The sequence below is a fragment of the Papio anubis genome, chromosome 4, assembly GCF_008728515.1.
Source record: "Papio anubis isolate 15944 chromosome 4, Panubis1.0, whole genome shotgun sequence".
In the NCBI taxonomy this organism is placed as follows: domain Eukaryota; kingdom Metazoa; phylum Chordata; class Mammalia; order Primates; family Cercopithecidae; genus Papio; species Papio anubis.
Genome location: NC_044979.1, coordinates 114910117 through 114981668, shown reverse-complemented (window position 1 = coordinate 114981668; position 71552 = coordinate 114910117). Strand labels below are relative to the sequence as shown.

Genomic DNA, 71552 nt, shown 5'->3' with positions numbered 1-71552 from the left:
AAAAAAAAAGAAGAAGAAGAAGAAGAAGAAGAAAGAAAGACGCCACATGCATATTTACACAAGGAACCATTCCTCACACTAAATGCACAATTCTCAAGTTAGTGCAAAGAATATTTCTTATCCAAGTGCATCTACGAGCATATGTCAAATTTTGCTGTAACTCATTAATAAAGGAACCAACATAAAGACAAGGAAGAGGATTAAGGAGCATTTGAAAAACACAGGTTTATAGTCAGAAATGTCGAAACAGTCTTGCCAAGCTAGATATAAGATACTATAGTGATTGATAAATATGCCATGTTTATTAATCACCAGTATAGACAACATGGAGTTGTCTTCTCTTCTCTATTTTTGCTTTTCTAAAAAGTAAAAAATCCAACACAGCTATCATTTCCTCAGGGATTCCTTGACCTCACAAGGCTTTATAACTTCTGGGTCCTCATTAATTAAAGTTACCTCCCTTCCCCCAAAGGGGGCTTACAGAAAATGCTCTGGCGTGGAGGACTCTCAAAATCCTTGTTTCAAGGTTTGCAATAAACTATGGTTCTTACATTATATCTATGTCAAGCAAGCCTATTTTGTAAGAAGTGGTATTGATGCAGTTATGGGTGTGAGGAGAAGTTCCCATTCTAGGTATCAGGGGTACCATGGGGGTGGGGACAGGGTGCAAAACCACCTTCCAAGGGACCCCACGCCGATGAGAGAATATCACCCAACTTCCCCTCCCATAGCTAGACCTATATACAAGGACATAAAAACTCTTTCCAGAATTTGTCTAGCCCCCCACCTTTTTTCTTGTTCCTTTCAACTATGCGTTCTTTGTTTAGTGTTTCCTAGAGACCAAATTCCTCAATTTTTGGTGCATATCTTAGCCTACCCTTAACCTCACCCAGAAACTGAACCAGTTCCTTTGGCTCAGTCCAGCTCTCCCCAGCAGCACAATCTCCCAACTGGAGGCAAGAGGCAGAAGCAGGGCAACCCTGCATCTCAGTGCAGCTGGACAAGAAGGACTGGCCATGGGAGGGGTCCCAGCGAACCAACCGACCAGACAGTCCCCCAGCGCAGATGGGTGCTGCTCCCCTGCTGGGCACAAGGAGAATGTCCAGTGAGAGCCGGCCAGGCCCCATCAGGGCAGTGGGCTCAAGGTGAGCTGGCCCCAGAGGGTAGGAGTTTTGGTCCCAACTCTGCCACCAGCTCACCAAGAGACTTGGGAAAAAGCTATTACGTTGGTGCAAACGTACTTGCAGTTTTTGCCCTTGAAAGTAATATTAAAACAGCAATTACTTTTGCACCAACCTAAATACATTGCTCTCTGGGCCTTAGCCTCCCCACCTCTGCAATGAGAGGAGGGTGTGCCCATTTCTGCTGTGGTTTTCTAGAATGCCAACAGCTCCTCCTTTGCTCCCTCCACAGGGAACCCTCACTGAAAGGCACTTGAACACTCCTTCCTGGGGTTCGGGTGTGAGCCCAGATCCCCTCTCTGAGCCTGGTAGCACTTGCTGGCATAGCTTAGAGGCTCCCAGGTGTCGCTCATGACCAGCTAGGTGCGAAGGAGTGTGCTGAGCCCTCCGAGGGCTGTGAGATGCTGGCCAGATGCTGGAGGGGCAGAGAGAAGCTGAGTTTCCATCGTGCCCACACACGATGGAATGACCAGACTTTTTGGCTCCCGGGAACTCTATGGCTCAGACCCTTTTAAAGCCGCCAGGAAAGAGCCCTCAGCGCACAGCTCCCTGGCACCAAGCACTTCCCACCAAGGAGCCGAGGATACAGTCATTTGGTGTGGTGGGTGTGTGGGCACGATGGAAACTCAACCTCTCTCTGCCCCACTGCCCTGCATCCCCTCCAGTGGGATCCCTGCCTCACCCTCAGAGGCCCACTGAGGTAGGCCCTCACTTTTCCGGTCACTCTCAGATAACAAGAGTCATACTGGTCCTAAACAGTCCACAGTCGTGAAAATGGCCGGTCCATCAAAATAACCAAAACATGCCCTGAGTGGCGCTGTGTGGGGACCACCTGCAGCGGGAAGGCTAGTACTCGGCTTCCTTCTTCCTTCCCCAAGCTGCCAGCTTCCCCAGGCTGCAGCAAGTAAGGAATGCAAGTGAGGGGTGTGGGACAGGCACTGCCTTGCTCTCCTCTGGCCAGGCAGTGTCTGAAGCAACTGAGGATGCTCCCCAGGCCCTCCCTGAGCACAGCATCCTCAAACAGCAGGAGGAGCTCATCAGGCTCTCCATGAGTGTGAGAGGGTGAGGAGCATCACTGGCTCTGACCCTCCGCTGTGTATCCAGTCCCTCACCTCCCTTGGCAAAACTGACAGGGACGCACTTCCATTCCCATGTCCTGTGCTGTAGGATGGTGTTGTGGGCTGAAGGGTGTCCCCCAAAATTCTGGCATTGAAGCCCTAACCCCCAGTGTGACTCTATTGGAGACAGATCTTTCAGGAGCTAAGTAATGTTAAATTATGAGGTCATAAGGGTGGGGTGCTAATCTGATAGAATAAGCGCCCTTATCAGAAGAAAAAGAGGGAGATCGCTCTCTTTCTCTCTCTCTCTCTCCCCCTTCTTTCTCTCTCTCCCTTCTTTCTCTCTCTCCCTCCCTCCCCTTCTTTCTCTCTCTCCCTCCCTCCCCTTCTTTCTCTCTCTCCCTCTTCTCTCCCCGCCCATGTGAAGACACACGGAGAAGACAGCCTGAGCTAACACAGATGGCAAAGCACGTGGAGTGCGCCTGGGGTGGCCCTGCCAGCTGATGTGCATCAGCCGTCAAGGAGGTGGTTTTCTAAGTGGAATTAGCATCCCCTACTCCCAGGCAGGCTTCAGCAATAGCACTGGGAGTGACACACACAGTGCTCCCCGCGTGCTGGCATCACCATGTTCACCCTCCCAAAGGGTCCTGATGTGGATGAGGGAGCCCAGCCCCCACCTCCCAGGAAGCCAGAGAAACAGAAGTCAACCCAAGTTGGTGCTGGAGCAGGTGGTGTGGACCGCTCTCTGAGGCACCTCCTGGTTTGCTGAGTACTGTCACAGACATCATCATTCCACACTCAATTCAGCAGCTTTCAGCAACAAACCGTTGTTGAGCTACTTCTGCCACCCACATGCTGCGTGAATCCTGGGGAGCCAAGAATGTAGGAAGCAGACACATCCCTTGCCCTCCTGGGCTCAGTCCGCTACAGAAGATAAGACCCCGTCAAACCATCACACAAGCACATGTAACCCTGCAATTGTATAAACCACAAATTGATACCAACCTTCACAAAATGCCAGCAGGGATTTGAGAAGAATTTGAACAATCTTTTTCTGTAGTTCATATGGGGCAGGAAAGATCTGCGGAGAGCTCACCACACTTTTGAAAAGGAAAAGCATGGAGGACTAACTCCCCCAGGCACTGAACCGCTTCAACCCTTTAGTGACAGCAGCTTCTCTGGGTCTCAGAACACACAAGTGGAAGACCCAGGTGGAGCTTGGAGTAAGACAGAGAGAGGAGAGCAGAGGAGAGAGGAGAGAGGAGAGCAGAGGAGAGAGGAGAGCAGAGGAGAGAGGAGAGCAGAAGAGAGAGGAGAGCTCCAGAGGTGGCATTGGGGAAATCACTCCTGAGACAAGCAAAGCCTGACTCTCTACATGACACCACTTACAGAGGTGGATGTCATACGAATTCAAGACTGAAAATGGAGAAGTATAATTATAAAACTGAGAAAGAAAATGAAATCTCCGGACCCCAAACTCACTATGCCAAAAGCAGAGTTAAGCTTGAGATCTGAGTCACACGACACAGCCTTCCTTTTTTTCCCAAACAGATCACTGTCATTTCACAACCCTGTGTCATAGCCTCATCCATAAGCCATGTTCCCACCAGGATGGAAGGCCACATAGCTCCCCAGATGGCCTCCCTCACAAATTGCTCACAAGTAAATTCCTCGTGAACCCCTCAGTCTTTCGGGATACATGCACCTGCCCTGTAAATTAGCCCTAAAGCTGAATTCTGTTGAGTCTCACCCTGACAATGTCAGTTACCAGTTTATCTTCACAGGTACAGAGAAAGTCCAGAAATCATCGCTCTACCTACCCTGAGAGGAAGGCATAATTCACTTTTTCCTCTACTTCCTCCTTTCATGTGTGAAATGTGGATTTACTGAGCACTAATGGGAGCTTCACAAGAAATAACCATTTGCCTCACTTCTACCCTCCCTCCCTTTTTTCCTCCTGCTTGCTCTTTCCATTTGAAATACTCCCAAACTCTCTTTGGAAAGCAAAGGGCACAGATGCTCCTGTGACCTGTGTTTATCTTGGGCATATCCTTAAACTTTGGCTAAATAAACCTCTATCAATTGAGACACCTGCCTCAGTCAGTCACTTTTTGGCTAACAAAACCATAAAAGAGTGTGTCTCTGTGACTAGGGATAAAGTCTTCTTAAATAAAACAATACAATAAAGAAAGTCTTCTTAAATAAAATGATCAAGGCACACACCATAAGGTGAAAGATAAATCTGACAACATTCAAATTAAGGACTATGGGCCAGGCATGGTGGCTCACACCTGTAATACTGTACGGGGTGAGTGTTTTGCTTGAGCTTAAGACCAGCCTAGGCAACATGGTGAAACCCCATCTCTACAAAAAAATACAAAAATTAGGCATGGTGGCATGTGCCTATAGTCCCAGCTACTTGGGAGGCTGAGGCAGGAGGATCACTTGAGCCCAGGGTGGGTGAGGCTGCAGTGAGCAGCCTGCACTGCACCACTGCACTCCAGTCTGGGCAACAGAGTGAGATCTTGCCTCAAAAAAAAAAAAAATTAAGGAGTATGGTTGAGTGAAAAGCATCATTTGTAAATTAATAGATGACAGCCTTATCTAAAACTTACAAAAGAATAAAATCTGGACTATCTGGACTATATTAGTAATTCCTATAAATGAATAATAAAAAGTCAGGTGATGAACAGGCACCTGCTGAAAAGGAAGCCCAAATGGTAACAAGTATATGAAGAAATAATCACAGTTACTAGTAATATGATAAAGAATAACTTTTAGAGTGAGGTGCCACTTTACACCCAATAGAATCTCACACAAAAAAACTAGAAAGGCGTATAATACCACGTGTTGGCTAAGATGTGAAGAAGCAGGAATCCTCCTCCCTATCAAAAGGAGAAGGAACTGGTTTCAGCCATCTGGGAAAGCAATACGCTGGCATTCAGCAAATTAAGGAATTCAGCTCCTGGGTATACATCCTAAAGAGACTCTCACAGAGCTTCACTCAAATGCTCATAGAGGATGCTGCTCATCACAGGATTAACTGCCCTAGGGCACTGAGCACAGCCCAGGTCAATGATGATAAAAGGAGGAGAATGGCCAAGAAAAGGCACTCTAGGCCTGTGCGACAGGACTGGTTGATGGACCCAACACTCACTCCCATTCCTTTATCTACCTCCATTGTGGCACCTGGAAAACATAAATATCTCCTCTTTCCAAATGCCCATGAGGATGGGGCAGCTGCTGAGCCTGCTGAGGAGTGGGGGGAACCTCTGCTTCCTCCAGCGACTGACAGCACCCCATTCACCACACGCACAGCAGCAGCAAAACAGGGTCACGGGCACTGGGGACAGCCACAAAAGGGAGAGCATTCGCGTTCAACCCTTCAACTGGATGTTTTTGCTCTCCCTGACATTTTGTTTTTCTGATCTCTTTCTTGTCCTCTGAATGCCTGTTCACAGGTGTCCTGCTTATTTGGATGTGACGTCTTCTCCTGCCCCACCTAAGATAGCAGTTCTGGTGCTGCTACTGCTGTCTGCTTTGTTTGCTTCAGTCTCTGTTGTTCTGAGGTACGGTTTGGAGGCTCTCCTTGAAGTCAGCCGATTCTTGGCTGAATGTGAATATTTAAGGGGAAAACATTAGAACACTGGCTGGAGGCCTCCCAGGAGAGGGCAGGGCCTGGGCACTGAGGTGCCATGGAGGAGACAATCAGACCCTGCCCCACAACCTCCCAGGGGAGCCCTAGAGGGCAGCATCCATGGCTCTGTCCTCCGAGTTGATCAGTTTTCTCGGCATAGGCAGGAGGATTTTCCAGGCTGTATATGGAGGAATGGAACATTCTAGAAGCCCAGCGGGAAAAGCAGCTGAACCTCACCTTCCACAGTCTCACTTATTCACCTTCTACCCCAGCAGGTCTCCTGTAGGGTGGGAAAGGGCTCAGGGACTTAACCAGCCCACAACCCACCTGGGCCAGTGTTCTCGCTTCCCTCCAGTTCTGAGCCTCTCTGGGATCTGGGGTCTGGGACCCCATGGCTTGCTCCCCACTGTCCCACCCAGGTTTGTAGGTCTCACCTTCCCTCACTCTGCAAAGTTCAGCCACTTTCTGTCTCCCAAAATCTTGCTGACATCTCTCCTTGGCTGTCATTCCCTTTTTTATTCTCTTTGTCCTTGTATGTTACTTCTCTGTTCATTGAGTGGAATTTGGGGAAATTAATGTTACTCCACCACACTTAACAAAAGTCCCGTCTGCAAGTTTCTACCACCTGCTTGGTGTTCTCTCCCAACTGGGGAAGAAAGAGGAGAAGGACTGGGGTCATACAGGGCGATCTGCCAGAGTGTGCCCATGTCTGCACCCTATGTTCCTATTTCCCCTTCTTCGTATCATGCCCTGTGTCCTCAGACCTCCAAGCTCCACACAAAATGGGAGGTGTGAATTTTCTACCTCCCTATCCTAGCACAATGAAGCCTGGCATGCTAGTCTCTTGCCTCACTAGAAATCCTAGTCAGTCTCAAAACTCAAAGCCAAGCAATGGCATTTGTGTCCTATCCGCTGAGTGTTATTAAATCAGTAGGTGGGAACCACAGGACTACATGATCTGAGGAGAAATAAAAATGCATTGGTTTAATGTTTTGAATGGCCACTAGTATCCTTCATGCTACAAGGGGCATGTGAAACAGGAGACTTTGGGCCTGTCAGGTTTTCTGGGGAGGTGAGGAGCTCAGAACAGGAGGATGAGATGTTAATTAGGTCAGAGGGGAAGGAAGGAGGAAACCGAATGAGCAAATGGCCCAAAACAGGTGGCTTCTCAGCACTCCTGCAGCAGCAGCCCTTCCCATGCCAGTCCTCAGTCTGATGCGTCAGATCAGGGCTTCTACTCATTCCAAGGGCAGAAAGTATGGCCATCACATGAAGCAACAGTAGGCATCCAGGACAAATTTGAGGATTGTCCATTCAAAATTAATGCCCAGAATGGCTCCACCTTGACTTGTAAACACCACTACCCTCTCAGGCCCTCAGTCAATCCCTGGGCAGTGCCAAGTTTTCTCCTACGTCCAGACATCAGAGACACACAGAGTGAAGGCACCAAGTCAGACGATCTTCTGAGCTTTCCCTCAAAGCTGCTGCCCACACAGACCAAGCTGACCTAAGTGGGGATCACACAACAGTTGCGTCATGAGTGGACACTTTTCAAATGAAAGCTCTTGGGAACGTCCCAGGAGACAATGGAAGGAAACTCACCTTCTTCTAATGGCCTTCCTCTCTGCAAAGTCCTGCATGGTGCCAGGCATGGGTGGGGCTTCCAGAATAACATCCTTTAACTTTAGGGGAATCACATGTAGTGCGACCCCATGGGCAGCAACAGGAAATCCTGCTAGATATAACTTGGTGTGTTTTATAGCTCCTGCAGCTGTTTGAGAGACCAATATCAAATTGAAGGTCTGGGAGCAGCTACACCTAACAATCAGACACTATCCCAGAAACAACAGCTTCCACTCTGCAGTCCCAGACAAAAATCCTGTCATTTCTGGTAGCCACCCATTAACTCAAGCACTCAAGAATGCAGTCACAAAATGTACCTAATGACTCCCACATCTAGCTCTTAGCCTAAATCTCTCACCTAAGCTCCAGATGTAGATGTGAACCCCACAGAGCTCAAACCTAATGTGTCTAGAACAGAACTCATACTGGTGGGAGGAGGTCAGGGAGACTTTACAGATGAGGAAGTCTTTAAATTGGACCTTGCAGCAGAGTAGGAGGCAGAGATGGGAAAGAGGATGGAGAGAAGGTGGGAACACATTTGAGAAAAATTTCGATGGTAGAATCAATAGGGCTTGAAGACTGATTGGATGTGGCAGTAGGGGAGGGCTATTAGGGTAATTCAATAGGTCTCAGCAACACATTTTTGAATACTCACTATTTTTGGAATAGATAATACACGTACATAGTTTAATATTCAAGGACCACAAAAAGTCATATCATGAAGAGTGGGCATTCTTTCCACGCCCGTACCCCAGGCATCTGTCGCCTCCCTGAGTGGGTCTAGGAGGGGCCATGAAGCATAGACTTCTCTGCACCTGGGCCTTTTCACCTGATAACACACTAGGAAGACTATCCCCACTCAACACACATTGAATGGACCACATTGCATTCATACTTAACTAGAATTCGGTTCCTGAACAATTAGGTTGCTCTCTAGCTTTTGCTGCAATAAATATTCTTATAGATATATATGTGCAAGTATATCAGTAAGATGAATTTCTTCAAGTGAAATTGATGAGTCAAAGGTATACGCATTTCCAATGGTTTTTGTTTGTTTTTTGATTGTGGGTTTTTGTTTTGTTTTGTTTTTGTTTTTGTTTTTGTTTTGAGACATGGTCTCACGCTGTTGCCCAGGCTGGAGCACAGTGGTGCGATCACAGTTCACTGCAGCCTCAACCTCCCAGGTTCAAGCCATTCTCCCACCTCAACCTCCTGAGTAGCTGGGACTACAGGCATGTACCACCATGCCCAGCTAAATTTGTTTGTAGAGTTGCAGTCTCCCTATGTTGCCCAGGCTGGTCTTAAACTCCTAGGCTCAAGCAATCCTCCTGTCTCTGCCTTTCAGAGTGCTGGGATTACAGGCATGAGCCACTGCGCTTGGCCTCCAATGTTGTGTAAAAGATACTGCCAAACTGCCCTCCACAAACACTGTCCCAATTTATACCCCCAGCAACAACATATGAGAGTACCTTTTTCTTTGCACCTTCTCCGACACAGTGTATTATTACACTTTTAGACTTCTTTTCTCCTTTTTTTGATGGAGTTTCACTCTTATTGCCCAAGCTGGAGTGCAATGGCACGATCTCAGCTCATAGCAGCGTCTGCCTCCCAGGTTCAAGCCATTCTCCTGCCTCCCACGTTCAAGCCATTCTCCTGCCTCAGCCTCCAGAGTAGCTGGGATTACAGACATGCACCACCACGCCCTGCTAATTTTGTATTTTTAGTAGAGATGGAGTTTCTCCATGTTGGTCAGGCTGGTCTCAAACTCCCGACCTCAGGTGATCCACCCACCCACCCCGGTCTCCCAAAGTACTGAGATTATAGGCATGAGCCACATCACCTGGCCACCTTTAGACTTTTGCCAGTCTGATAGTGAAGAATGATGACATCTTCATACAGTTTAAATTGTGTATTTCTTATTTTAATGAGGTTGAACATCTTTTCGCATGTGTAAAAGTTATTTCAATAAAATAATCCCTATTGACACCCACCGTACCCTAGGTATTGGGCTTAGTATAAAGGACAAAAACCAGAACGACTCCTGTTTCTGCCTTAGTTAACTTGGTGGATGAATATGTCACTCACTGAATACAAGAAGAGGCAGAATCTCAGTAGAGATGTGAAGGGGTTGAGAAGAGAGAACAGGAAGATGTAATAGTCCAAATGAGAAAATACACTGGTCTAAACTAGCCCAGTGGCAGAAGGAACAAAGAAAGAAAGGATTAAAGCTGTAGAAAGAATAGACTTTGGGGACTGCATGGGTGTGGAATCTGGGAGAGGGAGGAGTCGTGTATTATTCTCCAGCTCTGGGTTAGAGAGTTTAATAAAAGATGGATCCATTTTCTGAGAAAGAATCACAATAGGAAATGCAGGCGTTGAAGAGGAGATTATGAGACTAGGATGTATGCTGCAAGTCAAGGAGCAGTGTCAGGAAATGTAGTTACCTGCCAGTCTGAAAATGCAAGAAAGGAAAGGAAAGGAAGAAAGGAGGGAGGGAGGGAAAATTGATAAAATACAACCGTTTTCAAAATATTGGACATCAAATAATGAAGGACAATGGTCCCTGAGAGCTGGAAAACAAGCAAGATGAGCCCTAGGATGCCCCAGCTTACTGTCTTAGAATTTTCAGGTTGTAGAATAGAGAAGGGGAGTTGAGAATACGGAGCTGAGAGACTCAGGGGACTAGAGTGTTCAGGACATGTAACAAGATATGATTCAAGCTGCACAGAGAGAAAGAGAGTTCTGAAGATATGCAGAGGGTTCTCCTTGAGTCTTCACTTAAAAATGATCACTACATGCATGAAGAAATGACCTGAAGCCAGGAAAAGAGCCACTTCAAAGGGTTAGAAAAAATAGGATCCAGTATTTACACTACCCCAGTACCGCAGAGCTGGTAACAATACCTATTCCCACCAGCCAAATTGGAAAACCTCATAATTCACAGTTCACTGAATCAAGTACTCATATGGTCTAACTTTAGCAGTGGGAAATAATTAGCCCAAGACTACACATTGTTCTGGTACAGCCTAGCAAACTTTAACAGCAGGACCTGAAAGATTCAGATGATTTCTGTGAAGATCACTGCATCCAAGAACAGGACTCGGGATATTTCTATAAATACAAAAATACCCAGCACAAACAAGATAAAATTCATAATACATGGTATTTAATCAAAAATATATAAGACAGGCAAAGAAGCAGGATAATACAATTTATAATAAGGTGTAAAATCAATCAATCAAAAGTGACCCAGAACGGACACAAAAGTAGCACACAAGGACATAAAAACATGTAAATAATACTATATATATACAGAATACTATAACTGTATTCAAAAAGCTAAAGGGAAGATTTAATGCTTTAAAGTAGTAACACAGAAGTATTTTTACAATCCCAAGGTAAACGTCTAGAGGTGAAAACTGTAATAACTGATATGAAATATGCGCTGGATGAGATTAACGACAGGTTAGACACTGAAGTAGAAAAGAATAGTGAATTTGAAGACATAGCAATAGAAACTATTGAAAATGAAGTGAAGTGAAAATGAAGTTTTCACTCAAAAACGTAAAAAAGCACCAGTGCGCTGAGGAATAACTTCAAGTGACCTAATAAACATGGAGTTGGAGTCTGTAAATCAAGATGATGTAGGAGGGTTAACAGGAAATAAAAGGTCTGAAAAAAACAGGGCCAAATATTTTTCCAAATTCAATGAAAGCTATAAGATCACAGATCCAAGAAACTCAACAAACTCCAAAGAAATATGAAAAAAATACACAGAGGCATATTATAATCAAAATACTTGCAACTAGAAAATCTTGAAATTAGCCAGAGGAAAATGGCATGAAACACAGAAAGGAAGCAAGACAAGGATGATAGCAGAAACAAGTCAAGCAAGAAGATAGTGAAGCAAAACCTTTAAAGTACCATACAAAAAGTGTAAACTTAGACTCCCATACCCAACAAAAATATGTTTCGAAAACAAAGGCAAGCACTTCTGGAATGGTGGCATGAGGAGCTCTGCAAACTTTATTCTCGGCAAAATGACACTAAATGGTGGAGGAAAAAAATTTTAACAAAAACAATCATTTAAAATGTCTGGAAATTGTCCCAAAGGCATACAGCCAATGGAGAAACACTATTCAGGAGACTCTGAACAATCTCAGAAAGAATGGTAACATACTATGGCATTTGAGGACCAACCCACTCTTTCAACAAACCCCTTCCCAGAGCTCAGTGTGATGAAACCTGTACTCTGGGCAGGTGGAGTCAAGAAGATGAGGCTCCTTCTCCCCCTACTTTCTGATCTAGAATTATAATTATTCACTAGGAGAGGCAAGACACCAACATTTCTCATTCCCCCACCTCAGCTCTGTGTTGAAGAATCTCTAATTCCAGCAAGTGTGGCTGAGAACTCGTGGGATCTCTTCTTTCACCCAACCCCTATTCATAGGGCAGAAGCTCTACACAGGTACAGCAGGGTGAAAAAAATCTGGGCCCAACTGTCCTCAAACCAGCTTGCTTATAGGATGGAGATTCAATGCCAGGATAGGCAAGCCAAGAAGACCAGAGTCTACTGACTATGCTCATCACCCCAAGGGTGGAGCAGGGTGTTACTCCAAGAGAAGCAAGCTACTGTCCTGAACGCCAGCTTCAGAGCAGTAGCACAGAGCTGCTTCTCAGAGGGAGAGAAAATCAGTAAGAACAGAGAGCTCTATAGCTCTCCCCAGTGGAACTGACTTCATTTAGAATAGAGCATGGGGAAGTTCATGCCTAAGGGCATTATCAAAGACAGTTGAGATTTTCATGATCAGCAATTAATAGTAATCCCAGCACTTTGGGAAACCGCAGTAGGTGGATTACCTGAGGTCAGGAGTTCGAGACCAGCCTGGCCAACATGGTGAAACTCAGTCTCTACTGAAAATACAAAAATTAGCTGGGCGTGGTGGTGGATGCCTGTAACTCCAGCTACTCAGGAGGCTGAGGCAGGAGAATTGCTTGAACCCAGAAGGCAGAGGTTGCAGTGAGCCAAGATCATGCCACTGCACTCCAGCCTGGGTGACAGAGTGAGACTCCATCTCGAAAGGAAAAAAAAAAAAAAAAAGTTAGTTGATAACTACATGATGGCAACAAGTGAAATAGGATCAGCTAGAAATTTAACAGAGAGAAAAAGAGAAAGAGACAGCAAAGAAGAGTTCTCCTGAGGCTGCCAGCAAGTCTCAAAGACAGCCTCAAAGAAAGCCCTGCTAAGCAGAAAGACATTAATTGGATCAGACTGCGGGACAATTTATTCTTCAGGGCTTGACAATAAAAACAGCAATCAGCTAGCAATTAATGGAGGATAACACCTGGAGGGAATATTAGAAGCAGGGCAGCTAGAAGTTCAACAGTGATATCAGAGAAACAGTCAGAGACGCCCACCAAAAACATTGTTAACCCTAGGGGAGGAGAGTTCAGGTGATGTCCTGTACCTTCAGGGGAGCATTCAGAGACTGCACACTTTGGGGGATATAGAACTTCACTGGATAATACAGCTAAGCCACTAAATAAATGGCCTAGCAGACAAGAAAACAACAACAAACTCCTGAGGAGTAGAGATCAATACCCAGATCTACTAGAATATATTACCTAAAATGTCCAAATTTTCACAAAAGGAATATGAAACTTAAAGAAAGGAGTATAACGCATACCCAGTGAGGATGGGGGAAGAAGCAGGCAACAGAAACTGCCTTTGCCTTTAAGGGCTTCCAGGTGTTGGAATTTAACAGACATAAACTCAAAGCCGCTATTATAAATGTGGTCAAAAACCAAAAGGAACCATGTTTAAAGAATTAAAAGAAGGTACAACAATGATGACTCACCAAATAGAGAACATTAATGAAGACATAGAAATTAGAAATAATTTGTAAAGCTAAAAAGAGCCAAATTGAAACTCTGAAGTTGAGTACCATAGTATTTTACTGTTCTTACTGATAAGCAAAGCTAAGGGAATTCATCACCGGCAGACCTACCTTACAAGAAGTATGAAAGGAAGTTCTTCAGGCTAAAAGTAAGTGACACCAGAAAGTAATTTGAATACACAGGAAAAATCAAAGAACTCAAGTAAAGGTAATGATACAGGTAATGATAAAACAAAAAGTAATTAAATTTTTCTCTATTCCTCCTCTTAGCTAATGTAAAAAAATTGCATAAAATAGTATCTACAAAATTGCATTATTGGGCCTGTAGCAACAAGAATGTAATACATTTTACAATAACAATACAACAGAAGGAGTGAAAACGAAAGTGGCGAAAGGGGTAGAAAAGGAAGTGGCATAAGAAAAGGAGAGCATAGGAGGAAATGAAAAGAATCGGAAATGGTAAAAAATAATGTAACTATTTTTAAAACCCAATAAATCCATTTGTGTTCTTTATTCTCTTAGCTTCTTTAAAAGACATGAGATCATACCAAGCAATCATTACATCAGTGTATTGTTGGGTTTGTAATATACATAGATGTAATATGTGTAACAGTGATAGCACAAAACAAGAGGAGAGAGAAGGGAGCAATATAGGAGTGAGTTTCTATATCTTATTGGAATTAGGCTAGTATAAATCCGAAATAGATTCCACATTAAGGTATATACCTAAGCCCTAGAGAACCAAAAAGAAAATAACTCAAAAATACACTTTTTTAAATGAGTAAAGAAGTTACAATATTATATTTAAAACATCCATTTAAGACAAAAGGAGGCAGAAAAAGAGGTAGTAAAGGAGGAATAAGAAATAATGCAGTAATGAGACAGAAGTAAGCAAAGCGCCAAAAGACGGAGATAAAACCGATCATATCAACAGTAACATTGAAGAAGGAAAAGCAGGGAGACCGAGTCAGAGAGGAGCAGGAGCTGGGTGAGGTTTGGTTTTCTCTGGCCATTTTAACTCCCAAGAGCCCTGAGGAGCCTCTGCCCCACCAGGCATGCCCTGAGGCTTCATACACATTTACCTCTTGATGGGCCTGGAGAGAGACATTTGCTTTCATTACCCTTGGGTAATATCCTGAGTGCTGCTTTTAGTTTCTATTTCTCTTGTATAGAGTCTAGTCTCCAAGGAAGCCTGCAGAACTTTCTGAGTGTTTAGTTTCTCTACATTGTTGCTGTTCGGAAGTACACTTCAGCCTGAACTGGGAAGTCTGATGATGCCATCTTCAACTGTCTTTTCCTTAGTTGGAAAAGACACAAGGCTTGGAATTCAGTGTGATTATTTGTGAATACCGCTCCCCTTGCTTTCCAAGTTTCCTTCTGTCTCAAGCCAAATATTGGACAGAGAGTTCTTATAACAGCTTTGTCCACTCTATACTGTCCTGAGCCTCAACCTCCCTACCCCTGGGGAGTAAAGTATACCTTGAACCAGAGCTGGAAACTTCAGGGACAGACACATCAGTGTTCTCCTGCTGCCTCTTTTGGAGAAGAGTGTCAAACTAGCGTACCTAGCCAAGATTTTCCTCTCCTCCTGAGACCTATGTGGACCCCTGTTCCCATGAGTGGGCTGCTGCTGCCCTGGACTGTGGGGCTTTGGGAGAGCTCTGGGTTGAGGCACATGGTCCTACATGGGCAGACCCCAGACACTAGGAATGACAGCAGCCAAGCCAGAGAGGCACGCCTTGGCCAGAAGTTGCTCTGGAACACGCATTATGGAGTGCCAATCAATAAAGGGTGGGAACGCTGATACTGCCCGCCCAATCTGGGCACCAGAATCTCGCCTGTAGCCATCAGACAGGACCCGTCCTTCCTGACCAAGCTTCCAGACACTTCCTGGACGAGCTCTTTAATTTGGCTCAAATGAAAACAACAAAAGTGTTCCCCGTACAAATCCATGCTGTGAACTGGGCTCTATGCAGTTTACCACACACAGTTAACACAACCAAGATTATTTCCAAAAACCACAGGAAAGGTAGAGTGAGATTCCTCCCCCATCAGAGTTACTGGAACACGACACCAGCCATGACTACAGAACTGCGTGGGTCCAAACCAGTGGGAATTCCTCTTCTGGCCTCCCCTGGTTCTTGTGTGTTCTCATTCCCAGCTTGTCAGTGCTATGTTTGGGTCTCTCTCCATCAGCTCCTCACAGTCTGCAGACCACTTAGAGTGTTTACCCCGCAGCGGCCCCGAGTTCTCTGTAAGGACTGAAGCCTGACCTGCCAACACCTGAAAAGGCTGTTTTGTGCCAAAGCCCAAAATGCCACTTGCTGATTATTGATCCCTAGAGGACAAAATTAGGTGACAGAAGTTTAGAGAGAACTACAGTTTCCTTCTCATTTTACCATGTCTATATATTACTTTAAAATTTTAAAATAACTTAAGAGGAACAGATGGGAGCAGATGGGGACGTCCACATTGCCTCTGAAAGTCACTTTCATGTATTTGTCAGATGCTCATCGACCACCCACAAGCCAAGCTCATCCAGGTTCAGAGATACAGTCTCCAGGCATCTTCCTCACAGGCAGCTCATCACAGGAGTCCCTGCCTGGCTGGAGGCTGTGCGGGATGTAGCGAGAGGGTCCCCCTGGTGGGGAAACAGTAGGTGGGGCTGCAGGGAGGAGGAAGGCCTGAGTGTAGGCTCTGGGGAGGAGGAGGGACGGGGCCTGCAGGGCCTGGGTGACCAGAAGCACCAGGTGGCCAGAGGAGCTGGAGTTGCTGGGGCTGGGAAAGCAGAGACAGAAGGCACAGGCACCAGCACCTTGTCCAATTGGCACCATAAATCCAGGACATCTAAGCGCAAGAGTGCCTTGGCCACCCCACGATTTGTGAGTGAGCTGCTGGGGCCATTCCCTGGTTCAGTCAAAGGCACAGGCAAGGAGCCAGGCCCTGGGCCTGTGGGGCTGGAGAACTCCTTACACCACTGCTGCCCATACTCCTTCCAGGACACTGCCCTGTGTACCCCAGGTCACCTGAGCTCATGCACCTCCCTGACATCAACATCTAAGGCATCACCCAGCAGAGACTGGACACCACACTCCCCGTTCCCCTGACCCACCACAAGCCAATGTCCCAAAGTGCAAAAATGTCCTAAAATGGCTTTTCTTTGAGAGCTATTTAGACCATGCCTTTCCCATCCCAAACAGGGACTTCTTAAAAAATCATAATAGATTTAAAGATGTGGCGTTGGTAAGTCCCTGGCCTTCCCTCGCCCCCAGTGTCCACCTCCCCATCGATAGCATGCATAGAGGTAGGGTTGAATCTACCAATAGTCAAAAAATGTCCTTGCAACTCTGACAATTTGAGGTTCATTGGCCTTGAGGAAGCAGCAGTTGTCTTTTTAGATGGGGCCCACCCCATCTTACCTCTCAGATAACTCAAGGGTTCCAACTGGAGCTCACAGGATGAAAGGCAGCATGTCCCCAATGAGCCAGGGAGACTGAGGGCTACCCACTGCCCTCCTGAGAGAAAGAGGGTCCCTGAAGAGGGTCACAAATCCAGGCTTCCACTCAGTAACAAGAGCAGGCACAGTGACCACACAGATACTCACCCTTGAACTGGTGATGGAGATGAATATTCTGCTCTAAACTGAATACCAGGCCAGGCACAGTGGCTCCCACCTACAATCCCAGCATTTTGGGAGGCCAAGCCTGGTAGATTGGTTAAACCCAAGAGTTTGAGACCAGCCTGGCCAACATGGTGAAACTCCATCTCTATTAAAAATATAAAAATTAGCTGGGCATGGTGGCATGCCCCTGTAGTCCCAGCTACTCCAGAGGGTGAGGTGGGAGGATCACCTAAGCCAGGAGGTCAAGGCTGCGGTGAGCAGTGATTGTGCCACTGCACTCCAGCCCATGGTTGGGAAAAGCTAACCTAGACTTAAATGAGATGAGAAAAGAGGCCACGTGTTCTAGAGAAAGAGTCCTGCCCTGGAAGATAGGACGCCAGGAGCAAAGTTCAAATCTGCCTGGGCCTAAAGTGGACAGAGCCCTGCCTATTGAAACCACCTTTGCAGAATTATGAGTAAAGAGAGAAATCTAACACGACTGACTCCATCTTGCTTCTGACCTCACAGGCTAAATGGATTTGTTTGTTGTTTTGTTTGTTTTGCTTCTTCCCATGCAGAGGCCAAGATAACTATGAGAAGAATTTAGTTTATAGTTAAACTTTGAGGCAAGGGAAACTGATCCCCCTCCTTGTTTAGAGACTGAAGCTGCATTCGTAAGACAAGATTAGAAATATGGTAGGGGCTTGAACTTTGCTAAAGCATAGGCATCATTAACGATGACCTGCCATTGCCTGGTTTGTTTTTCTACAGGATGCTTCTTGCCCCAGAGTCAGGCAACCAAGGGTTGCAAGATTTCTAACTTCTTCAGGTACTTCTATAGAGAACATCACTATTGCAAAACCTAAACTCTTAGACCTGGTGCTGTGGCTCACGCTTGTAATCCTAGCACTTTGGGAGGCCAAGACAGGTGGAGCACTGGAGGTCAGGAGGTTGAGACCAGCCTGGCCAACATAGTGAAACCCCATCTCTACTAAAAATACAAAAATTAGCCGGGCGTGGTGGCACAAGCCTCTAATCCCAGCTACTAAGGAGGCTGAGGCAGGAGAATCACTTAAACCCAGGAGGCAGAAGTTGCAGTGAGCCAAGATTGCCCCACTGCACTCCAACCTGGGGGACAGAGCAAGAATCCGTCTCAAAAAAAAAAAAAAATTTGCTCTTTGAGATAGTTTTCAGATTTAGCATTTTGGTAGAAAAAGAGACACCTCCTGGTCCAGAGACCACCTTCCCTCCTGGGAACTGACTCAGTTGCCCAAAGACAGTTTTAGCTGCCCCTGTGATTTCATCCCCAGCCAATCAATTGTCTCAGTTCTCCAGCCCTCTGCCTGCCAGAGTATCCTTAAAAAACCCTAGCCTCTGAATTCCCAGAGAGGCAGGTTTGAGAAGTTTCTCCCATTCTCCTCGCTTGGCTTGCCCTGCGATTATTAAACTCTTTCTTTGCTGCAACCCCTGCTGTTCTCATTGGTTTTTTCAGGACAGCAGGCAAGAAGGACCCGACGGGTTGTGATACTATCTCACAGGGTCGGGAGAAGGGATCCCAAACAGAAAACTCATCCAGCTTTCTACCCACAAACGTTTACTGAGCACCTACTTTGTGTATTATACTCGTTGCTGGAAATACAGAAATTAATCCCTCCAGAAGCTCACCCTTTAACAGGCTCTGCCTTTGTCCCTTAAGAGTTGAATGGCCTTGGGCAAATGGCAGCCTCATCATAGAAATGGAGGTAAGAGTAGAAACCTACGTTCTAAAGTTTTGTGAGGATTTAGGGAGTTAAAGTTCGTGCAGCATGCCAGGAGCTCACCGCTGGCCTCTATGACCATCAGTAGGAATGACAGATGTTATCAACAGGTCCTTACAAGGGCCGACAGAATGTGTTGAGATGGAGCTGAGAGCCCTGAGAGGAAGGAGGGGTCTCCATGGAGGGCACAGGGGACACTTTGAGGGGGACCCTTTGAGGAGTTAAAACAAGAGAGAGGAATAGATACCATGTGTGGAGACTGGGCCTGAGAGAGCCCCCAAGTGTGTGAGGTAAGAAGGGTCATAAGGCTGAAGTTGGCCAGGGCGGTGTGGAGAGGAAGGCTGGGCAGGTCATGGAAGACTCTGGACCATGCTCAGGTATGGACTTCTCTTTGTAGGCCATTGAGGAGCTGGAGGGAACCTCTACACCGGGGGCATGACATTCTGAGACTTGAGTTTTAGGAAGCCAGCATCAGTTGCAGGTGAAGGATACATACAAGATGCAGATCTCAGAGCAGGAGATGAGTTAGGAAGTGGGATCTGAGTTACACTCAGGTGGGACGCTCTCTGAAAACCTCCCAGAACATTTTTGTTTGTGGTTTGTGGGGAGGGGGCGGGAAGTCCCTAAAAAAAAACCGGATTGTTTCTACCTGTAAAGACTCAACTTGTGAGTGGGTGGGTTTGCAGAATGTTCATTGACATCACTAGGGCCCCCGGTCAGCCGGTGCAGACACTTGACCAGCCCACAGAGACAGGTGCCTGAACCAGAGCCAGTGGGTTTATCCACAGTGACAAATGGGGCTGCCAAATGGCCGGCATGCCACACCTCAGGCCAGTGCAGCCCATCCTAGGGGAAAGTCTAGGTGGAAGCCAATGCTTGCCAACTCAAGCTGATTGGAGAATGCAAAGCCAAGTCCAGAGAATAGGTGGGGCCACAGCCACAGCCAGGGTCCCTGAGTGGCTGCCCAATCCTGGAGAGCGCCACCATGGGGATAGGCCTGTGAGTAATCAGCTGTCCACCAGTTCCCACAGACTGGTTCACCCCGAGGGCTCCTACCCTAGAACCCAACGGAGACGACTCCCTTTACTGTTCACCATAAAGACGTTCCCTTCTGCTTCTACTTTGCTGAGAGTCTACCATAAATGAATGTTGAGTTTAGTTGTCCACATCTATCTGAAATCTTACCTTTACTCTCTGAATGTGGTGATTGACATTTATTGACTTTTAACTTAAAACCAACTTTTCATTCCTGGGATCAAACCCACTTGGTTGAGGTGTATTATGCTTCTTATATATTGCTAGATTCAATTTGTTGATATTTTGTTAAAGACATTCACACCTATGTTCATAAAGAATATTGGTCTATAATTTTCTTTTCTTATAATTTCCTTGTCAGGTTTTGGTATCAAAGTTATGCTGGACCCATAAAGTGAATTAAAAAAAAAAAAATTTCTGGGTGGGCCACAGTGGCTCATGTCTGTAATCCCAGCATTTTGGGATGCCGAGGCATCCAAAATAATAATAATAAGAAGAAGAAGAAACAAAAACATTATTTCCTCTTCTGCTTTATTAGTTAAATAATGGTGTTTTTTTCTTTTCTTAAATGTTTGACAGAATTTACCAGTGAAGCCATCTGGCTCTGGAGTTTTCTTTCTAGGAAAGCTTTTTATTAATTCGATTTCTTTAATAGCTACAGTGCCATTCAGATCTACTATTACTTCTTTTTTTTTTTTTTTTTTTTGAGATGGAGTCTCACTCTTTTTCCCACGATGGAGTACAGTGGCGCAATCTCAGCTCACAGCAACCTCCACCTCCCAGGTTCAAGAGATTCTCCTGCTTCAGCCTCCCAAGTAGCTGGCACTACAGGTGCACCACCATGACCAGCTAATTTTTGTATTTTTAGTAGAGATGGGGTTTCACCACGCTAGCCAGGCTGGCAGGCTGGTCTCGAACTCCTGACCTCAGGTGATCTGCCTGCCTCAGTCTCCCAAAGTGCTGGGATTACAGGTCCTTAGATAGAGGGTGTTGAGTGATTATCAAAATCAATATATTTATCCTTACTAGAGACATAGCAATAAGTAAACAAGGGCTGTTTCTTATATACCGCTAAAAAGAAGCAAATGTCTTCATATCAAAACACAAATCAGCCCCAGAGATGCCATTAATAATACCAGAGAGTCTTGCTGGTCTGGTGTAATGAAGGTAGATCTTTGGATATCGAGAGGCATAGATGTTGCCTTCCAGCAATTCTTCATAAATATTGCATCTCTCTGCTACAAGTGGATAGATCTGGAACTACAGTCAGTTTAAGATTGCTGGTCAATCAGGGAGCCATGTCCCAGACAGTTGATCAAGCTTATGTCTTGCAACCAGCGATAGGATGCAGGCAGTGCCAGACAGTCACACATGGTAAGGACAGTCCCCCTCCTCATGCCAAGAAAGCTGCAGACAGATTAATGCCCAAGCACCTAGCCAGTGGGTCTTTAAAATGGGGTGGTTGGGGGACATCATAAGTAAAGACTTGAGCATCACGTACAGAGTTGTGGGAAATGGAGTCCGGGATGGGCCCTAGCTCCGCTGCTGCTCCCTGTGCAGCCTTAAATGACTCTCAATACTCTGTGCCTCAGTTTTCCTACTAATAAGTGATCGTGAGGGTGGGGACACTGGACCGGACAATTCCCCTGTGTCTCCCTGCTTAACATCTAGGACGATATCAGAGGAAGTGGACAAGCTTATGCTCCAAGAATGCTCCAGCAATTCAAAGACGACCCCCCTCCCACCGCCCAGCTGATGGTGGAGCATATTACTGCGTGTCCCATGCAGGCTGGAGAGGCAGAGCCTCTCAGAACTCAGTGGATGCCCAGTGGAGGGGAGGCTGAGCTGTCACTTTGTCTGTCCAGAGGCATTTGTGATTCTCTCATGCCCAAATCAATTCAGGGGTGGTTAAAAGCCTAGGCATTAGGGATCAGATAAAACCAGGGATTAATCTGTTCTCTACTACTAACCAGCTGTGTGGCCTTGGGGATGCTACCTAACCAAGTGAAGCCTCAGTTTCCTGGTCTGCAAAATAGCAGTAAAAAATAGAATCTGCCTCAGAGAGTCGTGGCAAGATTACAGGCTCTAGGACACTTGCGTAGGGTTCCCAGAATGCAGCCAACACTCAGGATTTGCTATCGTTGGTTCCAGGAAGCCAGGTTCCAAGTTCCTATTCTAGTACCTTTATTGTCAGGAAACCCTTTAATTTCTGGTTAAAGAGGCTGCCAAGATCCCTTTCCCATCCCCAGACCTCACACATACCCCTCTTTCTCCCTCCCTGCAGGCCCAGGCACTCAGCCTGCTCCCCTCTCCTGAGCCACCTCACTTCCTCCATGCCGGGAACCGGTTCATAGGAATGGAAAGCTGTCTTCCCAACCCTGCTTTCTGGTGTCCTCCAAATGTGTCCCATGAACTGAAGAATTCATTTTTAGACAAGGAGCAAGAAAAAGAGAAAAAAGAGAAACAGTGAGTTTGGAATATCCCCAGCTGCTTGGCATCTTTATCCCTGACTCCTGAGCTCCTTCCGGAGGGTCCTGCTGCTGGCTTCACCTGAGGCTGATTCGAGTCAGGTAACAACTGGGATTAGGGGAGTCCTCCATCCCTTTCTAACCTTGGTTCCTAACTCCTACAGCAGGTGCTTAGGTCTCAAAAAGAATTTATCTCTGTCCATTGAGTTCTTCAATTATCATTGGTGTTTTAGTCATTTACTCTTTCTTTAAAGAAAAAAAATGGGGCTGGGCATGGTGGCTCACGCCTGTAATTCCAGCACTTCAAGAGGCCGAGGTGGGCAGATCACCTGAGGCCAGGAGGTTGAGACCAGCCTGGCCAACATAGGGAAACCCAGTCTCTACTAAAAAATACAAAAACTTAGCTGGGCGTGGTGGCACATGCCTGTAGTCCCAGCTACTCGGGAGGCTGAGCTGGTAGAATCACTTGATTCTACCCGGCAGGCAGAGGTTTCAGTGAGCCGAGATCACGTCACTGCACTCCAGCCTGAATGACAGAGCAAGACTCTGTCTCAAAAAAAAAAAAAAAAAGAAGAGGAAAAATGTTATGAGCACCATCCTTCGCGAAGCTTCTGCCATTGATCTTTATCTATTTAGTATATGGTTCCTTATATCTTACCACCAGTTACGGGCCATGAGGGGCAGGGAATACTCCCTCTGAGTTCGGGATTCCAGAATGGAATGCACTTCTCGTGTACAGCACATCTATCCTGCTGTATTGCTGAAGAAGTAAAATCAGAGAGGCACAGTGACTTGTGCCAAGGTACCCTACAAGTTGGCCATGAGGGGAACCAGAACCTGGCGGTGGTGGTGGAAGTAGGAGGGGGACCCTGCTCTGCCTAAACAGCCCACTGTATCAGCCCCCTAGGGTTGCTGTAACAAATACCACAGACATTTACTTCCTCATGGGGCTGGAGGCTGGACGTCCAAGATCAAGGTGTCGGCAGGCCTGGGATCTCCTGAGATCTCTCTCTTTGGCTTGTAGACAATGTCTTCTCCCTGTGATCTCATATGGTCTTTCCCGTGTGTGTGTCTGTGTCCTCATCTCATCTTCTTATAAGGACACACCCTAATGACTTCATTTTACCTTAATCACCAAATACAGTCACATTCTGAGGTCCTGGGAGGTAGGACTTCATCATATGAATTTGGTGGGGATACAATTTGGCCCATAACACCCAAACACCCTTGTGTAAAGGCAGCAGCAAAGCTACCACCAGCTTCAGACAGTGGATTATTTTCAGCCTGCTTGGTCTCCATTCCCAGGGCTAGACCCCCACCCTCTCCCTTCCACCTCTGGCCAGCCCAGATTAAGAGAAATGAAGCGAATCTCATGAATCTTGAGTAGGTGAGCACTTCGCTGTGGAGTTACCTGGATGACCCTGTGCTCTTGGGGCCTGCATTACCAGCTGGTGACACCGTAGTCTTGCAAAGCAAGCCGTCCAGGGCTGTGCAGCTCAGAGGCCTTCAGGAGCTTAGATCCAGACCTCAAGGTGCTCCTGGCCCTGGGGTCCACTTTTGGGAGCAGCTCCGCCCAGAGCAAACCTCTCACAATCCCACGTCCACAGTTTCCATTTGAGGCTGGTCTCAGTGGTACAAGTTACAACGATTTCTATAGGTGAAAGAGATGGTGAAACCTGTTGCTAGTCCCCCAGGACATAAATCAGCCAGGTGACTGACAGAATGTTCCACATCACTGGAAGGTTTAGAATGTTGGTCTGGCACGTGCTCCCCATTTTCACACACATACTCTCATCACCCCCTAGCACATTAAGGGAACAGCCATCCCATAGGTCTCATCCACGTCCCCTGGTGTTCTTGGTGGAGTCCTTGATATATCCATTGTCTCAGTTGTATGTTGCTAAGGTAGAGCCACATTGCCTCATTCTGTTGTATTTTTAGGCAACTATTATTGCATTATCTTGGAGTGAGCTTTTGATTGATTGTTTTGTTTTGAAATTGACAAAAACAACAAAGGTGTCGCTGGGGCTCCAGGTCATGGGGTCAGCACATCTCCTGGGGTGTGTTCTGGGCATGCCACTCAGCTGGACAAAGTGAGGGAGGAGGACCATGAGACCTGGAGGAGGCTTTGCGCTTCACCCCCAGGAAGCCAGGAGCTGGGCAATGGGAAAGTCTCTATGGCATATGAAGCGACAGCAGAGCACGTGAGAACAGGTGGGAGAGGCTACTGGGGTGATGCAGGGGCAGAGCACAAGTGCCAGACAAGGCCACCACGGGGCACTCAGGGGAGGGCAGAGTCCAGAGCATTCTCAAAGAAGAGTGGACAGGGTTTGGGAACTGGCGATAGCAGGTGGTCACTGGCTATACAACACAGCCTGGATAAGCACGTTGGCATTCTGTGATCCCATTTCACCCCAGGAAGCCATTGCATTCTGAGTTCAGAAACAACCCAACAGCTGGATGTCTTCTATTTTCTCACAGAATTCAAATTTAGCCCCGAACATCTATAAACAATAATCATCAGAAATATTGTCATCATAGTACACTGCAACTCTCTAATTCTAAAAAATCCTGGGAAAGTATGCAGTAGTAGGTAGATAGATAGATAAATAGATAGGTAGATAGATAGATAATGAGAGAGGAAAGAGAATGTTTATATACACAGTGTCATGCCTGGGTGTAGAGTTGGAGATGATTTTTATTTTCTGCTTTATATTTTCCTGGTTTTTCATAACTTTCTCCAATGAATGTGTATTACTTATAAAATAGAAAACGTATTTCCATTTAGCTAAAACAAATACATCAGCACTTTATGTCTGTACCAAAAAGGGTTGCAAAAAGACAAGCAATTGAGATGGAGCGGGGACCCCTCTTAGGGGCCTCTGGGCCCCTTAAGGATGGAAATAAAGGAAAATCTTGAGTTTCTTCAAGGGAAGTTCCAGACACCTAGCTAACCCTGAGAAGTAAATAAGCAACGTGATAAGCAAGAAGATAATTGTAGCCTAAAACAATAGCCAAGGAAGCCAGAATCAAGGGAAGTTTGGTTTTCCACAGAAACTAAAAATAACATCTTAATATATGTCCTGAAGTGTTTTTCAGTAACTCGGACCCCCACCAAATGGGTTCACCAGCACAAAGACTTAAGATAAAGGGGAACTGGGGACTGAATTCTGACTTCTGTTCCTTCTTTTGTTTTTTTTGGAGACGGCATATCTCACTTTGTCACCCAGTCTGGAGTGCAGCAGTGCAAACTCAGTTCACTGTAACTTCCACCTCCCAGGTTAAAGCAATTCTCCTGCTTCAGCCTCCCAAGTAGCTGGGACTACAGGTGCACGCCACCACACCTGGTTAATTTTTGTATTTTTAATGGAGATGGGGTTTCACCATGTTGGCCAGGCTGGTCTCGAGCTCCTGTCCTCAAGTGATCCGCCTGCCTTAGCCTCCCAAAGTGCTGGGATTACAGGCATGAGCCACAGCACCCAACTGTTCTTTGTCTAAATTTCTTCCTGAGGGACCCGGAGAAAGTCACATCCACAAGCCAGAGCTGACATTTTCTTCTGCTCATCCCAGATTCTTAAACAAAGCTTCTCTTGCTTAACCAATGGCAAATCAGAAAATTCTTTGAATCTATCTGTGACCTATAAGCCCCCTCTTCAAGATATCCTGCCTGATACGGTTTGGATATGTGTTCCCTCTAAATCTCATGTCGAAACACAACCTCAGTGTTGGAGGTAGGGCCTGGTGGGAGGTGTCTGGGTGATGGGGGTGGATCCCTCATGAATGGCCTGGTGCCCTCCTCTTGGTAATGAGTGAGTTCGCTCTGTGAGTTCACCCAAGAGCTAGTTGTTTAAAGAAGCCTGACTCCTCCTCCTCTCTTGCTCCCGCTCTCGCCATGTGATGCTCTGGCTCACCCTTTGCCTTCTGCCGTGATTGAAGCTTCCTGAGGCCCTCACTAGAAGCTGATGCTGGCACCATGCTTCTTGTACAGCCTGCAGAACTGTGAGCCAATAAAAACCTCTTTTCTTTATAAATTACCCAGACTCCACTATTTTTTTTATAGCAATGCAAAAATAGACTAACACACTGCTTTTGTAGGCCAAATCAATGTATAAACTCCATGTATTGATTTACAATTTTGTCTGTAACTTCTGATCTCCTGAAAGTTATCCCTGCCTTTAAAAACCCCTGTTTGAAGGGTGGGGAACATCACACACCAGGGCTTGTCATGGGGTGAGGGGTAGGGGGAGGGATAGCATTAGGATATATACCTAATGTAAATGACGAGTTAATGGGTGCAGCAAAGCAACATAGTACATGTATACCTATGTAACAAACCTGCACGTTGTGCACATGTACCCTAGAGCTTAAAGTATAATAATAAACAAATAATAAAAAATAAAAAGTCCTGTTTGCAAGCTATAGGGGAAGTGAGGTCTTAAACATGAGCTGCCTGATTCTCTTTGCTGGGCACCATGCAAACAAATACCCTTCTTTCTCCCACTGCAAACCTTGATGTGAACGTTTGGCCTCACTGCACTGGGTGAACAGACTCAGTTCAGTTCAATAACACCTCAGAACTGGACTCCTCATTCTGATTTCATGGAACACTCTCGTCATTGGTGGTGCTGGCTTCAGTTTATTTAGTGGTTTTGTTCTGTAGTTACATGCTTTGAAGAATGTACTAAGCTCCACTCAGACCAAAGCCAAGCCCCTGTCATGGTCATCCAGCCCTCCACAGCCTTCCCTGTTTCCATTTTTTTTTCCTTTTTTTGTTTGTTTTTTGTTTGTTTGTGATGCAGTTTTGCTCTTGTTGCCCAGGCTGGAGTGCAACGGCGCAATTTCAGCTCACTGCAACCTCCACCCTCTGGGTTCATGCGATTCTCCTGCCTCAGCCTCTCAAGTAGGTGGGATTACAGGCATGCACCACCACACCCAGTTAATTTTGTATTTTTAGTAGGGACGGGTTCTCACCATGTTGGTCAAGCTGGTCTTGAACTCCTGACCTCAGGTGATCCACCTGCCTCGGCCTCCCAAACTGCTGAGATTACAGTCATGAGCCACCACACCTGGCCTCCATTCTCTTTTTATATTTTAGGTTGATTGTAGTTTTTTGTTTCGTTGCTGTTGTTTTTGTTTTTTACAAGCCAGGATGTGTGGTCCCTCCTGCTTGGTCCTTTTCTTGGAAGCTGTATCCACGAATTTACAATGTCAAGAGGAACAGGAATGCACCTTAGGACCTCACTGTGCACCTAGTTCACGGGGATGTACATCACAGGATGTACACCTGGGCACGGGTCCAGCTGGACACAAGCCCAACTCTTCAGAGGAAGGGAACCTGCGTAGAAAGCAGCTCCTCAATAACCATGATGACAATAACTGAGACATCCTCTCAGAACCAGCACAACGTGGGCATCCAGTAAACATCACCCAACACAGTGATTGAAACTGACTCATTCCCACCCACATGGAAACCCACGAATGAAAAGAGCAGTCTGAGCAAGTCCTCTTGTGTCATACAGCCCTACTCACCCCTCCACCTAGTTCCTACCATAACACAGTTCAGTTACGGGTGGACATCACTGTTTCCCCTACCGGATGTGAGCCATTTGCAAATGGTAGACAGGTAGATAAATGACAATGAAGAGGTAGTGGCTTTTTAGGAAAAGTCCTCCTCACATCCTTAGGTAATACAGCTGAGGGCTGGCACCAGCTGGCATATGATAAACTACTACCTTGACCTTCAAGCCATGATCTGACCTTCAGGCCCCGGTTCACCATTTGGAGCTGTTTATCAAGGAGCTTAATTCCAGCAGAACATCTTCACAGAAAAAACCCCCAGAAACGCTGCATTCTCCCATCAAATTCAACGTTACCCGAGCATCAGAGACAGCAGTAAACCCTGCCAGACCATCCTTACCCAGGGACCAAGAAGATGACATCTTTATGATTTAAGAGAACTAACCTTAGACCATCTTTTTGTCCCTTTTATACTTGAATAATTTTTACAATAAATGGTATCTTAGATCCATGACTACTGCTGAATAGGACTTGCTGGAACATTATTCTAGGACAAGTTTTGTCCCAGAAAAAAATCATTTCTGAAAAGCTGCAACACAATGAAATATTCTTCAACATTGTTATAAAATTCTTAAGACCTTTACAAATGCACACATGGGTTCTGGAGGCTTCAAAACTAGAAGCCCTGACTACTTTTATTATGATTCAAAAAATGGTCTGAAACTACCGCATTGGAGATAGTTTTATTTTTAATTAACCCTAGAACAGTCAATCAACTATGTTACCCTAAATACCACTCTGGAGTCTGAGGACCCACTATTAAATTTAAAGGTACAGATAACTGTCCAAACTATGGATGCCTCAATGTGGAGTCTGGAGCTGTTAACGTCATCTCTGTCATGTCTCCCTCTCATTGTTTTTATTGTTGCAAAGTTGGAAGTAGGGTGAGTCATATCCCTCCCATTCAGGGGCCCTGTCCTCATCTGCAGCACAGACTCTGCAAAGGCACCCAGCAGGTGCTCTCTAATTCTGCAGGTCCTGGCAGAGGGAAGGTATCTCACACTCCATAGACTGTCTACCCAGACCAGAAGTCATAGCACCCAGTGAGCTCACTGTGGGTCACCTGCCTTTTCACTGGAGCAGTCACCAGCGGGCTGCAGCCAAGCACTCCATGCAAAATGACAGCCGACTGACATCCTCGAGGGAGAAAGGATCTCTCAGAAATTGTGCAGCTCTTCTGCCCCCTCCCTCTAAGCCAAGCCCCTGCATTCACCCACTTCGGCCTCCACTCAAGAACAAGGGCCTCAGCCCCTCCTGTCCCACTGGCTGCATCTCCTCTTCCCAGCCTCAGGCCTCAGCCCCAAGTGAGCTCTGGGCTCTTTAAAGCCCATGGCTTTAAATGTCCACATCCACCCCAAAGCACCCTGAAGTCTAGACTCAGCTGTCCACCTGCTCTGCTGGCTTCCCTCGCTGCCCAATGTCATCACATCCTGTGGCTGGAGCACCGGTCTTCCAGTCCGGTCTTCACCATCTCAGAAAAAGCAAGGCCCAGGAGATAACCTTCATCCCTCCCTCCTCCACTGTCAACCCACCCCTCTGCACCCCCCACTGTGACACCAGCATACCTGTTGGGGTCTCCCCTGGACTCCCTGAGATCCCTCCCAACCTCCTTGCCCTGCATTGCATCCTGCATTCTCCACAGGGGTCACAGTGGTCTTCTAAAGTGCAAATCACAGAGGCTGAAACTTGCAAATGCTTCTCCCCACACTAGAAAATAATCTTGCCCACCCCATCCCATCACTCGCCCACCCCTCACCCATTCCTCCTTCAAAGGCTCAACCCTCACCCTCCTTTTGGGGACACTCAGTCCAGGGTGAGAACTGTAAGTCTGCAGTAGTTCTCAAACTTTAGAATCACCTGGGGAGCTTGTAAAAAAAAATACGGCCGGGCGCAGTGGCTCAAGCCTGTAATCCCAGCACTGTGGGAGGCCGAGACGGGCGGATCACGAGGTCAGGAGATCGAGACCATCCTGGCTAACGGTGAAACCCAAATCTACTAAAAATACAAAAAAAACTAGCCAGGCCCGAGGTGGCGAGCGCTGTAAGTGCTTCTCGGGAGGCTGAGACAGGAAGAATAAGTGAACCGAGGCCGGAGCTTGCAGAGTGAGCTGAGATCCGGCCACTGCACTCCAGCCTGGGCGACAGAGCAAGACTCCGTCTCAAAAAAAAAAAAAAAAAAAAAACCAACTTCTGGGTGGCTCTGCCCCAGACCAGAAAAGTGGGCACCAGCCAGGTGGACCCTGGACACCCAGCTGAGCTTGATACCTGCAGTCATGGAGCCCGGTCTGAGGCCCTGAGGGCCTGAGGGTCCAAGGGTCCTCAGTCTTAGTCCTACTAAAGTCACCTGCTCACACTGGGGCGCCACACACTGAGATTTTGATGTAGTTGGTCTTTGGGGATAGGGCCCCAGACTGGAACTTTTGCAAGCTCTGCAAGTGACTCTAACATGCAACCAGGGCTGAGAACCTCACTGCTGTGGACCACTGGTACCCAAACCTGAGCCTCAGGACCCCCTGGAGCACTGTTAAAACGGCAAGTGCTGGGCCTGCCCCAGAGTTTATGGTCCAGTGGTCCAGGTGGAGCCAAGAATCTGTGTTTCTAACAAGCTCTCCAGCAATGCTGCTGGTCCACAGACCCCCCACTTTGAGAAGTGTTGCCCAGATCTTTCCCGTTCAGGCTGCGGCTCACACTTGAGCTTTTCAGAAAGGCCCAGCCACCTTAGCTGAACATTGGGATAGTTTCCAATCTGTTGCTACAGCAACAGTGCTGAAGGGAACATCCTCATACATGTTTCTTACACTGGAATATTTCTCTAGGGCTGCTGGTTTAAACAGAATGCCTCTCTTTTTCCATAGAGACTGCCAAAAGGTTCACCAAAAAATAAATTAATTTATAATCAAACCAGGACCCTTTCAACACACCCCTACTGTATTAGTCTGTTCGCGCACTGCTGTAGAGAAATACCTGAGACTAGGTAATTTACAAAGAAAAAAAGTTTAATGGGCTCATGGTTCTGCAGGCTGTATAGGAAAGCAAAGCGGCTTCTGCTTCTGGGGAAGCCACAGGAAACTTTCAATTATGGCAGAAGGCGAAGGGGAAGCAGGCACATCTTACATGGCTAGAGCAGGAGAACGAGAGAGAGGCGGGAGGTGCCACATCTTTTAAACAACTATCTCCCCATTGACTGGTCAGTGCCCTTGTCGTGGTCATGCTGGGTGCTAGATACTTTACATACTAATCCCTTCACATATGTATAAACATATCTCATGTATTTTGATATAAGGCTGGTGCTTTTCTTATTATTAATTTGTAAACAGTTTGTGGTTTCCATTTTTGTTTCTTCTTGAATCCAAGATTATATAGAAGGCTTTTCTAAATTTCCAAGTGAAAATGAAACCAGTCCAATCATCCCATAGAACTGATGTTTTTGGTTTTTTGAATTAAAATAGAAATTGACTGTCCCAGTCTTAAAAATTTGAGAAATGTACATTTGTCTTTCCTGAGTTTCTTTCTCAGAAAACCAACCATCAGGCTTCCCAGATAGTATCAAGGACCTGAAACTCAGCAGATCACTGCATCTGGACAATGAGACACCAGACCCCTCACACATCATGATTGTTGATATGGCTAGGCTTCGTGTCCCCACCCAAATCTCATCTTGAATTGTAATCTTGATAATCCCCACATTCCCCACATGTCAAGGGAGAGACCAAATCGAGGTAATTGAATCATGGGGGCGGTTTCCCCCATACTATTCTCGTGACAGTGAGTTCTCACCAGATCTGACAGTTTTATAAGGGGCTCTTCCCCGTTCGCTCAGCACTTCTCCTTCCCGCCTGGTAAAGAACATACCTTGCTTCCTCTTCACCTTCCACCATGATTGCTAAGTTTCCTGAGGCCTCCCCAGCCATGTCTCACATTAAACTGTGAGTCAATTAAACCTCTTTCCTTTATAAATTACCCAGTCTCTGACGGTCCTTTATAGCAGGATGAAAATGGACTAACATAATTGCCTAACTGACCACCTGCTTCCTGTTGACCAACTCCTCTTCCTTAACCCTCCCTAATTCCTATTTTCCCACACATAGTCACATTTCTTCCCTGCTCTATAAACCCCGAATTTTAGCCAGTTGAGGAGACAGATTGGAGACTGCTCTCTCATTCTCATCAGCTGCAGCACCCAGGTAAAGCCTTCTTCCTTGGCAATACTCCATTGTCTCAGTAATGGGCTTTCTGTGTAGGCGAGTGGCAGGACCTAGACCAAACCCCTGGTGTTTCAGTAACAAAAAGATTTTTTTCTTTTGCCTATTAGTCCAAGAATGTGGCCAGCATCATTTTAACTTTTGTCAGTTTCTCATGGATATTCAAAAAGAATGAATATTTCCCTTTGGGGTGTGTTGACAGACAAATGGAGAGATAGATGATAAATATTAGATATATATTATATGAAGCTTATTATTCAAAACTTGTATATACCTACTTTTTAATGTGTGTTTACTTAATTCCTTGATCTTTTGATTCCTGAAAGAGATCTGTTGCAAATCTCCCATGGTGGTTATGAACTGGTCAATTTCTCCTGTCTCCAACAATCCTGCTCTGAATCCTTTGAAGCTATGATGCTATACGTAGCTGCTTCTCTGCATCCTCCAGTCCTACCTATCAGCTAAGACCTGGCTTCAATGCCACTTCCCTTGTGGGCTCCTCGAGGGCACGGAGCTGAGCCTAACCTAATCCTCCAAGGACGCCCTCTCTCCACCTACCTCTCCGAGGGACTGGCCTCATTCTGCTCCGTAGGGAGTGGTCTGTGTACAAATCTCATCTCCAAGGCTCCAAGACAGCCCTTGAGAGAAAAGAGGGTGTCTTTATAAGCTTCTCCTCCTCACAAGGCCAGGCACTTGTTTAATTGGTGCTGAAAGAACATCCGTACTTCCCAGATAGCTAATTGATCATACCTAATATCTATTTGTTGCTGATCCCTTAATTGAGAACTCAATCCTCCAACTATAAAATTAAAAGAGTGCCCCTAGAGTAAATCCCTATAACAAAGAGGCTTCCATGAATGCAGCGTATTGTGAGCACAGTGCCTGACTTTGCTGGAAAAGCAATGATAGATTGTTTTATCTTGTGATTATTCTGCCGCCATGAACCAGTGCAGCTGTGGAACAGAGTCCCTTTCACATCCTTCTGAATGAAACTGCTTGGAAACAAAACATATGGAGCATAGATGCTTAAGGCAAAGGAACATCTTTCTCTCCAGTTGGATCCATTCAACATTTACTAATGTTTAATTTTAGGCAAACCCATGGAAGGCGTTGGTGGGTAGAGCAGGGGGGTTGAGTGAGGACGAGGGGCCACAGGCTGAATCCAACACAGTGCCTGGAGGCAAGCGGCTTGAGTGCATGTAAGTTTACAGACCTACGGGAGGCTCCTAGCAGTGCCTGGTTCTTCATGGGGCTCGGCAGATTTTAATAGACATGTACTGGAATAGGGACATGTTTGATTCACTGAGGAGACCCAAAGGAAGGTTCTGGACCACACAGGGTCAGCAGCCCCAGAAGCAAGGTATACAATGACGTTGGCATGCAAGAGGAAGATAGATGCCTCCAGTCAAGGTGGGAACAAAGGGTCCGGGCCCCTTCCTGTCTTCCGTTCTGAGTTCCACAGGCTGTCACAGCCAGGGACAGAGAAATACATCAGAAAACCTAATTGTGGACAAGCACGATCGCCCCCCAGGTGTCCATGACCGGCCTGCCGGTTCATTACCATGTTGATAATACCCGGAGCCCCAAAGCCCAGGGGTCACTCTGCCAGTGAGTGTAGTTTGTGGAAAAGCAGCCATAGAGGATTCCAGACAGAATGAGGGTGTCTCAGGGAAGGACAAGAAGGGTGGGATCCCAGGATGCACTGAGGCCCCCTGGCAGATCCACTGCACAAATGACAGGAAACTGAGATGGGACAGGGGTGTGAGGGGATTTCCTGCAGCTCCTCAGCAAGTCAGGAAAAGAGCCAGGCCCCAGTGCTGAAGCCAGCCCAGTGCGTGGCCTCCCAGTCCTGCGAATGGCTGGTGGCCTAAGGCAGGCTCCCTTCAGGAGGCGCAGGCTGGTGGGGTCCACATGTGGCCAGCGATGTGCTTGGTACCAGTAGGTCAGAGGTGCCAAGACTGGCCTTTTCCGGTCATCTCCTCCACTTTCCTGGACAGCTCCTTGACTAAGGCCTGCACCTTCAGGAGGCTTCTTCCTCCCAGTGACCTGTCCTCGCCACCCATCGCTGACCGATCACCCTCCGTTTGCCGGATTCATTTCAACGATATTTCAAGTTGACTGAATCCAATTTTAACTGAATTTGATTTAAAAAAAAAAAAGATAAAAAAAGAAAAAAAGGACAGGAAGATTTTTTTTGGTTTGGTTTTTGTTTTGTTTTGTTTTGTTTTTTGAGGAGTCTTGCTCTGCTGACTGCCCAGGCTGGAGTGCGGTAGCATGATCTTGGCTCACTGCAACCTCCACCTCCCAGGTTCAAGCGATTCTCCTGCCTCAGTCTCCCGAGTAGCTGGGACTACAGATGCCCACCACCATGCCTGGCTAATTTTTTCTCTTTTTAATCGAGACGGTGTTTTACTGTGTTAGTCAGGATGGCCTCGATCTCCTGACCTCGTGGTCTGCCTGCCTCGGCCTCCCAAAGTGCTGGGATTACAGGCATGAGCCACCGCGCCCGCCAGGAAGTTCTTTTCAACCAGCTCTCTCCTCGACCTTGCTTCCTTGGTAACCATGGCCAGTAGTGGGCCTCCTGAACATCAGGTGGTTTTCTGGTGGGCAACAGTGCAGGCCCCATGCTCCTGTGGTCCTGCTTTCCTTCTTCCCTTCAGTTACCCCAAAGCAGGCTCTACATATTCAGCTCCCACTTCTGCTCCCTGGTGCCAGGTCTTGTGCGCCCTCCAGGGTGGCTGCTCCATCGCTGTGTCTCGGCATGTGCCAGGCATGTAACCAAAGCTGACACATGCATCACAGGCCACCTGGACACAATGCCTGTGACGCACAAGTGCAGGCCAGTCCAAGCAAGGACACGGAGAGGAGGTCTATAGGGGCTTGCAGAGAAGGGGCCATCAAGGTATTAAGACAGTACTTTGAAATGCCAGCCGGCTTCTCTGTGTGAACAGAGATGGACACAGAGCTCACAGTCCTGGCAGCGGGGGGTCTGGACGGAACATTCTCCCACTCAGTGAAGAAGGGTCATGCTGCCTCGATGGCCAATAGAGCAGAAACCACCAAGAGAGGTGGAGGTTGGCCCAGGGCCTGAAGGAAACAGAGATGCCTGTGCGGGGGAGGGGCCCTCCATCCCCTGACAGACCTATCAACAGGAAGCTGGAGTTGAAGAGGATACCCCCAGATCCCCGCCACTGTCCCCACCCATGGGGTGAGGTGGGGCTGGTCCTTCTGCCCAAGACCCCTCAAGATCCTTCGCTTCTGCCATGTGCCGCTCCCATCATGCAACCTGCACCCCTAACACACCCTTCCCATATTTCCCGTTGCTTTCTGTAAAAAGGCCTGGGCCAGCAGCCTCTGGCCAGCCCACTTCACTCCTCAGCACCCCTCAGGAAAATCCAGGCCCCCACCCTCCAGCCCACTCCTCTCGCCCATGAACTCTCGTGCTTCCTGGAACCTTATCCAGTAGTCTCACGGAGGTGGGGGATTTGAGTGTGTGCTGGCGCTCATGGTCTGCTGTGCCAGTGGGCATCAAGAGGGCCAGTAGCTGCCCAGTGCATGGCTCTCAGCAGGCAGGGATGAGGCTGTAGACAAGGAGTGCCTCGCCTTCTCAAGGACCTGTTGGAAGCCAACTCCTCACTCCTGCCTGGAGCTCGGTCTCTGCAGCGCAGAGCTGCCGTGGGGGTGAGCAGTGCTGGCAACCTGCCCCTCCCAGGGGCATTGTGTCAAGATGCCTTGATTGGGAGCTGGAGAGAGGGAGCCCTGTCTTCTGGGACTCTGGGATGGGGGCGGGGAAGGGCAGGTGAACCAGTCACAGCTCCAGTGCTACAGATGCTCCTGTTCTTATCCAGATTTGACACATTTTCTGTAGTAAATGTTTCATTTGCTGTGTAGCCTTAAGACAATTTCCAGAGACTTTAAAAGTTGTCTGGGGTTTTTTTATAATTTGCACTAGGTATGGTTGTTTGGTCCATGAAGTTCTCATGTCATTTCGGAAGCAGTTCCTCTACATTGTTTTATATTCTACTTTTTCACTTTATATATATGAGAAGAAATTCCACAGGCTCTTAAAGCCTCTCCAATCCACTGGGGTCTTAAAAGTGCACAAAATCCCATCAGTTGAAAAAGTCAAAATCTATTTCATCAATAAATGCCTCCCCCAGTGAGTAAGGACAGGAGGGCCCTAAGTGAGCATCACTGGCCACGTCCTCAGGGCTGAGTCTCAGCGTGGACTTGAAGCCTGTTTTAGAGCACGCTGTACTCAGGCCTTCAGAAACCTGCCAGACAGGGTCAGAAGATTTCCTTCTCAATTTCGCACAACCATTCTTCAGATGGAAGTCAGAGTCCTCAAGGACCCCGTTCACAATGCAGCTGCTTGGCCCCCACATTGTCTGGACTGCCCCGGGTGCCATGAGTAATTGCCAGGGCCTGATGGAGATGCAGGTCTGTGTTCTAAAGATCTCCCCTTTTGGCAACATGACTTCTGCAGACCCTGGCAAGTCCACTCCTCAATGATGAGAACTGGCTTGCAGACCACACATGGGGCAATTGCAGGGAATAAAGGTCACCTGCTCCTTAACAAGATGCTCCCATAGGCTCAGCCTCCAGTGAATGAGGTCAACAGCTGCCACCACAGTGACCTCAGTGGCAGATCCCATAGACCCCCGCAGGATATCCTCTGCCAAGGATAAAGGCGGCTACCCTCTAATAGCTGCCCTCAGTACAAACCCTGTGTACTCCCAGGTTTTGTTTGCTGAGTAGTCAGGGGTGAGGTGGCCAAAAAGAATTCACACTTCCATTGATGACCCTTTGCAACCCACAGAAGTGCCTCTGCTAAGGCCACTGTACAAACAGCAGCTGCCTTGTTTTGATATGGACAGTCTCTCCCTTTCCTGCAGGGCAGAAACAGCGGCTCCCTTCCCACTGTCTCCCAGAGCCTTGCATGGCACCCAGTGCAGAGTGGTTCTGGAATCAGAATGGGCTGGAGGGAGCAAGTTACACAGAGGCCCCATGAGAGAAGCCATCAATGACTTAAATAATGTGCATTTGCAGACACCTTCATCCCCAAACCATCCCCTCTTGCCTCCCCAAATTGGGCCCTGCTCACACTTTCAGTCCCACCTGACCCACACAGCCATGTTCTTGCACATCGCTGGGCTTTTGCTCATGACACTCTTCTCATGCAGTGGAAAACTCCTACTCGCCCTTAAAGATTCAGCTTAAAAACCCTCTCCATCAACCATCAACATTCCTCAAAGTCCCCGGAGGAACCTACCTCTCATCTGCCTCCCTCACTGTGCACACTGCATTTGGGCCTTGCATAGCTGCCTCTCCTACAAGTCAGGGAACCCTTGGGGGTCAGGCTGTGCCCTGTATGTCTCTGTGATCCTCACAGCTCTCAACACAGTGGTGCAAAAACCTTGGCGGACTGAAATGATTAAAGACACACCCCACCCCAGCCACAACAGCCCCCATGAGTTGCTGGCATTCACTCTCCTCACTTACAAGTAGTAATGTTTTCACGTGACAAAGGGTATGGACTGTGGCAAATGTGTACAACCCACACAGGGCTCAGCCATCATCTGGCCATAGTTGCCAACACTTTATACACACAGTCACACACACTCAGGAATATACACTCACATGTACACACATGCACACTAATGAACATATGCTCACACATATACACACAAATATACACTTTCACACACACTTATATACACACGCATACTCATGGCGTCTGCTTCCTATGAGCGGTCATTCCCACACGAATTCTAATCACCTTTGACAGCCAGTCCAGGCCTGAAGCTGAGCCACAGGGAGCCTTTCAGGGCTAAGGGTTGATTCCTTCTTCAAGGAGTGAAGCAGGTAGGGTCTTCTGGGTGTGTCCAGAAAGGGAGACCTGTGGGCCACAGCTGGGTTTGCCTAGAGAAAAGACTTGGGGATAAGTTCTCCACCCCCATGAGGCAGGGCTGTGGCTGCACTCCACCACAACCACCATGATGACCCGAGTACTAAGGCTGCACCAGACTGAGCGCTTGGGCCAGTCACCCTGTTAGGGGACCCCGGCAGCCTCCTGCATGCCCGAAACTTGCCACAGTTAGGAAGGGACCCGCTCTGGCTAGAGGAAACCCATGCAGGTCCGGGGTCCAGAGGGGCTCCTCAAGGCAGTTGTCACCTCTCAGGGCTGGAGTCAGAAGGGCAGCAGGCCGGGAAAACAGAAAAGACCACTCATCAGCAAGTCCCCTTATATTTCTGAGCCTCAATTTCCACATCTGCAAAATGGGTCGTTAATAATGATTGTGTAAACTGATGAAATGTAAGAGATTTTTAGATAAGGAAGCTCCTAGAATACACACGCTATCCCTGCCTCCAATGCACACTCACATGTACACACCAACACACATACACCCTCACACACACGCTCACACACATACACACATACACCCACACAAGCACTTTCCCTTTGTGGGCCTGGCACCCTAGATGCTTGGTGCCCTGGAGAAAACACATGGAGAAGTAAAAATTGAAAGAAGATTCAGATAGGAAACACGAATAGATACCCTCTTACTCACTAAATAATTACTTCTCTTTCACCTGATCAAGGCTGAGTGAATGTTGATGTCCCTTCCTTCCTTGTGAGCCTCTGCAGGGTTATGTGGACAGGCCTCCTGGCTCCCTATCCAGCTCCTTGATCTGCCCACACAGCAGTGTAGCTGCACCCACTTGCCCTGTCCCTGGTGAGGGAGCTCGAAACTCCTGCCAAGTTTGGAGTCTGCATAGCAGAAAAACACAAGCTGTCTCCAGAGTGTATTCCACAAGAGCAGCATCTGGCTGAATTAGGGCCTGACGCTTTACCTAGCCTGGAAACAGTGTTTGAGGGCCCTGCCCTGGGACCTCCCAGCCTCTAGGACACCCCTCATTGGACCCTCACCCCATCCCCAGGAATCCAAACCCTCACAGAAATCTCACCATGACCCCCAGGACCCCTGTCCCTAGGGAGGAGGTAGCAGATCAGAAGACAGTGTCCAAGAGCTTGGGAGGAGGCCAGAGTGTGACTCCAGGCTCACTCCCTACTCAGAGCAGCTTCCAGGACTTGGGTTCCAGGGCACCCAGGAGGTAGCTGCAGGCGTCCCAGTCCCCTTTGAGGGGGTGGTTCCATCAGCACATTTCAAGCTTTTCTTCAAGGATGCACAACCAGGAGGTGCCTAATGCGAGCCAAGGGGCAGGGCTGCACCTCTACCATAGCAGCCCAGACCCCAGGATCCACTGAACACAGAGGCATCACTGCAGGCCAGAGGTCACCAGGCTCCACACAGTCACACAGGCTCCACACAGTCACCGCGTTGGGCAGATGGTGTCCCATCTCAGAGATAGCTGGCCAAGGCTTGGGTGGTGGGGATCCCAACCATTCATGCCTGGCCGAGGCTGCCCCAAGAACATGAAGTAGACTCAGATTCTGTCCCCCACACTGTGTTCCCAGTGGGGTCAGGTTCGGGCCACCCACCCAGACCTCCGGTCCAGTGGCAACCACCATGCAGATCCCCAGTGCCAGAACCTGCCTGCCTGGGCATCGAAGGGGAGCTGGGCCTCTAAGGGCAGAGGAACTACCAGGGTCGTATCTGTCTCCACTCACAGGGGTCCAGCAAGAAGATGCTGGATCCAACAGCCCACATGCAAAAGACGCAAGTCTACAGAACTGGAACCTGGACAAGAGCCTGGCCACAGGCCTGGAGATAAAGCCTCTCCACCCACTCTAGGGACCCCCAGGACTAGCATCTGCTCCCAGCCAGACCTGGCCAGGGCCTCTCGGTCCCCAGAAAACCCAGGCAGGGGTCCTAGCAAGCCCAAAGCAGTTGCAAAGAGAAAACAGAAGAGGAAGAAATCTTCCCCATTATCCTCAAACCGACGGGTCGGGGTGGGAGGTACCCCGGGGCCTGCCAATAGCTAGGCAACTTTCTCCTCCTGACAGGCCCCTCTCCTATTGTAACACCCTCTGAGCCCCCAAGCACTGACATTTTGGGATTCCAGAACCTCAGTTGTTCCCTATCTGTACAATATGTACAGGGGACTCATCAGACCCAAGAGACGCACCATCTCTCTGAATAACACGAAATAAAACAGGAAATTCCAGAAGTAAGGTAACTTTACTCAGATAAAATGCAGATGGTAGCAGATAGAGGCCACAAGCTCATGGTATGCCATTCCAGAGGGCCCCTCACCCACAGAGGAGCCCCTGTAGGAAGGAGGCCCAGGCCCCATCCGCACAGCAAGCCCTGGTGAGGGGCTCTGACACACCCCCACTCCAGCCTCTGGTCACGGACACAGCCCATAGTGGGCACAGCATCATGATGGAATGGACTCTGCAGGCCACACGTGGCTCCTGGGAACCCCCCAGCCCCTCCCTTCTCCTCCCAGCCTTTCCAGCTGTCTTCCCACCAGGAGGACCCGGAGTTCACAGCACGGAACGTCTTCCACAGCATGGAACATCTTTCAAGAGCCCCTGCCTGTCTTTCTGTCTGGATGTAGGCAGGGGCCGGGGCTGGGGCAGGAGCCAAGGCAGGAACCGGAGATGGGGTCAAGCCAGGAGTTCTAGTCTAAGCAGGACCTAGACTGCAGCTAAGGCTAGGCTGGATTCTGTGCTAAGAAATGGCATAGAAACCTCCGGGCAGAGGCTCCGGCCCAGCATGCGGAGCACAGGACACAGCAGGTGATTTCTGCGCCCAGCACATAAGCTCTGGCCTTATCACATTTTCCTTCACTGGCCCTAGAATGAGCAAAGAGCTTGGGCAGATAGCCTGAGCCTCGGCCAGGGAGCAGGCTGGCCTCGAGGGAGCAGGTCAGCCCAGGAAGGGAGGGGTCTGCCCATGACCACGTGGGGTGTGGCCACGGTAGCTGGAGATTGGCAGCACCCATCCGTTCTCCCATCCCCAGGGAACTTTCTTCCAGCTTGCCAGGTGTGCCCCACTCCATCTCACCCAGACCCTCACAGCAGCGTGTCGGTGCGCTTGCTGCGCCACACCACCAGGCCAGCCATGGCGACAGTCAGAACGACGGGGATAATGATCAGCGGGATAAGAACCTCATCTGGGGGGTCCTCCAAGTGGACCTTGTCCATGGTGCAGTTGGAGAAGAACTGCCTGTGGATGCCGGTGATGAAGCCCTGGGCCAGGGGGTTGGGCCAGTAGCAGCCCACGATGTTGGCCTCCATCTCAGTGCAGTTGGTGAAACTCTCATAGTACCTGCAAAAGCAGAGGGAGTGAAAGCCAGGCTCTCGCCATCCCCCCTCACACCTGACCTGACCTGAGGCCAGGAAGATGGGTGGGGTGGTTTGGGTCCAGTCCCATTTGACCATGACTTGCTGCCTTTGAGGCCATGAGCTCCCAGGATCCAGGGTCTCAGCCCAGCTCCCCTGGACCTCCAAGCACTACCCAGGTCTGCCCAGAGGACACACCAAGCCACGCTTCTCCAGGGTCAAAGGGTGCCTGGATCACGGCCGCTTGGACCTGCAAAGCCTTCATCATCCAGGATACCCTAAGAGCCCAAGAGGAGGTTCTCTCTGAGGCCAGGGGCAAGCCACCTCCTAATCAAGTCAGCCTGCCCTCTTGTGCCAGGTGGTGGCCAAGTGGGAGTCACATCTGTGAGCCCCCGTCCCTGCCTCTTCATCTCTCAGAAGTTGCTTCCTTCGCCCCATCTAACAGGATATGTGGAGCCCCCTTCTGTGGGTCCCCCTGTCCATGAGATCAAAGATGGGAAGGGCACTCAGCAACCACCCATGATGCTCCATGTCCACCCAGCACAGGCTCTGGACAGTCCTCATGCTGACCAAGGGCTACAGCCACAGAGACCCAGAAGTCAACTCAGCATAAAGGACTTCCCAGCCACCACCTGGTCCAATGGGCAGACTGTGGAGGTGATGACCTCCCTGTCACTGGGGTCTGCAAGGCCTAGAGTGGCAGCCACTCATTCAGGATGTTCTAGAAGAAGTTAGATGAACTCCTGCCCAGATGTCAACCCCTCTGTCCAGGGCCAGCACTTCCCCACGCCTGTGCTGCATGAGGACAGATGCAGGAGTGTGAAGGGTCCTGCCTTGGCTTCCCCATGGGAAAGTAGCCCATCTCCTCCTTCCTGTGCTGTCCCAGGAGGGAGCCACTGATCTGGCCCATCAACAGGAAAGAGCTGCTTCCTGCACGGAACATTATCTGGGCATAGATTTCCCAAAGCATTAGAAAGCGATGGGAAACGGGGACTCTGACCCACTCCACCCAGGGTTCTCCTGGTCTCCCAACCCCATGCCCCAGGAAGGGTCTGGTGAGCCGAGGTACAGTTACTCAGACCAACTCCTAACTGATCCAAGGCTGGCTCTCAGCACCTTAGAAAGTAAGTCAGACACACACCTGTGCCTTTCCAGGTAGTGTCGGCAGAGAACAGCCAGAGCAAAAGGAACAGCCTCGAATCCAAGTACAGAGCTGTTGGCTATCCTGGGCCTCAGGCACGATGCAGCCCCTAAGACATGCCCAGGCTTTAGAGGCACCTCAACAGCTAGGTCCATGGACAAACCCTCATCTCCCCTGACCTGCTTCTCCCACAGGGCCTCAGATTCAGTGGCCTGCTGTCCACCCCAACCCCCTGCCAGCGGATCCAGGAGCTGGGGAGCCATCTAACAGCACCATGCAACAGCCTTCACCTTCTGAAGTTCCCAGCATCTATGTGCGTGATGAGAATCACAAGCGGTAACCTCTGTGCCTCCGAAGTCATTCCACCGAACTGCTACCCAGGAATGCCACCCCCAACAACCATCCCCAGGGCTGAGACGAGCCAGACAGACCCTGGAGAAGACCCTCTGTGGACAGCGAGTCTACAGAGCAAGAGGAGTGATGTGCAGCCCCAGAACTGTCCCAAGAGGAGGTGAGGCAGGGCTGAAAGCCCTGCTGTTCCCAAACCCTACTCCCAGCCAAAGCTAGGCCACATGGAGAAGCCCACGGAGCAGAGGTAATCCCAGAAGACAGCATGGACAGTGGCTCCAGGCTCAGGTTGCAGAGCCAACGTGACGGGGCCTCTCCAACTCCAGCTCAGCCACTCACCATCTTTGTGATATGGGCCATGTCATTTAACCTCCCTGGACCTCAGTTTCCTCGTCTGTAAGTGGGTTTAATAACATTTATCCAATCAGGTGGCTGAGAGAACCAAATGAGTTGAGGTCCATGTGCCCCAGCAAGTGCCTGGCACAGAGCAGGTCATGGGGTGAGCCCACCCCAGCTGTTAGGTTTGGGGCAGAGCTGAGCACAGTACCCATCTCTGTGGATCCACAAAATCTGCATGTTTGTCGAATTTCTAGAGAAGTCCACACTCAGTGCTTCTCTAGAAAACCAGGAACTATTTATGATTTATTCATCCCCTGGATAATCTGGGGCCTCCCTACTCCTCCTTCAGTCTGGTTCCCGAGAGCACTCTCCCTAAAAAAGATGCACCACAACCTAGGATGGGAAGGAGAGGAACCCAGTAGACTGGAAGCCAGACAAACTCCCCAGTCAGACTCCCTCTCCCCCGACCCACCTCTGGGGGGTTTGCCCACCTTGCTTTAGGTTTCACCACCTGAGTGTGTGTTCCCAGGCAATACAGTGTTGCATTTGGAAATCCCAGAGCAATGCTCCTTAACTGGGTACAGAAGGAGCCCAATGCTGCTGTTGGAGGGAGGTTCCCCGAGAGTGCACGCTTTGGTTGCCCCGAGGGGCGATGAGACCCCTCCCCAGGGAAGGCCACAGGCAGGCCATGGGCGAGTTTGGGGAATAGGGTCTTCCCAGCCATGACTCCTGATGGGACTGTCATGTGGACCAGTCTTACTGAGGGGAGCAAGCCACCTCTCCTCTAAGCTCACCAAGGCCCACCCTGCTTCAGTGGGGACCAAAGCAGAAGGAACATTCAGGGGAAAGAGAGGGGTGTCCTTCATTCTTGACTGAGCTGGGTTACAGGGCATGGGCAGGCAGTCGCCATGTCAGATAAGCATCGGGTGCCCTCCACATGGGCCAGGCCACCTCCACCCAGTGCGTGCTGCCACGCTGGGGCACTGCCCTCGCTGAGGCTTCCCTCTCCTGCCTTGGCTCTGCTCCCCAAATCTCACAGCTTCCTTTGTCGTGGTTTGCCCCACATCTTGGTGCACAGCCGCCGGAGCTTGAGAAAGGTATGTGGGAATAAGATGCTGGAGATGCCACACGTCTGACAGTATTTTCGTTTCTCTCTATTTAGTGGACAAATTGGCGGGAAATAGCACACTAGCCGAGAAATCACAGTCTGAAATTCTCAGGTCCTTGCATCCCACAGTCCTCGGTTTCCAGGGCTGCTGTAGGGGAGCCTGAAGGCCTCTGATCCCCTCATCTCCAACCTGGAGCTCATTTTTTTCCTCCTTTTAGATAGGTGTAGAAGTTTTCCTTTATTTCTACAGCTCTGATATTCCAGGATCCATGCGGGACTTTTTCCTCCCTCGTGTCAGCACTGGGCAAGCCCTCAAAGGCTGCAAGCTCATGCCCTCAGCCCCTGGCAAGGGCCCTTTATCCCTCCATTCTTCTGTTCTCTTTCTAGAATTCCTATTATCTTGGTGTTACACCTGGACTGACCACTGACCTCCTAATCGTCTTCTCTCTCTCTCCTATTCTGGGGAGATTTCCTCAACATCTCCCTTCCAATCTTTCTATTCCATTTCACTTCTGTCGCGTCCTCCATTTCTAAGGCTCTTTCTTTGTTCTCATTCATCACATGAGAGATAGTTGTTTGCCCTCTGAAGATACCAGTTGTGACGTTTCGCGTTTTCTTCTTGGTGCATGGCCCCGGGGTTGCTTGGTTCCATCTCTCTGGTCTCTGTCCTTCAGGGTCAGAGCCTTAGATCAGATGTCCAGGGACCCTGCTTGGACACTTGTGATGTGGAGTAGGGACTGAGAGCTGACGAGACACTGGGACCCTGCAGAAGGGCTTGTTCCCAGAGCTTCCAGGAGTTGGTGGGGGGTCACTGCTTCTAGGTCCTTCCTCTTGGATGGTCTCACTCTTCAGAAAGGACAGCTCCAATCCTACCCTAGACCACCCTCCTGGAGCCAGTGGCAAAAGACAATGCATGTCAGCCGCTTTCTCCAGCCTCCCTCTCTGGGACACCATGACACATTCTCAATTACATGGGAAGGCCCAGAAACCCTGGTGTCGTCAGCTCCAAGAATACACCTCCAGTGTCCAGCTGGGGTGGAGGAGGGCTCTGGACACCTCACTGCTTCTCAGCCACTCTTGCCACTCTCTTGGGAGCTGGTGCTGCCAGCCGGGTCTCAGGAGGCCTCCGCAGTGTCAACCTGGCTGTTCCCAGCTCCCCTTTTCCAGCATCAGGTCTGACTTCACCAAGGGCGCTCAGTCAGTGGCTCTTGCCCACTCACTCGCTGACTCCTAAATGCCCATCGGGTTGCCTCCACTCCTGTCCTCCCAACCCAGGGCTGGACATCTCTATTTAGTCTCTTTACTGAGGCTTTAGCAGGTTACAGAGAGGAGCGAGACCAGAAGCTATGAAGCTATGACCTCCTCCTCCCTGACTCCACCCCCACCCGTGGTTCCATTCCACGCCTGTGTCCAGGCTCACTGAGGACCAGGAGGAGCCTGCAAAACCCTTTCCTGAATCCCAGCACCCCTTCCCAGCAGACCCAGAATTCCATTCCACTTGGTTCAGCAAGCAGTTCCCCCAGGCAGTGGGGCTGCAGATGTGACAGCCTCAAGGAGCCCCCATCTGCTGGGCCACCAGAATGGCCAGGGCCGGGGAGGCTTCCTGGGGCAGGGCCATGGTCAGTGTCTCTACAGAGGGCAGAGGCTGGGGTGCTAACATGCAAAAGCATGAGGCCAGCACAGTTTGGGTCTGGCAGCAGCCACCAGGGAGTGGCTGCAAAGCCAGAGGTGGAGTGGGGTGGGGCAGAGGACTGTGAGGTCATGAGTGATTTCCAAGGAGGTAAAGAGATAAAAAACTTGGGAAGCTTCTAGAACAAGGGGCCCTCCCTTCACTATGGGGTGTTGTCCACAATTGCACCTGGTATAAACCATTGGAACCCAATTCCTGTAAGTCCTCTGACCACTAAGAACAGATCCAGCCATGACTGGTGCTGTAAGAAAGACACACATAACAAGGTCCACCCAGCTCCAGCTGCAAGAAGAGGTGGAACACCCTCCAGGCAAGGCATCCCCCAGGCCAGGGCCCCCCCTGGGGTAGGGTAGCACCGGCCCCAGGCCAGGCCACTCCAAACTGGACACTCCCTGGGCAAGGCACCCTCCAGGCAGAGCACCCCCCAGACAGGGCACCCCCAGGCCAGGGAACCCCCGAACTGGACACTCCCAGGGCATGGCACTAATCTGGAACAGGAGGAAAAGCAGGCATGGGGAGGATTCCCAAATAACAGAGGAAAGGGAGAAGCAGAGACACAGTGTAGAATTGCTATAACATCAGAGTGAGGATGCGGAATGGGGGATAGGAAGCTGGCAATGTGCTGTGGGTGTGGGGAGCACAAATGCCGCGGGCAGGGGTGGGGCACGGGTGGGGCCATGAGTGATGTGCCAGCGGGATGTGGGTGGGGTGGCCAGAGCCAAGAACCAAGGGCAGAGTGTGAATAGGGGCATGGTTGGGGTCCTGGGCAAAGTGTGGGGCAGCACATGAAAGGGCTGTGGGCAGCCTACAGTGGGTTGTGGGTGGGGCATGGGTGAGGCCTTGGGTAGAGTGCGGTCGGGCTGCAGTCAGGCAGTGATTGGGCAGTGGGCAGCGCTGTGGTCAGAACAAATCCCACGCCCAGCAGTGGCACTCACACGATGAACTCGGACAGGTTGCACCACTTCCAGACGTCCACCTTGCCCATCATGTCTGCGAAAGCCTTCCCACACAGGGGCAGCCTCTCCAACAGGCCTGTCTCGTTGCAGCCGCCCACTCTGGGACACCCACCTGGAGAGGGGACAGTCGTGAGAATTCCACTGCAGTTCACACTGGGGGTGCCAGGACAGGGGAGGCCCGAGGGGCCATAACTTGAGGACTCACTAGCAAGGCTCCATTTGCAAGCCTGAGACATTTCCAGTGGGGTCCTCCACCCTCCACCCTGACCTACCTGTCAGTGCAGAAAGGAGGCTCCACACAGGGACCTCTCCTCAAGACAGGACAAGTCCACCTTTTCACTTTACCGCCTCACAGGCAGTGACACAGGGAGGCATCAGGCAGTGAGACCCTGGGCCAAACTCCTTGGGAGGTGGTGAGAGGGTCTCGGGCAGATCAGGGCTGGCAAAGAGGCTCCCGTTCCAGCTTAGGAGTCCCAGGAGCCTGGGAACATCCTGAGGACTCTAAGACCTGGGGACCATCCCAGTGCCTGCAGGGGCAGCAGAGGAGGGCTCCAGGCCAGTAGGGACCATCCCCTCCCGGTCAAAGCCCCCCTCCGATTCTGGGAAAAACCAGGGGCTGAGGCCACTGAAGGGACTCATATTGCCAGCAATGGGAATGAGTCCTTTGGACTTTCTCAGGGTCTGACACGAGCTGCTTGTCCCAGGATTTCCCCACTGCCCTTCCCAACCTCTGCCCACCAAAACATCCCCTCCCCTTCCACCTCATGCCTTTGCTCCACACATTTCCCCATGGGGGACATCCTCCCTCCCACTGAGTAGCGCCCCCTGCCCTTCAGGGGCTGTCTCCACGGTCATCCCATTTCCAGATGACAGGACCTCCCTGCTCCTAAACTTCCCCCACCTGACCTCTGCTTTGGCGCTCATCATATACTCAAGAGAGAGCCCAGGCATATGTGTCTGGGGTGTGTGTATGTGTGTGTGTGTGTGTGTGCACGTGCGCATGCACAGCCGTGCTGTCTGTGTCTTGGTGTGTGTGCATGTGTGTGTAGGTACACAGCCCTGCCATCTATGTCTTAGTGTGTATGTGTATGTTTACATGTGCATGTGTGTCTGTGTCTGTGTCATCTGTGTTCCGGTGGCCGGTGCTGGGCTAGAGGAAACACCATGAAGAAGCAGACAAGAAAATGGTTCCAGATTGACAGGGGACAGACCTGGCTCACACCCACACTGCACTGGTTACCAGCTCAACCTCAGTTTCCCCATCCGCAAGATGAGGGATACAGGCCCCACCTCACAAGGAGGTTGAGCTGGCTAACTTAGGTCTGAAATGCTTAGTGCCACCATCCAGGAATGTATCATTCATTCATTCCCTCAATAAGTCTTGGCTCAATGATAGGGAAAGCAGTGAGCATTTCAGAGTCTGATCTTCTTCCATGCGTGTGGCTCACCGTGGGCACTGAGCAAGTGCTGAATAAGTCACTTTAATATGGAAATGGCACGTTTAGACAGGACCACCTTCTGGTGCAGTGACCTGCTCCACCAGACCACAGCACCCCAGACACTCCTCAAGAGGCATAGCCTGCTTAATCCTAACATTAGGGAAGACCCTGGGAGCCCCTTGGCTGAACAAGGGCCTGACGCCAGCAAAAGGGAGTGGCTTGTCTGAGGCCAAAGGAAGGCTGGAGGTCCAGATCCCAGGGTTAAGGGAACTGGCATGCTCAGCCCACCCCCACCTGCAGCAGGACACCTGGAGCACATACGGAGGACAGGTGTTAACTGGAAGCCCACAGAGAACACAAAAGGGCTTGCCAGCTGTTCAGGGTCATGGGTTCCCAGACTCAAGGCACCTTCTTCCCTTTGTGACTGCCCAAACCTATACCTCAGAATACAGGCTGACAGCACTGAGAAGGGCCCCTGGGGGTCACAGCTGGTAAAGTTGGATAGGGGACTCGCAGGTCCCACAAGCCTGTGTAGGCACTCACATCTCCCCTTCTGTCCATGCAAGCTTCCCCAGGACCCAGGGCATCTTGAGGCCCCAGGGAACCCCAGGGATGGGAAGCACACAGACTATGGCTCAGTGGTCGGCCCGCTGCCATGTGTAAGCAGATGGCAAGGACACAGGCTGGGTGAAGTCCCCACCACGGCCCCTGGACACAGGGTCAGTGACTGGCTCTCCCAGAACAGGTCTTTCAGGGCCTTCTGGCCACTCTGCATGGTTTTCAGCACCTGGAATGTCCCTGACCCCCACGTTCACTTGTCTCATCAGCACAGCTGCAGGCCTGGCTTCTCTGAAAGGCCACATACCCCACTTAGGGCCCTGGCCCCTGAGTGAGCCTCTGGGGTGCTCACATCTCTTCACAGAAGGGCCATGTGCTCATGTGCTCATTCTGTATCCGTCCCATCCCTGCATGTAGCACAGGTCCCCCACATGGTCCCACAGGGTCTGCACATGGAGATGGTGGCTCAGTACCCACTGTCAACCCAGTGAATTTTATCCAAAGATTAGCAAAACATGCTGGACCACCGCTATCATGTGTTGCGAACTGTGTTGGATCCTTGGACAAGGGGAAAGGGAGAGGATCTGGTTCCTGTCTTCAGAGGACCTGCCATGTGGGGTCCAGGGGGCAAGAGGAAGACATAGGGATCTCAGTCCAACGAGGGGAGTGATTGAAGATACAGCATATAATAGATGGGGCAGAATCCAGGACAGAGTGTCATGAAGTCTTACCAAGATGCACAGGCCACACAGGGGCTGCGTGTACAGGCAGCCACAGTCAGAAGGAGACCTGAGCTCCGATGTCAGTGGCAGGAAGGGGGCATGACCAGGGCTGCATTAGGGCCACTGAAGGGGATGGTGCAGTAGCTATCGGGGGCTAAAAAATGCACAGGCCCCATCAGGATCATCTAAGAGGACTTGAGCTGCCCAGGTAGCAGGAGGAGCATGGAGCAGGATGGGTCCAGGTGCCCAAAGCAACACAGCTTCAGCAAATACCAGTCAATGGCCCAGAGACAGGCCAAGAACAGCAGCCAGTGTGGGGACAGTGGCCAGTTGCATACGTGAGGACTTGCTGAGGCCAGGGGAGTCAGGAGGTCCCTGAGGACCCAGCCTGTACTTTCCCTGGCCCCTAAGCCCCATCACCTGTCCCAGGCATCACAGGAGCCCCCAAGGGCACTATAACAGCCACTACACAGATGGGGAGGCTGATGCCCAGAAAGGTCTCCCAGGGTCACACAGCTCTGGGGTAGTCATCTGTGCATGCCGGCCTGCTGTCTTCACCCACAGCACCCAAGACCCTCCTGGCTCACTCCTCCAGCCAAAGCAAGGTGCTCCCCATCCTGTCCGCTCTCACTGGGCCTTGTCCACTTCCTCAGCTGGGAGTGCCCACTCCCATCTCCCTAGGAGGAAATCCACACCCCCACCAACACCCCCACCTCACCCCTCTCCTTGGCGGCTGGGCCCCACTGCACCCCTGCTGTCGAGGCTCTGCTATGTGCCTCTCCCCTCCTCCCAGCTCAGGCCTGGTGTCAGGAGGTCCACAGCAGCATTTGTGCCATGAATGCGAGGACCCCAGGATGGTAGCCGTTGAAACAGTGTGAGCTGTGGGCAAAGAAGCTGACAGTCCCCAAGGGAAAGCAGGTGCCCTGGACGATCAGCCCTGCTCCTTGCGGTCCTCCCCACACTATCAGAAGTGGCAGAAGCCTACAGAGGCTAGCTTTCCCCCAGTGGGCAGTCAGCTCCATGCTGGGGTTTCCTCCGCTTCCCAAAGCCCATCAGGGCTCACTGGGCACTAGGAAACTTGGGGGTAAAAACCACTGCCCACCACCTCCTGCTCAGCCGTCCACAGACACAGCTGGGACCTCACGGGGACAAGCCCACTTGGTCCCCCAGCCACCTCAGGGCATGTGTCCTTCCTTCCACAAAAGTGATGTTAGAGAGGCCACACCTTCACCCAAAATCCCACAGTTTGTTAGCGACAGCCTGGACAATAGCCCAGGGTCCTGACACCCGGGCACCACCCACAGCTTCTGATGGACACCACTTGCGGTGGTTTTTGTAAAAGCCTTATACAAACCTCACTATATCCTTGTAGAGAAGATAAGCAGACACACGTCCATGTCCAGTCATGTGGCAGATGTCTGGACAAACTTTCTACTGAAAACAACTGAAAGCCTGGATAAAGTATAAACAATACATTCATAAAATCATCAAGGAGCTGACAAGATGGCAAGAAATTATCAAGCTAAAGACTAGATGGAGCAGAACCCAGGGGGCCATGGATTTGTTGCCCTGGAGGCATCTTCCCAGCCTGGAAAACTGGGGGTGGATAAAGGCCAAGATGAGAAGTCCAATGAAAGGCCCCATAAACTGACATTCAGAGGCAGGTGAACCAGAAATAACTCTTCACCCTCGGCCAACTAGGAGGGATGGGACCTGGCACTGAGCAGGGAGGGGGACCCTTCTCTGAGAGGTCATAAGCACAGGCTGACCTTCTTGTGGATTCATAGCCCAAATTCACATGACCCGGATGGACCCAGGGAAACCCCAAGTTTAAACTGATCACCATGGACAGGCCCCCGCAGAAGCAAATAAGCCCAAACCCTCTCTAGAGGGGGGCACCATCATTGCAGCCCTCAGAAAACTGCCATCATTAACTTGTTGTAAGTTGTCAGTTGTACAACTTTGTTCTTTGTTTTTTTTTTTGAGACGGAGTTCACTCTTGTTGCCTAGGCTGGAGTGCAATGGCGTGATCTCAGCTCGCTGCAACTTCCACCTCCCGGGTTCAAGCAATTCTGTCTCAGCCTCCCAAGTAGCTGGGATTACAGGCATGCGCCACCACGCCCGGCTAATTTTGTATTTTTAGTAGAGACGGGGTTTCTCCAAGTTGGTCAGGCTGGTCTCAAACTCCTGACCTCAGGTGATCCACCCACCTCAGCCTCCCAAAGTGCTGGGATTACAGGTTTGAGCCACCGCGCCTGGCCAACTTTGCTCTTTTTCATGATTATTTTGGCTATTTTGTGTCCCTTGCTTTTCCATAGAAACTTTAGGATCAGCTCATCAATTACTGCAATGGGCCAGCTGCGATTTTGATAGGGATTGCACTGAGTTTGTATATCACTTTAGGTAGTACTGACATCTTAACAATTAAGTGTTCCAATGTGTTAACATAGGATGTCTTTCTATACCAATCTTACAACTTATAACATGGCAACAGTAATCAAGATAGCATGGTACTGGCATAAGGTTAGATAAATAGACCAATGGAATAGAATTCAGAATCCAGGAATACACCCTCACACTTATGATAAATTGATTTTCTACAAAGGCACTAAGACAATTCACCAGGGAAAGAATACTCTTTTCAACAAATTGTACTGGGACAACTGGATATACACTTGCAAAAGAATAAAGTCGGACCCTTCTCACCTCATACACGAAAATTAACTCAAAATGGATCACAGACCTACATGTAGAGCTAAATTATAAAACTCTTAGACCACCCAGCTATTCGGGAGGCTGAGGCACAAGAATCACTTGAACCTGGGAGGCGGAGGTTGCAGTGAGCTGAGATTGTGCCACTGCACTCCAGTCTGGGCAACAAAGCAAGCCTCTGTCTCAAAAAATAAATAAATAAAAATATAAATGAATAAATAAAACTTTTAGAAAAACACAGGAGAAAATCTTTGTGCCCTTGTGTGAGAAAAAGTCTTCTTATACATAACACCAAAAGCCCAAGAAACAAAAGGAAAATAGATAAATTAGACATATCAAATTTTAAAACTTCTGTACTTCAAAGGATAGCATCAAGAGAGTGAAAAGACAACCCACAGAATGAAAGAAAATATACGCAAGTTGTATATCTGACAAAAGACTTGTATCCAGGTTGCATGAAGAATTCTTACAACTCCATAATAAAGGGAAAAATAAACCAATTTAAAATGGGCAAAGGGGCCGGGCGCGGTGGCTCACGCCTGTAATCCCAGCACTTTGGGAGGCCGAGGCGGGCGGATCACAAGGTCAGGAGATCGAGACCACAGTGAAACCCCGTCTCTACTAAAAATACAAAAAATTAGCCGGGCGCGGTGGTGGGCGCCTGTAGTCCCAGCTACTCAGGAGGCTGAGGCAGGAGAATGGCGTGAACCCGGGAGGCGCGATCTCGGCTCACTGAGCCAAGCTCGCGCCACTGCACTCCAGCCTGGGCCACAGCGCGAGACTCCGTCTCAAAAAAAAAAATAATAAATAAATAAAATAAAAATAAAATGGGCAAAGGATATGAATAGTCATTTCTACAAAAATATATACAAATGATCAATAAGCACACGAAAAGACAATCAATATCATTAACCATCAGGGAAATGCAAATCAAACCACAGTCAGATACCACTCACACCCACCAGAACGGCCATCATCAAAAAGGCAGTCAGACGTGATAGCACACACTTGTAACCCCAGCCACTTGGGAGGTTGAAGTGGGAGGATGGCTTGAGGAGTCTGGGGTTGCAATGAGCTATGATTGCACCACTGCACTCCAGACTGGGCAACAGAATGAGACCCTGTATCAAAAAAAAAAAAAGTGTCAGTGAGGACATGCAGAAATTGGAACCTTTATATACTACTGCTGATTGGAATGTGAAATGAAGCAGCCACGTTGGAAACTAGTCTAGCAGTTTCTCAAAATGTTAAACATAGAGTTACCATATGACTACACAGTTCCTCTCCTAAATTTATACTGCACATGTTCGCACAAAAATTTTTACATGAAGGTTCATAACGGCATTATTCATAATAGCCAAACGATGAAACAATGTCCATCAGCTGATGAATGGCTAGAATGTGCCATATCCATGGGATACAATATTATTTGTACATAAGAGTGAAGTGCTAATACATACCACAATGTGAATGAACCTTAAAAACATTCTGCTGTGAGAGAAGCCAGTCACAAAATCTCACATATTATATGATGCCATTTACACTAAATGTGCAGAATAAGCAAATCTAGAGACAGAAAACATATTAGTGATTCCTTAAGGCTAAGGGGGTTGGAGGAAATAGGGAGTGACTGGTAATGGGTAGGGGGTTTATTTCTGTGGTGACAACAACGTTCTATAATTGATTATAGTGATAGTTGCAAAATTCTAGGAGTGTACTAAAAAATATTGATGTATACTTTAAATGGGTGAATTGTGGGGCATGTGAATTATATCTCAATAATGCTGGCTTTTTAAGGCATAATAAAAACTTTTTCAAACATACAAAAGGTGAAAGGAAATATCACCCACACACCCAAACTACAAGTAATGTTTAGGATGTCATTCAGGGACAAGGGAAGCCTATCGGAAGCCAATATGGACCTATGCAAAGGAATGGAGGACATCAGAAATTTTCACTATGTAAGTAAATATATAGAATTTTTCTCAATGTTTAAATTCTGTAAAAGATAATAATCATGTATCATGAGATTTATAACTTTGGTTTAAGTAAAACGTATGACAGCAATGGCACAAAGTTCAGGCGGGGAGAAATGGCAGGTTCTTAGGCTATCAGTGTAATGTCACCTGAAGATAGACTGATAAGTTAAAGATGTATACCATAAACCCTGAACCAACCACTGGAGTAACAACAACAACAACAAATTACATCCAATTAGCAAGGATGGAGGGGGAGGAGAAGGGCAAGAGGAAGAAGAAATGGAGTAATAATAATAAACACTAAGTCCAAAAGAAGGCAGAAAAGGAGAAAAGGAAGGAAAAGAATTGATGGTACAATGGTAAATTTAAATCTAACCATATCAATAATCAGACTGAAAGTAAATGGTCTAAGCACTTCAACTAAGAAGCAAAGATTGTCAAATAAGAACAAACAGTAAGGCCCAACGGTAGGCTGCCAACAAGAATCCAACTTTAAATGAAAAGACTCAAATACGTTCAAAATAAAAGAGTGGGAAAAGATACATCTTGCTACCACTAATCAAAAGAAAGATGGAATGGCTATATTAATATCAGACAAAGTATGTTTGGAAGCAAAAAATATCACTAAAGAGGGTCTTTTCAATACAATAAAGGGTTCGATTCATCAAGATGACATAGCAATCCTAAACATTTATGCACCTAATAACAGCATCAAAACACACAAAGCAAAAACAGAACTACAAGAAGAAAATGACAAATCCACAATTTCACAATTACAATTGGAGAATTCTTTTTTTTTCTTTTGAGACAAGGTCTCACTCTGTCACCACCTCCTGAGTAGCTGGGACCACAGGCATGTGCCACCACACTCAGCTAATTTTTTTGTTGTTGTAATTTGTACAGACAAGATCTCATATCACCCAGGCTAGGCTCCAGCGGTCTCTTGCCTTGGCCTCCCAAAGTGCTGGAATTACAGGCATGAGCCACCGCACCCAGGAGATAGTTGGAGAATACTCCTCTCTCAATAATTTACAGAACAAGTAGATAAAAATCAGGAAGCTATTAGAAAACATGAACAGCAGAGGAACAGAGGTGTCCAGGGCACAGGCAGGAGCACAGTGTAGCTGGGTATACTGTGTGTGGAGGGGTGGGGTACACACCTTTGTGGGTGTAAAGGAAAGAAGTGACTTTGGAAAGGTAGACCTAGAGCGAGGTTGGAGCAGAATGTACAGGTCTTCAGAGTTTATTTAAAGTCTAATAGAAAGGCAGAAGTGGGTTTTCAGTCACAGTACTCTCCCACTTAACCCAAACAGGCCCTCAGGCTTCACATCATGGAATCCTGGGCAAGCACCAGCCAGGAGTGAAGCCAGTGTCCCTTCAAGAGAAGCCTGTACCATCTCTGCAGGAAGGGAGGCCTATGTCCTTCTGAAGCTTGACCATGCCACCCTCCAGATGCCCCACAGGTACATCTGCCAGAAGGCAGAGACCTCATCCCATCTAGTTTCTGATTTGCTGTGTAACTCCAAACCGGGCCCTTCACCTTTCTGGACCTTTGTCTCCCCATTTGTAAAAAAGAGTGATTCTGATTCTGTGTGTTTTCATTGGTTAATAATTGTGCACCTACAAAATCTCTGTCAAGGTTAGTCTCCATCGGGCCCCAACTTCCTCTTCCCACCACTGCTGACCCCAGCCTCCAGCTTGTCCCAGCCATGAGCTGCTGCTCCAGGACCCTCTGGCTGCTGGCAGCACCTGCCCCTCCTCCTCCACAATCAGACTGTCCCCCATCAGCACAGCCTCCTTCCTGGACACCAGCAGCTCTCACTTCGGTGGGTCCCAAGCTGTTGACCCCAGGTTCTCTTGTAGCACAGCTCTAGACTCTGAAGTGCTTTGAAGGAACCAATGAGTAATAAGAGACTCAAAAGTGAAACCATTCTTCTATGAGGCTGGTGGGGACCACCATTCATGAACCCACCCAGAAAGCCCTGAGGCTTGGGGGCTCTATCCCTAGTTCCTCTGAGCACTGTCATCTTTCAGGACAGCCACCAGAGATAGGACAGACCCAGCAGAGTCAACTGTACAATAGGCTCACCCAGGCCACAGCCCAGGCCTATTGCATGGGAGCCTCTGGAGTGTGAAACCGAGAATTCATGTTTGTTAAAACCCCCAAGGGATTCTGACGTAGGGTCAAGTCCGGGATTGAGAGATGGAAAGCAATGTGTCTCCACTCAGATGTGCAGACCACCACCTGAAGACCTCAAACAACGTAGATTCCAGTCCAGCAGGCTTGGAGGCCAAAGCACCCCTCTCTGCAAGCCCCTTCTGCAGGTCCGGGGACCACACTCCAAGGAGTAAGGGCATGGGGGATGGAAGAGCAGCAAGCAGGAGCCAGGAGGCTCTAGGTGCTCACCTTGGCTCTGCCCCTGACCCTGACACTCACTCACTTGCCCCCCTGAGCCTCAGTGTCCCCATTCAGAAATGGAACCAGTGGCACCTACCTGGCAGACCCTTGCCACATTTCTCTTTCCCTTCAGCCTGGCTCTCCACCTCCCTCAGTATTGACCAGTGCTCCCTGAATGCCCTGTTCTAAGTGTGGCCCAACCCACCAAGCCCTACAACAGCCAGACAGGGCAGGTACTTCAAGACTGAAACTCTGTGGCAGGGTGGGTCAGCTGCCTGCTCAACGAGACACGGCAGGGGAGTCAAGGTTCAAAGCCGGGGCATCTGCCCACAGAGCTGTCTCCAGGTGGCACGTCACCATTGCCTCAGACTGACGCCCTCACTCCAATTCCCACCCTTGGTCTGCCAAGCAGGGCTTCATCCAAGGCTTACCTCCTTGCCCTGAGGGCTCCTGGCTAGAGTGGCCACACTTAGCCCTGGCCCCCAACCCCCACCTTCCTTTCCTTCTCTCCCAGTGGGCATTTCCAAGCCCCATGCCAAGCCTGGGCTCTGCATCAGATTCTGGAGGACAGGTCGGCATCGATTCTGGGAAGGGCCTGAAAAACATCATGCCCTCTTCATCCCCTCCCTCGGTTTAGAGATGGGGCGATGGAGGCCCAAAAGAAAGCAACTTTCCCAAGGCCTCCTTCTGCCACCCTGCTCAGCGGCACCTGCCTGCAGGTGAAAAGACAGCCCTGGCATAAGTGACCAAGGGATGCAAGCCCCAGGGACCACGTGGAGCCAGACGAGAACTAAGGCCTGTGCACCTCCACCCTAAAGCTGCCCCTGCCTTGGACTCTAAAGGTTTGCCTAGCTGCTCTCCACATCCAGCTCCTGTCCTCATCCCTGGGCCTGGCGTCATTCCCTAACAGATTCTCTCAGAACCCTTGGGTGGGTCTCCTGAGCTCGGCCCACCATCCCAGTGGGCACGAGCCAGGCTAGCCCCACCCTGTCCCTCCTGGCCAGCGCCCACACCTGCAGCCTGGCCCACCTGGACCCCTAGGTCTGAATCTGAACCCCTAGACCTGGACCCCTTGGCCTGGTACCCCTCAGCGTGCTCTGACTGTCACCTATCAGACCAAGACCCAGCCCAGTTCTTCTTCCTCCTCCGCCTCCCTCTCCTTCCCCTTCTTTCTTTCTTCCTCCTTCCCCCGTCCCTCTTTACCCTCCTCTCCATCCCCTGTTTCCTCTCCCCTCCTTCCTTCCTCCTCATCCTGGAAGTTAGAATGAATCTGAACCACTGCCTTCTCCTCCCAAGCCCATTCCTAGCAGGTATTTGCCACAGCCAGCCCAAGTCATGGCTGTTCCTACAGCCCACCTCCCTACACAGGGCTGTGTCTGCCGCATTTTCACATTAACCATGATGCTCTGAAACACAGCTCTGGGACAAGGTCCTGGTAAGTATCCATTACCCTCCGGCCACTATTATTCTCCCTGAGCCCCTGATCTCCCCCGCTGAGCCAGGCAAAGATAGCATCAATTCCACACCACCCCCAGTGCCAGGGCATTGCCCAGCCCCTCCCCTAGGACTCTACAAACACCCACCCAGGTGGCATAGCTACCTAAAGAGAAGGAGGGGTCCCTGACAACATGCCCCTCCCTGAATCTCTGCATGCCCCAAATCTCTGCATACCCCAGAACCTCCACATGCCCCATGGCAAGGACCTGGCCTGGGCAGATTGTAAATGTGCCTTTGAGGACCACAGGCCATCCTCAGGCAGGTGTTCTGAGATAACTTCTCTGCCCATGGAGGTGCTATGAGGATGCCTGTGACAGCGCCTGCCCTGGGCCTGCACAAGGCAGGCACCCTGAGAGACCAAGTGTCCTCCCAGGAAGCTCATTTCTAGTGCACATGAGGCTTGAGGGGCTCCCAGCAAAACCTGACAACCCACCCAATGTTAGAACAATGGTGTAAAGACAGATTCCTGGCAACACCACAAAAGAGGGTCATTGCCAATCAAGCTACTGGCTGCATTAGTAAAGGTCGCAGGAACTGAATCAAAATAGAAATCCATTTTGGTTGGTTTCATTGGGAAACAAAGAACATGCCGGCCTGTGTTTCTTTTGTCTCAGGGACTTCCAGACGCCGAGAGATGATAAACAGCCAAACAGATGCACTTCCGCGAGAAAGGGCTTTTGTGGCTAGTCATTTGGAAATGAAACGCAGGCGCTCTCCCCATCCTTAACAGAAAGAGCATCGATCAGACTGGCAAGTGGCTGCCATGGGCCATGGTCAGTCGACCTTGGGAGGCTGTGGATTCTGGGTGGTTCTGCCCCTGTTCTCTGTGGTTGGGCAACTTCCTCTCAACCCTCCAGACTTCTGTTTCCTTATGAAGAGTAGGTAAGAGCATGGAGGTCAGATAACCTCCAAGGAACCTCCAGTGCCAAAAATCTATGGGCCTCTTCTTGGCCAATCACCACCATCAAGTCTTCTTTTTTTTTTTTTTTTTTTTTTTTTTGACAGAATCTCAGTTTGTCACCAGGCTGGAGTGCAATGGCACGATCTCGGCTCACTGCAATCTCCGCCTCCCAGGTTCAAGCGATTCCCCTGTCTCAGCCTCCCGAGTAGCTGAGACTACAGGCATGCACCACCACACCCAGCTAATTTTTTGTATTTTTAGTAGAGACAGGGTTTCACCATGTTGGCCAGGATGGTCTCAAACTCCTGACCTCGTGATCTGCTCGGCCTCCCAAAGTGCTGGGATTACAGGCGTGAGCCACTGCCCCCGGCCTGCCACCTCCAAGTCTTTAATTCACCAGAGTTACTGCTATCCAACCACGGCCCTTGGGCCCACTTGATTCAGCAGAATCAATGTGACCACAGGTAACATGGTAGCAGGACATCATTTAGTGATAAAAATGGTGGTACCATGTTCACATGCTTGCACACACAGGCACACACACTATGGTGCTCCATCTTTGGGTGCTGTGAGTGAGCCTCATGAGGCCCAGTGCAGTCACTGGTGGGTGCCTTCCTACACCTCCCCTTGTTTAAGCATGAATCCTTCCACCCCACAATCCCATGCCCAACACAAGACGATAAAGACTAAACTGAATGGAATCAAACTGACGGTCTCAGCAGCCCTTTGCAGGTTGCTACTATTACATCTACATTGCAGCTGGGAAACTGAGGCCAGTGAGTGCTTTGTAATCTTGGGATCATGATCGGGATTTTCACCCAGACCAGAAGAGTCCAGTCAAGGGCTGGACTACTGGCTGCATTAGTAAAAGTCGCAGGAACTGAATCAAAATAGAAAACAGCAAAGCATCCTGCTGAGTAGACAACTGCTGGACTTTGCATCCCCACAGCCCTGCACAGCATCAAATGCTTTCTGGAAAAAGGTTTGGAATTCTCAAAGAAGCCCCAGAGGCCAGCACCCTCCCTGCTGGTCCCCCTGAGCCAGTCCTCACTCAAGAGGAACCCACCCAGCTCCTTCCTTCCAGATACAGCAGCATCCAGGGCAGATGTGGGCTCCAGTCCCACCTCTGACACATCAGCCTGGGACCATGAGCAAGTTTTACCTCTTTCTGAATCTCACTCTGGCCAGGTAAACACTGGGAGGGTCTGCTGAGAAGCTGGGCCTGGTCCCCATTCTGGCCAGGGAGCATGAACCCATGTCCCATTGGAGGGGGACAGTCAGGACCAACACAACAAGACAAAGAAGTGACCCTCAGGAACTGGGTCCACGAGAGACAGGATTATTAAGAGGAGGGATTCTGTGCAGGCGGAAGCCTGTGGTCCTTCTCAATTCCATACTGGAGATGGTCAGGAAAGCCTCAGCTTCTCCCAGAATGAATTCAGAGGACCTTCCTTCCATTATAGTGACCAAGATCTCCACCTGAGGGGCGCTCACTGGAAGTTTGCTGAAATCCCAAATCAGCATGCTCCTGATTTCAGAAGCTGCCACGCACCTTTGCACTTCAACACAAAATGAACCACGTCCTAGGCTCCAGCCCTGGAACACCAAATGAAGCCACACATGTTCTGCACACCAAGACCTCTTCAATGGAAGGAAAATGAACACTGAGTTTGATCCACCCTTTTCCCACCTCCCTTACCAAATCCCAAATCATCAAAACAGGCCCAACGCTGCATCTTACAGTCAGGGAAACTGGGAACCACCAGACCAGGGCCCTCCATCACCAGTGTCCCCCCAGAACTGGCCAGGCTCAGTCGCGGCTTAGTGGACTCCAGCCCTCAGCAAGCACTCTTCCCCAACAGCCCTTACACACATTCTCTCTCTCTCTCTCTCTCTCTCTCTCTCTCTCTCTCTCTCTCTCACTTTCGCTTGGATAATTTCTTTAGTAAGGTACTTCAAAATAAGCTTTTAGTTTAATCTATTTCCATTTTGTGAGCAACGGTTCTCCCCAGAGTCCTGATTTATTGCGGAGGAAGACATTAGGAGAGGATGGCTCAGAGAGTCGCCCCGCTTCCCCTGTCAGCCAGTTCCAAGACACACACAGGCGTCCACACACTGAAGGGCCCTGGGAGGACCAGCTACCCAGTCCGGAGTCCACCCGCCCACGCCCGTGTGAGTGGTGGGCAGGCACTCAATGCCAGGACAGGGAGCTCACTACCTCACCGACAACCCATCCTAGGGGTAAGGGGGAAGGAGGCAGACCTGGTCCGCCTCCTCTCTCGCCCACCCTGAGGCGACCCCAGAACTGGGGCGTGGGGAGACATCACAACTAGGAGGAGCGGGGCTGCCAGACCCCGCCGGCAGAAGAGCCCGGAGGGGACCCTGTGCCTCCCTTGCCCGCCAGAGTTCTTTGCCTTCAGCTTCTCCCGGGTGAACCCTCCCGCAGAGCCTGGGGAGCCCGCCAGGGTCGCTGTGCGCCCCTCCCGAGCTCAGGGGGAAAGGAAGGACTGCGGCGCAGGTGCAGGAAGGCGCGGGTCCACGCGGGTCTGATGAACTCCGGGGAGTGGGGGCGCCTCCGGTGCGGGCCGACGCCCCCTTACCGCAGAGCAGCAGCAGCAGCGGGAGAAGTTGCGGGCGCCGCTGCGCTCCAGTCTCCATGGCTGGCCGGCCGCGGCTGGGTCACGCTTGGTCCGGCTGGGGGTGCAACCGGGGACGCCCGGATGGGGTTGGGGTGGGGCGGGGCCTCAGGGAGTCCGCCCCCAGGCCGCGCCCCCCAGACCACGCCTCCAGCCGTGCCCGTTACCTCCAGATGTGGGGTGCAGGCCTTGCACGCGCCTGGTGGGAGGGACGAGGGCGGCTGGAGTCTGGGCTGGAATCTCAGCGGGGGTGAGAGTAGGGTGAGGGCTGGGTTTCGAGCTGGGGACTAGCTGGGGTAAGGTGGGGTGCCGGCTCTGAGGGCGGGACTGGGGTGCTGAGCTGCAAAGGAGCGTTTTGGGAGCAGACTGCAGGGGCAGGCTGGGAGGTGAGCTGGAGTGAGAGTGGGGGCTGGCTGATGGTAGGCTGGGCTGCAGGCTGGAAGGACTTGGGGAACTTCCGTCCAGGCTGGGGGGCAGAGTGTGGGGGTAGACCGGGGAGGGAGCTGAGGTGAGGATGAAGCGCGGACTGATGATGGCCTAGAGGAGGCTGCGGGTAGACTGGAGGAAGGTGGACCTAGGGGTGGGCTAGGTGTGCCCTGGCGGAAAGTAGACCAGAGTCCAGAGCTGCCCCCAGGCAGGGAGGGGACCTTTGAGCAGAGACACATCTAGGAGCCAGGTCTCCAAGGGTCAGGAAAGTGCATGAAGGAGGTTGGGGTGTGTGTGTGTGTGTGTGTGTGTGGTGTTCATGGAGTATGTGTGTGATGTGCATGTGGGGTATGTGTAGATGCATGTGTGTGCATGGAGTGTGTGATGTATGGTGTGTGTGTGGCATGTGTGAGTTTGAGTCTGAGACAAGATGTGTTTGTGAGTGTGTGCTTGGGAAACAGTGTATGAGAGAGACTGGAGGATGTGGCAGCTACACACAGAGACATATCACACACCAAGGACCAAGCCACAAGCAAACCGAGGGACAAGAGTATCTGGCGCCCCCAAAGACCTGGCCTGGGAGAGTGTCAGGGTTCCTGAAGGGAAGGAAGGCCTCAGTTTCTCCAGCCACAGGTCACTTAGCCAGATGGGTCGCCTCTGTCATCCTCAGTCCCTAGCACAGGCCCTGGCTCCAGTGGACACTTGATGGTGTCTGCAGAATTGTCACTGGCCAGGACTTCCAAGAGCCAGCTAGAGGCCCCTCTCTGCCTGGGGGCGCATACTGGTCTGAGGTTGGGGCACAGGCCCAGGCTCCCACACGGATGGGCCCTCCACTCCTCTGAGCCATAGGTACTGCTACCTTCCCAGGAGCTGAGCTGACATTCTCCTGGCTTAGAAAGACCCACTTTATTTAACAAGACCCTTATTTGGGAGCAGAACTTTCTGTGCTTTTTTACTGAAGAAATTCTGATTGCAGCCAGAATTAATTCAAAGGAGTCAAAACTAATTAAAATTGATCATTGGTCCTGCCTTCTGCCTGAGGGGTGGGCAGCAGGTGCAGGGGTGGCCACAGAGCCTCCAGTGAGACTGCTGGTGCCCACAGGCCGGGGCCACAAAAGAAGCCGACCAGGGCAGCAGGGGGCTGGCTCTCACACACACATACCCTACACCAGCCACGACAAACCAAGAGGACGGTCCAGGCCCGGGTGTCCACCCACATCCCACACAGACTCGGCCCTATAGCTCTCTCCAGGAGAGTCTTAGTCCCCACTCAGTCCCACAGCCCCAAAGGCAGTTGCACACAGCTTACAGGCTAGAACAGGAGGATGGGGTTGTCAGGTGGGAGCGGGGGCAGCCAGTTCCCCCAAGCCGGTACCAGGGAGCAATGCTCCCTTTCCTGGACTCCCCACTCTGGCTCTGCAGTGGGGAAGCCCTGGCCATCCTGCAGAGCTGGTTCCAACATCTCTTCTCCAAGGAACCAACCATGCCCTGACAAACTCCCAGGGAGTTGTGTCTACTGTCCTCTATGTCCCTCTAAGACAGGGCCCTCACTTCTCCTTGCTGCCCAGTGCTGCCCATGGCCTCTGCAGGGCAGGTGGGTTTAACACTGGCTGTGAGGAGCTGAGCACTGGGAGAGGGGGACCTACCCCTTCCACAGTGCATCCTCCGGACCCTGCGAGTGGAAGGGCTGCCACCATAAATGAGACTGACCATGAGGTGTACCCTGGACAACACCTGTCTCCCTGCTTGTCCCTCGGTGGGTGCTGGCCCTGGCACCATTCTCTATGTCTGTGATCCTGTGAGCACTGGGGTCCTCTCAGGAATCCCCTCTTATGGTTCATAATTCTTTATTTTTTTAATTTTGTATTTTTATTTATTTATTTATTTTTGAGAAGGAGTTTCGTTCTTATTGCCCAGGCTGGAGTGCAATGGCATGATCTTGGCTCACCGCAACCTCCGCCTCTGGGGCTCAAGAAATTCTCTTGCCTCAGCCTCCTGAGTAGCTGGGATTACAGGCTTGTGCCACCACGCCAGCTAATTTTTGAATTTTTAGTAGAGACGGGGTTTCTCCATGTTGGTCAGACTAGTCATGAACTCCCAACCTCAGGTGATCCTCCTGCCTTGGCCTCCCACAGTGCTGGGATTACAGGCGTGAGCCACCGTGCCCGGGCGGTTCATAATTCTTTATACCAAATTTACCCATTCAGATTGCAGTGTAGTCTCTCTCCTGATCAAGTCCTGATTCACCATTATCCTGATATTTATTCTGTGATTCCTCTTACTCTTAAATAGTTGTAAGAGAACATTTTCTTGACACTCAAGTGGCCTCTTCTAAGAGGAAGAAACAACATCCTGGTGCTTCTACGAGATCAGAGGAACACATGGCCGCTCGGCCTTCACTGTCCCTGGAAGTAATGCTTCTGCCCAGTGTCCACGTGTCCAGGCGAGGGCCTGAGCACAGAACCAGGTGAGGTTTGGGATTTGGCTCTGCTTGTTCTGGGGCAAGACCTCAGGAGGGTCGGGCTTGAGAAGGCGCCAAGGGGAGCCATTCCCGGACACCTTGCTCCCCCTGCTGGACAGACACTGAAATAACGGTATCATCGTCGATGAGGCGCCTCTGTCTCCGACGCATCAGAAATGCCTCCGTGACCCCTCTCCAGGGACACAGAGGACCTGTCTTCAAAGAAGGGGTGATGAAGGTGATTCCAGGAAGGAGTGTCTCTGACCATCAGCTGTTTTCCACCTTCCCACGGATCGAGACACAGCCTTCCATCTTCTGTTGCGTTTGTTTGCTCATTTGTTTAATTGCAATAAAAGACACATCAAATGAAGCATTTTAGGATGGGTGTGTTGACTTATGCCTGTAATCCCAGCACTTTGAGAGGCCGAGGTGGGCTAACTGTTTGAGCTTAGGATTCTAGACCAGCCTGGGCAACATGGTAAAACTCTGCCTCTACAAAAAAAAGTACAAAAATTAGCCATGTGTGGTGACACATGCCTGTAGTCCCAGATACTGTGGAGGCTGAGACTGGAGGACGGCTCGAGTCCGGGAGGTCCAGGCTGCAATGAGCCATGATGACACCACTGCACTCCAGACTGGGTGACAGAGTGAGACTCTATCTAAAAAAAAGAAAAAAATAGCATTTTAACCACTTTCAAGTGCATAGTTCAGTGGCAAGTCCTGAACCACCCAGTTCCAGGACTTCTTCATCTTTCCACACTGAAACTCTGTCCCCATTAAACACTCACTCCCCATCCATTCTCCCTCCCCGAAACCCCTGGCAGCCACCATTTTCTTTTTGTCCCTCTTTCGTTCTCTTCTTTGTATGTCTCCCTCTCCCTTCCCCTACCTTTCCACTTTCTGTCTCCATGAATTTGAGTACTCTGGGGACCTCATTTAAGTGGAATCACTCAGGATTTGTCCTTTTGCATCTGGCTGATTTCGCTGATAATGTCTCCAAGATCCATTCATGTTGTAGCATGGGTCGGAATTTCCTTTTTTTTTTTTTTTTTTTTTTTTTTTTGAGGCATAGTTTTGCTCTCGTCACCCAGGCAGGAGTGCAATGGTGCCATCTCGACTCACTGCAACCTCCACCTCCTGGATTCAAGCGATTCTCCTGCCTCAGCCTCACAAATAGCTGGGATTACAGGCCCCACCACCACGCCCAGCTAATTTTTGTATTTTTAGTAGACATGGGATGTCAGCATGTTTGGCCAGGCTGGTCTTGAACTCCTGACCTCAGGTAATGCGCCCACCTCGGCCTCCCAAAGTGCTGGGATTACAGGTGTGAGCCACCGCGCCGGGCATCCTTCCTTCTTAAGGCTGAATCATATTCTATTGTATGGATAAACCACATTTCATTTATCCATTCATCTGCCATTCATTTCCTTTTTTAAGGAAAATTTTATTTTTGAAAAACCTATCAGAAAATGTCTTGAGGAAAATACATTAAAATGTTATCTGTGGTCATTTCTGGCTCTGGAAAGATCTGAAGTGTTTAATTTACATTATTTTCTGCTTGTCTCTGCTTTCTCGTTTTGCTACACTGCTGTTTGTGGCATGTGGTGGGTTTTATATAACCTGTGTGTTGTGAGAGTTTATGTGTGTGCACTGAGGAGTATGTGTACCTGTGTGGGTGTGTTGTGTGCAGTTCACGAATGTGGCATGTGTGTATGGGATGTGTGTGTACATGCTGTGAGGTGATGTGTGTGTGTGTGTGTGTGTGGTGTATGGGTGTGTGAATGACTGGGTGTTCATGTGTGTTGTGTGTGGAGCATATAAGAATCTGTGTGACGTGTGTCTCATGATTGTGACTGTGGTGTGGGGCATAAGTGTGTGCGCACGTGAGGAATGTGTGAGTGTGTTCAGGCAGAGCATTGTTGGCCCCTGCTGGACAAAATAAGCACAGTCATTTCCTGGAGCGCAATCTCCCCTCTCCTACCGCATCACCTGACCCCAAGCATGCTGACCCCATCCCCCTCTGCCCTGCTCCCACCAGGTGACATGAGGAAAGACTCAGAGCTGGTGCCTAGGGTAAGTTTGGGGCCCTGAATACCTCTTGGCTTCTTTGAACCTTGGTGAGCTTGAAGTTAACTGCAACAATTAAAAACACCTATGATGATTATTTGGGGTGTGAGTTATGAGTTTTATTGCCTGCACGTGACAATAAAAACAATGTCATTTAGGAGGGAGTTTCCTGGGCTGCTAAGAAAGAAAAGTACTTTGGAGACTGGAGAGCACAGTACATGATAAGGGTCATTCTCTACAGAACATGTTTGCTGTCTCCTCTAAGGGAGTACAGCATAGTGACAGAGGGAGGCAGGCAGGAAGCCCCTTCCTACATGACATGGTGGAGCAAGAGACCACGAGGCCCCAGGGTGCCAGCTCTGTGCCCAGGACCACTGTCTCAGGGTGAGGCCTAAGGAAGCACTTACCCCAGAGAGCTCAGTACCACGTGCTCCCTGTTGGTTTGGAAAGCTCAGGGCCACGCACTCCATTGGTTTGGTTGTGTGTCATGAATCCCTGAGGAAAAGACGAAGCTCTGGATTTTAATAGAAGAGATAAAGGGAAAGATCAGTATGGTTCACAGAATAACGGCCCCCAACGATGTGCGCACCTGATCTCCGGAAACTTTGTCACCTTACATGGCCAAAGGGTCTTTGTGGATGGATTAGTTAATTTCATGTGTCAATTTGGTTGGGCCACGGTGCCCACATACGTGCTCAGACACTATGTTGGGTGTGCTGTGAGGGTATTTTGGATGAAATTAACATTTAAATCGATGGCCTCTGAGCAAAGCAGATTGCCCTCTTTAATGTGGGTGGGCCTCATGCAGTCAGGTAAAGACCTGAAGGTAATGAAAAGACTGACCTCCTCCAAGAAAGGAGTCCCCCCTACAGATGGGCACTGGACTTGAACTGCAGCCTGGGTTCTCCCCTGTGTCTCCAGCCTGCCAGCCAGCCCTGCATATTTTGGACTTGCCAGTCTCCATAACCCCATGAGCCAGTTCCTTAAAATAAATATCTTTCTGTATATCCACATATCCTGTTGGCTCTGTTTTAGAGAACCCTGACTGATATGAACACAGAGGTGATGAAGGGCACAGACTTTGAGGTGAAGAGATGATCCTGGATTATCTGGGGACAGGGGGGAGGCCAATTTAATCACATGAGCCCTTCAAATCAGAGAACCTTTCCTGGCTGGATCAGAGAGATGAGACCGGGGAAGAGAGGTGAGATATCACAGCTCTTCAAAGACCTGCCGTGGCTGGTTTTGAAGATGGAGGAAGGAGTCATCAGTCAAGAAACGGGGCGGCCTCTAGAGCTGGGAACAGCCCCCACCGACAACCAGCAAGGAAGCAGGGGCCCAGGGCCTATAGCCATGGAGAATTGCTCTCTGCCAACTGCCTGAAAGAGCAAGAACACAGACTCTGCCCTGGAGCCCCTAGGAAGGAACACAGCCTGCCAAAACCTTGACTTTAGCCCAGGAGACCCACGTCAGAACTGTAGGATAACACATTCGTGTAGCTTAAGCTGCCAAGTTTGTGATAAAATGTTATGGCAGCCCTAGAAAACTGTACCACCTAATATAACCTAAAACTCATACAACTAAATCGCCTCATGTGTTAGTTGGGGCTCCTCCAGAGTAACCCCAGACACCAGGAATGGAGGTGGAAAATGCACACAGGCAAATCCCGCAGTGGGAGGTACACCCAGCCCCAGCAGCCCTGCTTGCATCACACACGGCTCCCCCCAGAAGCCGCCCTCCTGCTGGAGCAAGGGGTCATCCTGTTGAAAAGCCAGCTTGGAGGTGATGCCCTGTGAGAGTGAGGTCCCATCCTCCAGAATGCAGTGTACATGTCCCATGTTACTGTGCAGACTCCACAAGGTTGGATATCAAAGAAGAAGCAGGAGGTCCCTCGCCATCACTCCAGTGGCCCACGTGGGGAAGTCGTGTTGCCTGTGCCCATAACTCTGGCTCTGCAGGTTGGACATCCTGATCCCACCAGGGGGAGAACAGCAGTGACCACTTTGATGGGAGGAGCTGACCCTGATCATTGGGGAAGGAAGGGCTGCGACTTTACACCGGGACCAGGAAGGAAAATAGGAAACCCAGGCAGTCAGTCCACTTAGGGGCCTCTGGGCCCTTCTGGGCTGCGTTTTGACAGTAAACGTGCAAGTGCTGCAGCTACGACCTGGGAGGGGCTGGTGAGACCAGGGAGACACTGTCCAACATGCTAGCCAAGAGTCAGGGGAACCCAGGAGGGAGAGTAGAGGGCAACCGTATGTGAGCAGTGGCAGGAGCTGTAGATGACCTCACGATCTTCCTCTTCTGAGCTTCCCCAGGGAAGAGGCCAGTAGAATCCTCTCCCTAGGTCCTGCGCGGCCCACTACAAAGGATGCATTCTGAAACCATCAACTCCCTTAGAACGGTCAGAAACCCCTCTTGTTGTGCTGCATTGCATCCTTGAAGTTAGGCCTCACTGATCTCCATGTGTAACTACTTCAGATACTCAGTTTACCATCCAGCCTCAAACCTGATTAAAGTGAGATGATAATGACATCATCTAGCCAATGATAGATCAGATTAGAATGTATCTTAAAAGAGGAGATGGATACTCAGTAATGGAAAAAGAGTTTAAATTATTGCCTGGGTCACTTCAGGTTGAATTCCAAACCTCAAAACCCATCCCCAGGACTCAGGACTTTAGTGTGTAATACCAAGGAAATGGACCCTCAGAGAGAAGGCTTTGCCCCAGGGAACCCAGCTGGACAGTCCTCAAGTCCATCCTCCCCTCATGTGCGCTATTATTTATTCTCATTGGTCACCCTTTGTTCATGCCTGGGTCCTGGAGGACAATCACCCACCCACTAGGTCCCTCCCTCAAGAACCCTCCACTGCATGCTTTCTCCACAAACAGCTTGGTTCCCACAAAGGCACACGGAAACCACAGGGGATGGGAAGGCAGTGCAACAGTGGTGCTGGCCGGGGTCAGCCGACAATCAGGCTCTATGATTTTCAAATTTCAGAAGGTCTATGGAGCCCAGACTTAAGGTGAAAAACCTTCAAAGCAAAGAGAGAAGAGAATCCCTCTGGTTGCGAAGGAGGCACACAACAAAAACCCCAAGTCACCTTTTTCTAGGTGGAAACCCCTTTTTCGTTTTTGAGTAATTCTACTCAAAGAGATTCTGTCAGGCTAAAACTACTGCCAGTGACTTCTCCTGCTACCACTCTCCACTTAGCAGTGTCCTTCTCCACACCCCACTGTTACAGAGGAGGACGAGGTGAAGTCCTCTCTGTTAGCTGGCAAGAAAGATGGAGAGAAAGTTTCTGTCCATGCTGGGCACTCACATCTGCCCCCTGGATCGGTGCTGCACATGATCTTCCACCCACGCTAAACTTCAGACACATCACAGATCCTCAACCTTTGCTTTTCTGGCCAATAGGAAGCACCAGTGGCAGATGAGAGGGTTCGATGCAGCCCTGCCAGTGGCTTCTAGACCCAGCCCCTTTCCCATGCTCCCTCAGGCCTGGGGCTGCAGCTGGATGGCTCCCTTTCTGGTTGGCAGATGTCAGGTGTGCTTCCCTATACAGCACTGGCTCCCTGGACACCACAGTACACAAACATTCCCTGCTTCACTCTGCTCTTTGGAGAGGATGTCCCATCTCCAGCTAGCACGCTGACTGACCTACCATCTGAACTCCACATTTGTGACAACAGACCTGATCCTTCAATAAAAAGTAATGTCATAGCTGGGTGCAGTGGCTCACACCTGTAATCCCAGTACTTTGGGAGGCTGAATTGGAAGGATCACTTGAGTGCAGGAGTTCAAGACCAGCCTGGGCAATAAAGCAAGACCCTGTCTCTACAAAAAAAAAAAAAAAAAAATTTAAAACAGCCAGGCATGGTGGCATGCGCTTGTGGTCCCAGCTACTCAGGAGACTAAGGCTGCAGTGAGCCGTGTTCGCACCACTGAGCTCCAGCCTGGGTGAAAGAGTGAGACCCTGTCTCAAAAATAAATAAATAAGTTAGAGAACAGCCGGGCGCGGTGGCTCAAGCCTGTAATCCCAGCACTTTGGGAGGGGCGAGGCGGGCAGGATCCGAGTCAGGAGAATCCGAGACAAATCCTGGCTAACATGGTGAAACCCCGTCTCTACTACCCAAAAATACAAAAACTAGCCCGGGTGACTGAGAAATTAAATGGTGCCTGTAGTTAGCCTTTCGGGAGGCAGAGGAGGCAGAAGAATGGCATGAACCAGGGAGGCGGGCTTACACACCGCAGTGAGCTGAGATCCGGCCACACCTCAGCCTGGAGTGACAGGCCAGACTCAGTCTCAAAAAGAGGGGCTGATCTGCAAGATATGGCTGAATAGGAGACAGCTCCAGTCTACCAACTCAAGCTCCAGCGAACACAGAAGACAGTGATTTCTGCATTTCAGCTGAGGGTACTGGGTTCCATCTCACTGGGAGTGCAGGGCGGTCCCGGTGCCTGGTCAGCTGCTGCAACCCGACCAGGGAGGCTGAAGCAGAGCGAGGGGAGGCGTAAGCCCTCACCTGGGAAAGCATGAGGGAGGGGAAGGGAGTCCCAGCACTTTTCTAGCCAGGGGAGACTGAGAGGACACAACACCTGGAAAGAAAATCAGTTAACTCCATAATATTGGCTTTAAACAAACATAGTGGGCACACCAGGAGATCATATCCACACCTGGCCAGGAGGTCCCAGCCACAGGCCTCCCTCATTATATACAGCAGTCTGAATCTACCAACAGCAAAGCAGCGAGGAGGAGGCGCTGGGAGGAAGCATGCCGCCATTGCTGAACCAAGTAGGTAATGGCTGCTGGGAAGGTGCAAAAAAAAAATCCTCACAAAATACTGGCAAAACTGTGGATTCAACAACACACTAAAAGCTTAT

At 49.7% G+C, this 71552-nt stretch overlaps 1 protein-coding gene across 1 annotated transcript; it reads right to left on the bottom strand.

The window, feature by feature from the left end:
* Positions 1-40160: 40160 nt before the first annotated feature.
* On the bottom strand, positions 40161-61792 carry RAMP3 (receptor activity modifying protein 3). The gene is made up of 3 exons (XM_003896013.3): positions 61677-61792; positions 46850-46982; positions 40161-41274 (listed from the first exon to the last, which is right to left on the bottom strand). Exons 1-3 carry the CDS (start codon positions 61732-61734, stop codon positions 41019-41021), a joined length of 447 nt encoding a protein of 148 aa, XP_003896062.1. The 5' UTR covers positions 61735-61792; the 3' UTR covers positions 40161-41018.
* Positions 61793-71552: the final 9760 nt, after the last annotated feature.

Bases quoted from the DNA above. Each gene is read 5' to 3' on its own strand.
- RAMP3 (XM_003896013.3), bottom strand. From the start codon at position 61,734: ATGGAGACTGGAGCGCAGCGGCGCCCGCAACTTCTCCCGCTGCTGCTG. The intron at 46,983-61,676 runs GTAAGGGGGCGT...TCCCCTCTCCAG, and splicing joins GCTGCTGCTGCTGCTCTGCG to GTGGGTGTCCCAGAGTGGGC. The intron at 41,275-46,849 runs GTGAGTGCCACT...CTGCTTTTGCAG, and splicing joins AACCTGTCCGAGTTCATCGT to GTACTATGAGAGTTTCACCA.